We start from the raw sequence: 72,089 nt of genomic DNA on the forward strand, positions 1-72,089 counted from the left end.
CTCTCTCTCTCTATGGAATCCACGGACTAGACCATAAGTTCTTCCAGCATACCACTTTATAGCTCCAGTGTCTAATACCATACCTGGTTCTCAGAAGGCATGCAAGGAATGTACGTAGAAGAATATACACTTAGAAATGTATTTTTTTAACAAGCTATATTTTTCCAGGTATTCAGAAAACATTTATTGATCAATTACCTACATGTCAAACATTATGTTAGGTGCTGTGGATAGAGCAGTGAGCAAGACACACAAAATCTTGCCTTTCAAGATTTCATATTCTAGAGAGAGCAAATCATAAATCCCTGAACAACTGCATTAGTAAAATAATTTCCAAAAGAGGAGGTAGGTCAGGGATGAAGACCAAGTTCAGAGCCTCAGGTAAAATGTAGAAGAATAAAAGAGATTGGGCCTGGCCTGTGTAGCTCATTGGTTGAGCTTCAACCCAGGAACCAAGAGGCCACAGGTTTGATTCCTGGTCAGGGCACATGCCAGGGTTGAGGGCTTGACCCCTGGGGACGGGTGTCCAAGAGGCAGCCAATCAATGATGTTTCTCTCTCATCAATGTTTCTATCTATCTTCCTGCCTTCCTCTCTCTCTATAAAATCAATACAACCATGAAAAAAAGAGGTTGGGAAGTGAACATAAGAGACTGAGAAACGGCTGCCACCGGACAGGTGGCAATCTAAATGGTTGTGGTGAGGTGAAAGACTAGAGAGAAGGATTTAAGGAAAGAATGGTCAACTGTGTCACATGCCACTGAGCGTTCAAGGGAGAAAAAGAGATCAAGTGAGAAATGGTCACTGACTTTAGCAAAATATAGGTCACTGGTTCTATTTCTTGTCTTTTGTCATGTTGTGTCAGCTCTTATGATTAAAATTCCAGATAGGTACAATCAGACTGACCTGGATGAGGTGATTTGACCATCACTCTTGCTTCAGCAGATTGAATTATATTATTGACAGCCCCATACAAACTCCATGGAAGAAAGGGTTGACACGACTTCCCAAAAGAAGGTGGAGGTATTGTTAATAGAAAATGGTTAGATATGATGTTAAGGAGGTAAAAGAGCAGCTACCCAACACAACAATATAGAAATACTCAAATTAATGATGAAAAGATGGGTTACAGCGTTTTTAAAATAGTTGAATGTTTTTTAAAAAAGAAGTTTAGTCCATACACTATATCACACATAAAAATATATTTAAGTATATAAATAGTAAAACAATATTAACAATAATGACAAAACAAAGCTGAAAATTTGACAGAATACATTAGAGAATGCTTGTATGATATTGAAGTGTGAAAGGCCTTACTAATTAAGTGACAAAACAAGCTACACAGGAAGAAAGTGATACATTTAAATTGGTAAAATTTTTTAATTCAATAAAATAATAAGGATGAAGGATTTGCAGGGTGAAGTGATGAGGAGAGTTTGATGTTGAACTCAATTGGAGGTGGTGAATAATGATTTTTTACTTGTTAACCCATAAACATCTGTATTTTTTTTTTTTACAATAAGCATCCTATATAATAAAAGCCTAATATGCTAAGTGTCCAACTGTTCACAGTTCGACCAGTCCCTATGATGTGCACTGACCACCAGGGGGCAGACACTCCGACCAGTAGGTTAGCTTGCTGCTGGAGTCTGGCCGATCAGGACTGGGAGAGATGAGCCAGACATGCCCTAGAGCCCTCCTGCAGTCCCTCCCTGGCCCCAATTAGGGGTCCCTTGGCCTGGCCTGTGTCCTCTCACAATCTGGGACCCCTCGGGGGATGTCAGAGAGCTGGTTTCAGCCCAATCCCCGCAGGCCAGGCTGAGGGACCCCACATGTGCACGAATCCATGCACTGGGCCTCTAGTTTATTATATGATATATAAAAAAAAAATAACCAAAGGCAACAATTGATGGTGACAGATCTATATCTATATCATCTATATCTATTTATAACTATGTCATCTATGCCAACAATTGTTGCCATTGGTATTCTCTTCCCTTCAAGGTTACTTGTAAAGTGAGAGGCCAGCTACCCATTTTCCCCACTTCATTTGCTGCTCAGTACCAGGAACATAGTGAGTGCTCAACAAATGCTTGTGTTGTTATTTTTTTTTAAGTTAAAAGTGGTTTTAATAATTCTCTTCTACTGGTAAACACTGTATACAAATAGATATGAGTAAGAAACCTTTTAAATATCCCAACAATATTGATCCAAGACTTCTTTGATAAGATCATAGTTGGAAACATAGATTTTTGTCTTTCAATTTTATTTCAGAAGTTTGATACTTTCAAAACTGCCAGCAACTTCTGTACCTTTATCTAACACTTAAGAAGAATTATTTTGCCTCAAGGGGGACATTTTTCCATCTCTAGTTAGTCTTTCTTTACAGTGACTATTTCTAATGTCACCCTACATCTACTCCTACATTTCTTTTGACATTAGATCCCCACATTTATGGGCAGCGAGAGGGCCTACTACATTGTTATTGATCTAAGGTTTGGACTCCTTAATCAAACTGGTGAATCAGAAGCTCTCCCTAGTATTTTCATATTTAGCAGAGATAATCAGAAATGATGGCAACATCTTAGAAGGAAGGTCCACAGATGCCTGTTGTTCAAATCCTCCCCTCTTCAAATCTTGGCTATCTAGCTCCTCCTTCAATTAGTGAGCCCCCATCAGTGTCTTCCCATTAAATCACTCTTTCTTTCTCTACCTTATTAATTGATTATTTTACCACTCATCTTAATCTCTGTACTCTTTTAGTTGTGATTTCAGTATCAATCTGGCTATTCTTTCCCAACTAAGACCTTTTAAAGTCTCTAATGTACTTATTCTTCATTCCAGGTAAATCACCTACTTGCATGGTCATTACAATAGCTGAACCCCATCATCTCATGTTGAAGTATATGGATCTCTGACAACCACCTTTTTCAAATTTTAGTTCAACCTACTGATACCTTGAACCCAATAACCTCACAGGAACTTTCTGACCCATTGACTCTATGCCTTTTGCATTGTCATTCATCCTTCTCCTATGACCTTACATTCCTTCTTTTATGGGTCAAATCTGATCCAATATTACAATTATTCCCTTGTTATAGTCTCAATTTCTTGACCTTCTCTCTTTCTGTCAAAACTTGTGGCAAAACCCTCAAACCTGATGAAAACTAACTGCTCCTATTCAGTTCTTGAACCCAAGCTGCAGAATATGGCTGGGAAAACACAATCACACTGATTATTCTCAACTTAAATTTATTACTGTAGGTTATAGAATTATTAAGCCTTATGATATTGTTTAAGAGGTTCCTAGTGTTACCTACAACCCCACTATTGATTTCTCTAATCTAATCACTTCTGTTCACAAGGCTATTTCACTCATTCTCTCTCTTCAAACTCCCTATAACTTCTCCCCACTTTTTATTACTAGCTGATAAGCATTTTTCATTATTAGATGATGAATTCTTATTTCATGAAGAATTATTTCAAGCATATACATAGTTCACCATGGGAAAAAAATCAAATATACCTATCTTTATCCATATATTTTGCTTTCCTTCTCAATTCTCAGTGCTTCTAAGGCCAATTTCTCTTCCACCTTGAACTTCATCCATTTGTGATTAGGATTTTGTGCCTGAAATTACCTATACCTAATGCCTCATTGCTCTTTTCTTACTTGCTACAACATACATATAAAAATGATATAACATGCATCTTATAAAAACTGTCCCATAATTCTTCACCTCTTTGCAGTTTTGTTTCGTTGATGTTTTTTAAAGTAAACCTACTTAAAAAAATTGTCTAAATTTATTGTCACTTCACTTTCTATTCTGTCATGGTTGATTGAATTTACTCCAATGAAACTTTTGTCCTAGCTTAAATAGTTTTTCTCAAGGTCACTAATGATAAATTCAATGTTTCTCAGTCCCCATCCTGATCTCTCAGCAATAGTTGACATAATTAATTGATCCTGTCTTCTTGAGACATTTTCTTCACCTTAGTTCTAGCATTTTCAACTTTCATTTATCTTTATCCTTCTTGGATTCTTCCATGGATCATTCTTATCTTTCAATCTCTAAATGTTGGAATATGTCAGTGTTTAATTCTTAGGTGTATTTTCTCCTCTATCTTCAATCAGTAAGTGATTTCATCCAGTTCTATGGATTCAAATACAAGAACTCTCAGATTAATTTATAAAACCCTGACTTGTGTGTCCAACTACTTATTCTATATTTTTACTTGGATATCTAATTGAGATTTCTACTTAATATGTACAAAACCAAGGTTCTTGATTCCCATTCCAACTTGCCCACCTGGTGTTCTCCATCTCAGTAAATGGCAAATCCATTTTTCCAACTATCTCAGACCACACATTCTCCATTTGATGCACATTTATGAAGCACTTACTATTTGTCAAAGACTGTCCTATGTGCTTGAACACAGCAGTGAACAAAACAATTGAAGATTTCTTCTGCTGTACTTACATTTTAGTAGTAATCATAGGCTTAAATATATGCCTTTCTCTTTTCTCTTATATCCAAATCCATCAGCAAATCTTGGCTTTTCCCTTCAAACGTTATACATATTTCAATCACTTCTCTTAATCCCACTCTTACCTCTGTAGTCCAAGCTACCATTTCCCATGTGAACCAATCAGGATATAAGTGGTTCCCTTGTTTTGACCCTTGCATACCTATAATGTCATTCCCCTATAGCAATAAGACAGATTCTTTGAAATAGAAGTTAACAAATAATACTCTGCTATTCAAATCCCTCCAATAGCTTTTTGTCTCAGAGCAAATTCTAAATTCTTAACTTGACCTACAAGCTCAATGTGATCTGCTCTCTGCTATCTTTATGAATTTGTCTCCTCCTTTTATCACCCTGGTACATTTATTTTCTCCACACTGATCTCTTTGCTCATCCTTGAACATGCCAAAACATTCCTGCCCCAAGGTCTCTGCACTTGCTTTTATAACTTTTAAAAAATGCTCTTCCCTGGTAGATTCATATTTTTTGCTTTCTCATTTCACTCTGTTCTCTGTTCAAATGTTCCCTTATAAAAATAATTTAATTGAACCCCAATGTAAAATAATGCTCACCCCAGTCACTCTCTTTCTTACCCTATTTTACTTTTCTCCATGCATTTTTCATTACCTGGCGTATGGTACAACTATCAGTTTATTGCACCTCTTTTCCTCTCTCCCTCTTAGAATATGAGTATAAGAGCAGGTGTCAAAGCATCCCATGAACTTGGAGTAGTACCTGCACATATATGGTAGTTCATAAATAATTGTTAAAATATTTATTGAACAACTAGTCAAAGTTGGCTTTTTCCAAAAAACCTAAAGGAAAATTCTATTCAATTTCCTCAGTCTTCATTTAAATATTTCCCTTGATCCAAAAAAAGACTCTACTCATTCTCAGTCTACTCTTTCTGTGAGCATGTAAATGAACTCTTAATTATAAAAAAAACTTGTTCATATTTGGTTTGTTTTCCATAAGGTATTCCACTTCCTTAGCTAAGTCTTGCCTAATATTGACTCTCACTGCAGTGCACTGAACTAACTCCTAAGTAACAAAAATGTCATTAAATCCACAGGTAGTGTTGGATGAATACTGCTGCTCTCCTCCATCTCTGCTCACTCAGGATATATATATATATATATATATATATATATATATCCGTTTCTTATGAAATTTCTAAAATTTTCAAATTGCTTTTCTGAATTCTCCCCCAAATTGGTGATTCCTCCCTTTCTACTCATCATGGCTCTCAGGTCTTCTTCCTATTCCTACGAAAAATGAATACTTAGTTAAACAAGCATGGGGCAAAAGTACATTTACAGTTATTTGTAAGGAAAATGATACAGTAAATAATAAAACAAGAATAAACTATTTTGTGTACTGACAACTGTAAACCTACTTTTGCCAATCCCTGTATGTCTAAAGAAAATTCAAATAGAATTTTTTTTTTTTTTAAAAAGACAATTACTAGAATAATTTTTAAAACCTGGAATATTTATTCCTCTCTCATTTGTTTGGACTCTAATACTTTCTCTTCTTGCTACCTTTCCTTTAAAGTTAGACTCTTTTGTACACACAACCTGAAGTTTAAATATATAACAAAGAAAATAGAACTGCATGCCAGCTCAATATACGGTGCTTTACACAACCCTGGCAATAGATAATACTGTATTGGCATGCTAATCCAATTCTTTTCTTGCCCTACGTATGTATTTATAGAAGTTTACTCATATATTCATTCCTTTTATTTAATAAATATTCAGTCATATGTTTCTCGGCTTTAGTATGGAAGCCTGAAAACCGGATGAGATTTGGCTTTTTTATTCTATCCTTGAGGCTGCTATACAGCAGGTTCCTTGCAATATACTGATAGCACTTTGAATCTTTCCAGAAAGGATGGGTAATATGGACTAGAAAACAAAAGCATTAGGACTACATGGAATCTCATAGATTATGTAACCCTTATGTAAGCCAATATTTTTCTTTACATGTGATAAAAGTAAGCTCTAGAAATCATATAGATATTTAAGGATGGAGTTAGCCCCTGCTTCCTCATTTTATATCAATTTTATACTGGACATTATCATTGACCACAGATCTGGAATTTATTCAGGAAATTGCCTGAAGAAATTTTGATGCTTTAAAATGAGATTTTAAAATATCGCATTTGAATTTGGGGGGAGAGGTTAAGATTATTTTGGTGCTTAGTAAAATAGAGTATGGTTCATTTAACAACTCTACTAGAACTGAAACTCACACTTTTAGTTTCTTTCTAGGATCATCATGCCATGTTAATATCACCATGAATTTAATAGTGAGATATATTTTAATCAAAGTAATCTTCTGTTAGCCTGGCTGTCTTGTAAGGAGTATTTTAGATTCTTGATTTCATCGCCTCTTTAACAAGGTTTGCCTTGAGCTAGTGAAAAACTGGTTTAATTCTTTTTTCTAAAGGTCATGGAAACATGTATGCTTAGTGAATTAGATGCAAATTCAATTCCCTGATCCCAATGCTTCCTAGTTAAGTTCCTTTCCTATTCTTCACATGTAAGCTCACATCTGACAGCACAATATTGACTTTTGAGCTATGGCGAAAGTCACAATAAAACGAAAAACATTTGACATCTGCTTCATAGAGCAGACTTATACGGAATTGGGTGGACAGAAGTATTCTTTATGAAAACGCTTTTCAGTACTATTATTTCTCTTTCCTTATGAGGCATTTGCATGAATTTTCCTTATTGTAGGCAGATTTAATTTACCACTTAATATCGAGTTAAATAAGGCAAGTTTAGATGCAACACAGGAGTTAAAAATTGTGATGCTGCAAAATACTTATTGAAATGCACAAATTCATCACGTTACATAAAATAAAAAGATTTACAAATCACTTTTACACATTATGATTCCATTTTGTTTGTGGATATACAATGAATAGAGGCCAAATTTTAATAACGGTTATCTTTGGGTGGTGAGAGGCTAAGGATTTCATTATTTTCTTCATGTGTTTCTCAATTTTTCTAAAATTACTACAGTGAATATGAGTTGTTCTTTGATCCTAAAAAAAGAGATTATTAAAAATAAAGCTTGCTAACCTTAATATTATAGGAAATCTGAAATGTCTGAGTATTACATTGTAAAATCAATCTTGTTTCACTTAAAAGCAGAAAATAATATATATGAGTTATGCTCAAGAATTAGCAATTAATGTATTTTTCAAAATCATGAAGCCAAAGCATTATTATAAGCTAAATTTTAACTGCATAGTATTCGTTCACTCTATTTTTGAGCAAAATTTGCACCATAAAAATGATGATTTTGATTATTTTTGACAGAAGAAAATAAATAATCTTGTTTAAAAAACTTAAGTTCTTAGAAGAGCTGATTATTTTTAATATTCAAATACAACACTAGAATAACATAAAGAAAAAATTGTAAAGACATTTGAAATATTATTGCCATTAAATATGAATATTTTTAATTTGCTCTGTTTTATACAACTTTATCTATATTACTTTTTCTACCTTTCGATTATTTCCTTAGGCTAAGTTCCAGAAATACTAGCGTAAAGAATATAAACATATTTATAGCTTCTGAAACATATAGTATTTTTTTTCCTGCGTTGTTCAATTAAACTTCAGATAGCTGAGAATTAATTCATACATCTTGCAAACATACATTCACATGAGATTATAATGTCACTTTAAAATTTTTCTAATTTAATAATATAAAAGAGTAACATTTTTTTTCAATTTATATTCTTGTAATAACCAGTGAGTTTGAGCATTTTCCCATATGTTTGTTTATTAATTATCAACTGTCTCATCATTTTTACCTTGATGTTTTCTTATGAATTTTTATGAGCTACTGCAGAAGAATTAACCCTGTCTTACAAATATTCTCTTGGTGTACTTTTACATTTTTTCCTATAATATACAAATGTAAACTTCTTACAATTTAATCTGCTAATATTATTGCTATTTTTCCTATTCTTTTACATTTTAAAGCATTACCATATTTTCGCACAACCACCAAACATGCTTTTTCTTTTTTAGTGTAAACAGATATGTTGTGGTCTTGTCTTCTGTGGTCTTGTTCTATACCAATCTTGGAACTATATTCGTGATTCCATTTTATTTCTCAAAATATAGATTCGAGTCCACAATATGCTCATGAATGATATAAACTGCTAACAATTTCATAGGGGGAAAACGAGGTATTGCAACATTCTTAAGTTTTGCATGGCAAAAGTTAGTAAGTATTTCTAATAGGTATTACCACCCCAACCCAAAATTCCCTTTGTATATGAAAAAAAAACCCACACACCCCCAAACCCCTCTTCTTTCTTCTTCTCTCCATCATAGTCTCTGAAATATTTTCTATTTTCTCAAACAATTTAGTGTTTGCTCCCATTCTGCCTGCCTAATCTCAGTTAGAATGACAAGAACTCTACATGTAAGTGAACTTGATTTCTTAAAACTCCATGTTATTGCTCAATCTTGCTTCTAGCCTTTTACATCCTACCCCATGCAGCTAATCAACAAAAAATGCTTATTTCTTAGGAGCAAATTCAACTTCTAAGAAAACCACAATTTTTTACTGACCCTTTTATTGATATTGCATTACATTACTATATTTTTTATTATTTAATCCTTTCTTCCAACTGTAATTTATTTTTGCATAAATTATGGAGCGAAATTAATTATCTTTTAAAATGCTAGCTAAATAAAACATTTATTAAATACATATTCAAATTAGCTAATTCAAATTTATTGACTAGCTGGGCAAGTTGCTTAAGATCTCTGCTTTTAGAAAACTCACAGGGGAAAAAAAGAGGCATAGAACTCACTAAAATCAAATATGGCCAGTACTGTAATAGCGATACGTATAACATGTTATAGGAAACTTGAGGTTAACAGAAATCAAAGGATGGGGGTAGCTTCATAAGGTGACAAATTGAAGGGCAAGTAGAAGTGGGAGAAGAGAAAGTGGGGTAGACTTTAAGCGTGACGGAAAAGAGGAAATGTGAAAAGAGTATGTGAAACAACACGTGGATTTTCAGTTTAACTCCTTGTTTTTTCAAGAAGGCAAATATCACTGCACGCATCAAGAAAAAAGCCAACCTAAAAGTATTTTCACTAATAGGACTTGGCTCTCCTGAGATGTAGGCAAGGATAATACTCTACTGTATTATTGTTGGGTTAATAAAATAATATTAACATTTGATATGATTACTATTCTGATGCTGATGCTGGTGGCATGGAGATAGTTTCGTGTTTCCCTCAAAGCAAAACCAATAAAGCAGAATCCTTGATAAGACATTTCTACAGAAAACAACTAGCTTTAGGCAAATCAATGTAACTTAAAACTTTTTGATAGTTACTATAAGGAATAGACTTTTTATGGTTTTACTGTAGGCTCCTAATGTCTTATTTTCAATTTAAAAACATAAATAACTAAAATTCCTAGGAATTATATTTCAAAGAATATATTATAAGTGTTTGTCTAAATAACATAATGTAGATAAACTGAAGACTTAGAAATTATGGCATATTCTATGCTCAGAATAGAAAAAAAAGGCTGAAACACACACACACACACACACACACACACACACACACACACACACACCACGTCCTGAAATATTCACAGAGGCCCATAGGATATTTTTTAGAACACTCATTTTTCTCTAGCAGGCATACACACAGAGCCCACATTTTATGCGAACATTGGCATAACAAGTAATAAATTATTTTTCGTTTTCAGAAGTATATGCATAGATCTGCACTCATGATTATTTGGTGAATTTAAGAAAGTAACTATATAGAATTTGAAAGTCATGCAGTTTGTAGAATTGTTCAGGCCTATTCATAAAGACTTATTTCCCTGGACTATCTTTAAAAACACATGTGTATGAGTGTGTCTTTTCTCATACTTCATTTTTCTTATATACCGTGACATAGTAAGAGGCAATAAAAGAACCAAAGCAAAACGGTCTATGTACAAGAAGAAAAAAAATTAAAAAGAAATAATATTCTTATTCATTTTTTCCTACAGCAAGCAATTATTTTTTAGTAGATATTTCTTTTTCTTCTCTCTCCTTTTCATTTACACTCAAAGTGGTTGAAGAAAGATACAGCCCCAGTGTAATAAAAAAATATAGCTCGTTTACAAAAAAGTGAAAACCATTTGCCTGGTGAGTTTGAAAATGCGAAAAATGGCCATCATGTCGTCCACTAATTCATTAGGTTGAGTTGTTTGCTCTCTGTAGGGAAAAAATAGCTTGAGCAGAGAATTATCGGAAAGATCTAAAGTTCAGTTTTGAAACTTGTCTGGAAGTGGAGTACATTTTATGCAACCAAATACAAAGCAATTCATACATTTATAAATCCATGGAAAGCTCAACCGGTCCAGAAGGCACCGGTTACTCGTGGTGTCTAGACATGGAGAAACTATGACCTCAGTTAGAGCAACCCAATATTTACTTTTCCTTTCCAAAGAGCAGTGTGCCTCATGATCTCAGTAGCAGGGCAGCTGAGAGAGGGGCAAAAACAAATTCCAAACTCGGCGGCAATCTTCAAACACAGTGTGGGCACAGACACTACAGAATTTAGGAAAATTTTCATGAGGAGACCTACTTAGACTACGTCTAAAAATATTTCTGTTGGAAAGCCATCTTTTTCTCTCTTCATCACTCGAAAAAGGTGCATATCAAAATCAATTCGCTCCTTCAGCAATTAAGGACCTAATGAACATTCCATACCACTGAGCCTGAGAAACATGTGGAAGTATGTCTGACGTTATGCTGTGGACGCTAACCTGATGATCTCTCACTGAGCCTCTGAACTGCTAGTATCACAGTGTAATGCTCTCAGTAGATCAGGGCATTTTACATTTGATCTAAATTTGACAGTTGGGGGTGCCATGCAACCGAATCATAGTAAATGACCTCCTCCTCTCGTTGTAGTTTTTCATGGTGAAATCAGGATATGTGGGATCATACAGGTTCTGTATAGATTTGCATCTCCTGAGAAAGAAGTACACGTTTTCTAAAACTCCATTCTGCAGTGGCCTCGCCTGTTAGTAACATCTGAAGTGTGCCTCCTGTTTGCACAAAGCACCACAGCGTGGACATCCTTCCTAGTGCCGACAGGCATCACAGGCTCCGTCATGCCAGCTTCCTCTGGCTCGGGCCCGGGGCGTTTCATGCCAGGGCCTGAACTGCTTAATAACAAAGGGGCTTCCTCCAAATTCCGTGTATCTCACCAGACGTGTAAGTCTTTAAGCCATAAACATATATCCCATCAGGGTACTTAAGAGACATTAGAAAAATATCATCAAAAAGGGGAATTAAAAGAATAAAATGACTCCTTCCCAACCATCAATCAACTCACCAAGTGAAAAAACAACATCAGAGGTCTTTATGAGTCACCAGCAAGGCGATTGCTTTGTTTTGTTTCATACAAACATCACGCATATAAAGGGGGATGCAGAGAGGTGACTATTTCCGTCATACAAGAGGAGCAGCAAGTGAGATGGGATTGTGAGGCCCAACAGTCAAGCCAGAAGGTGATAGGGAGGAAATAGTTCTGATGTTGGGCCATGTTGATGGAAAGGAAGAGGAAGAAAGCTGAGGAGTCCTGAGGGGTGGCTGTTTTCTCTGAATATCAGCTTATTATATTTGAAGGTACTTAAGCTAAGCTTTTTAATGATGGCTGCAAAATAATATTGGGGATGTTCACAGTCTTTGTGTTTTGGTCCATGACCTCTGAGGCCATTCTTGAATGAAAGGAGAGATGGCTCAACAGTTTCCTTTGTATGAGCAGAGCTGTGTGACTGGGGTTGGATTTTGGAAAGCTAATGTGAACAGAAGCTGAAAGTACCACTGGGGGATTGTGGGATGGGGGATGTACTCCGGATTTAGAGTCAATGACCACAGGAAGTGTTATTGTCCCCCTCTCTTTCTTCACAACTAATGACGCCCCTAGGGAAACTGCTATGTTCCCACAGCCAACCGTATGTCAAATAGGAGTAAAAAAATCAGATGCAAGGCCCTTGCTGGGTAGCTCAGTTGGTTAGAGTATTTAAAGGCCAAGTTGCAGGTTCGATCTCTTGTCAGGGCTCATACAAGAATCAACTAAAGAATGCATAAATAAGTGGAACATCAGCTCGATGTTCCTCTCTGTCTCTTCCTCTCTTAAAAAAAAAAAAAGAAAAGAAAAAAAGACATGCGCCCAAAGTCACATAACTTATGAAGAGTAAACAAGGATACAACATGTGACATTTTCTCTATCAGGTGAGAGCACCTATCATGACTGGCAGTCAAATCCCCCACCTGTAGTCTCTTCCCATGGTGGGGACAAGATAAAAACCCCTGGCATTGCTCTCCCTCAAACTGATGCTGGTTAGAAGATTTATTATAATTTACTCGGAGAAGAATCTGCAGGTGTTTCCACTGACTGCATATTCCCTAGAGCCATGGTCGGCAAACTGAGGCTCACGAGCCACCTGCGGCTCTTTGGCCCCTTGAGTGTGGCTCTTCCACAAAATACCACGGCCTGGGTGAGTCTATTTTGAAGAAGTGGCGTTAGAAGTTTAAGTTTAAAAAATGTGGCTCTCAAAAGAAATTTCAATCGTTGTACTGTTGATATTTGGCTCTGTTGACTAATGAGTTTGCCAACCACTGACCTAGAGAACAAGATTGGTATCTTGTTCCACCCCTCACCTCAAACATTATTTCTACTTTTACTAAGAGATATTTGAGTAATCTTCTAAAATACTTTTTTTTTCTTTCTTAGAGCAAATATATTTGTTTTTCATAGATTTAGGGTGAATAAAGTCTTGGTTTATAAAGAGGTTTAAATCTATTTTTTTGGTCATAGATAAAAATATTCATGTTGTGTCTTAATAAAATCTATGAGCCATAGGAGTTAAGAATGCAGTTTTGAGATCAGATTATTCCTGGTTGAAATGTCAGGGCTCCTTTTTAGGCAACTGACTTGAACCTACCAGAACCTCAGAATTCTCTTTTGTAATATAAACATTGATGTATATAAAAGCATAAAACACAGGGGGATGCATATTATATTTTAAAACCTTTTTTATGTTCATTCACTCTTGTAGGATTTCTGTGTGGTTAGAATGAGGCTGGTATTTTTAAACTATATGCTGAGAAAGAGAGGACTCAGGTGTGAGGATTGGGGAATTGATAGTAAGTTGGAGAGTGTGGGACTCATTCAACGAAGGCAGTTTCTATTTAGATTGGTCCAGTTATTATATGTAGAAATATAGGCCCAGTGTTGCTAGATTTATGTAATAGATATTTATTGAGTAGGTACTATATTCACATTTTAGAGACAATGAACAAAACTAACAAAATCCATGCCCCCCACCCATTGGCTTTCATAAGTGAGTTCCATACTAAAGTTCATAAGTGCTATAGAGAAAAACAAAGCAGAGAAAGGTGATAGGGAGCTTGCAGAGTACAACTTTTGAACGGATAGTCAGGAGAAGAGTATAAACAAGGTAAACTCTAAAGACTTGTGGAGCGAAGACTTAAAGGAAGTGAGGACAAGATCATTATACTTATCTGCACATGGAGTGCCCTGGGTTCTAATAAAAATAAATCTCAATTTATCAGGTAAAATCTTTTAATTACAAATTATTTTAAACATTAGATAGGCTAAACAAAACATCAATAGACCACATTTATATGTCAGGTAGTCTGTTTGTGACTTCTGTAAAATCCAGCTTGTCATCCATTTAATATTATTTTTTCAATGCAAAAATGTCAATTCTGCATTTTATGGCCACTTTAGTCCCAATAACCTTCTTTCCATTCCTCTTTGCCATTGAACATTAGATACAGCAGATTCTCATAGCTTTTTGCTAGAATCCTTATGGTACATGTTTATGATTGCATTTCTAAATGATGATCCTGTCACAGTTGTAGCTGACATTTAGGTTCTCAGTACTAGGACTTGGGCAATATTTTGTGGGAGAAACAAGGGTTTTTGTGGTATACTACCTCCTGAATTTTACTTTTCTGGAATTATTGTAGGTGTAATATGCCTTGGTTATTTACATAATAAACTTTACTGATTATTTTCGTTATCACTATTATCTAGTTGGAGCTATTTAGCAAAATGGGACAAGTAATAGGCCTCTAGATTGCTGGGATGTAGTTTTCCTTCATTTTATGCTACTAAGTATACTGATGGATCTAATTATCTTGATGCCATCAGTTCCATATATTATGGGTTTTGTTTATTATTCTAAAACCTTTATGTTACATCAGCAGATTGTATCCACACTCTACTGGCATATTATTGTCTCTGAATCAGCTGGGTAGTTATGCCATGAAAATTTACACCACTTAAAAAAAAGAAAAGGAGTCCATATGGTTTTTTCTAGCTCCACTAGCTTTAATTGGATCAAAAATGGAAATGTTTATCATACTCATCTCACAGAATGATTGATGGCACTCATGTTAATACAGGTTATATTCCGTTACAGCAATTCTCTTGCCAAAATAAATTTCTATGTAAGAAAAATTACTTTCAGGCCTCAGCATACAAGTGTACTTTCAAGTAACATTTAATTTATTCACCCATCAGGGAAGGAATCAAGGAAGATTTGACATTTGAGCAGGGCCTTAAAGGATTAGAAAACTGATAAAAATTGTACTTTGGACTAGAAAGGAGAAAAAAAATATTATAGGCTGAAGGGTCAAACTGAATAAAATATTAAACACCAAGAAATTTGATAACATTAAAAGATTTAGCAAGATCTTTTTTGTTTGTTAGATTCCAGTCCAAGTAAAATCTTCTTTAGATGCTATGCACAAGATACTGCCTGTTTCCAGGCAGATTAAACCCCCCTCCTTCCTTCAGAGCTTCTATCTCACCATCTTCCTTATAGTGTGCTTATTTTGTCTTGTAATTGATTACATGCTTGTCTTCATACTAGCTGATGCATTACTTGAGGGTGAAAACCTTATATCCTAACTATAAATTGAAGAGTAATAGCAACAGTACAATTCCAAATATTCATTGAATTTCTACTCTGTACCAGCCATTGTGCTTAGCAGTTTACATTCACATTCATCAGATAATCCTTGCTGTGTAATGCTATGTTATAAAGAGTACTACTATCACTTTCAACATTTTACAAATGAGGCAAATGAGTACAAATGGGTTTAGGACACTTGCCCTGGGTTCCATTAGTGAGTGACAGAACTGGGATGCAATGTAAGCATGCCTGACTCAAAAGCATATAATCTACTCCCCATGGTGCCTTGCTTTCTATTCCCTAGCTCTATGCACATGCTAAGTGCTCAAGAACTGGGTGTTGAATAAAGAGAGGGATGCATGGTGAAGAGTGTTTCAAGTATATGATAGAGGAAAGTATGAAAAAAAAAAACTTGTATGACTTCCCTGTGGTTAAAAATATCTGTCTGTGCATCAGTGAAGAACCTCCATAGTGTTGGCAAAACAAACAACCTCTTGGAGTTTTCAAAACGGGATTTGCCCTGCATGAGTTTAAAGTAGAAATCCTCAGGGCATTCCTGCAAAGGCACATCCGCCCAGACTTGAAAGGCAAGTCCCTCCAATCCTTCTAATGATGGCAGAATCTAAACCTGCTACAGAGGCACTGCATCCAGCTTTCTAAACAATCTTACCAGCATCATCCCGAGTCTCATTTGATCTTAAACAGTAAGAAGAGCCCTTACAACCAGTTTCTGAAACAGAGCCCAGCTCCCACAGTGCCTGCTGCAACAGGTCCCCATGACTTGTGACACGTGCTCAGGATGGATGAGGGCAGGGTTCGCAAGCACTGCTCTAGGGGGTGCAGAAACAGGGAGAGCAGAGGCAAGGTGGGCAGAAGAAACATGTGAACAGACAAGTTGGGGCCAGATACAGGTGAGGAGGACATAGCTAGGAAACCACAGCAGCACCTGCGGCTGCAGCACTGGCTACAGACTAATCTGCTGTAGATTTAGTAAACGAATTGGGCAATGTAGCAGGATACAAAATTAACCCCCCGAAATCTGTGGCATATTTATACAACAATTATGAACTCTCAGAAAGAGGAACTAAACAAACACACAAACAATCCCATTTATCATGGCAACAAAAAAATTAAGATACTTAGGAATAAACTTAACTCAGGAGGTAAAAGATCTGTATTTGGGAAATTTAGGACATTGAAAAAAGAGACAGAAGAAGACATAAACAAATGGAAGACTATACCATGTTCATAGATTGGTAGAATTAGCATCATTAAAATGTTCTTACTACCCAAAGCAATCAATAGATACCAATGGCAGATTTCACAGATCCAGAACAAACACTCCAAAAATTTATATGGGACCAAAAAAGACCCTAAATAGCTGCAGCATTCTTGAGAAAGAAGAACAAAGTTGGAGGGATCAAAATTCCAGATATTAAGCTATACTACAAAGCCACTGAAATCAAATAGCTGCAGCCTGGTACTAGCACAAGAATAGGCATATAGATAAATGAAACAGAACAGAGAACCCACAAATTGACCCAAGTCATTATGCTCAATTAATATTTGGTAAAGGAGGCAAGAGCATGCAATAGAGGAAAGATAGTCTCTTCAATAAATAGTGTTGGGATAATTGGGCAGGTACATGTAAAAAAAATGAAACTAGACCACCAACTTACACCATACACAAGAATACACTCAAAATGGATAAATTATTTAAATGTAAATTGTGAAACCATAAACATCATTGAAGAAAATGTAGGCAGCAAAATATCAGACATATCATGCAGCAAAATTTTCACTGATACTATGCCTAGGGCAAGAGAAACAAAGGAAAAAATAAACAAATGGAACTATTTTCAAATAAAAAGCTTCTGCACAGCAATATAAACTGGCATCAAAATGAAAAGGGAACCTACTGTATATGAGAACATATTTGCCAATTATATATCTGATTAGGGGTTCATTTTCAAAATATATAAAGCACTCACTCAACTCAACAAAAGGAAGAAAAACAAACAATCCAGTGAAAAAATGGGCAGAGGACCTAAATAGATAACTTCTCCAAAGAGGACATACAAATGGCCAAGAGATATGAAAAATGCTCAATGTCACTAATCATGAGAGAGATGCACATTAAAATGACAATGAGGTACTACCACACATCTGCCAGAATGGCTACCATCAATAAATCAACAAAAAAGTGCTGACAAGGATGTGGAGAAAAGGGAACCCTCATACACTGCTGGTGGGAATGCAGACTGGTATAGCCATGATGGAAAATAGTGTGGAGTTTCTCCCCAAAATTTTGAAATGAAACTGCCTTTTGACCCAGTGTTCCCACTTCTCAGAATATATCCTAAGAAGCTTGAAACACCAATCAGAAAGAATATATTCACCCCATGTTCATAGAAGTGCTATTTATAATAGCTAAGATCTGGAAACAGCCCAAAGTGCCCATCAGTAGATGAATGAATAAAAAAGGTGTGGTACATTTCCACAATGGAATACTCTTCTGCTGTAAAAGAGAAGGATCTCTTACCCCTTGAGATAGCATGGAGGGGCCTGAAGAGTATTATCCTAAGTAAAATAAGTTAGTCAGAGAAAGAAAATTATCAAATGATCTCACTTATAGGTGGAATCTAATAAAAAATAAATAAACTGACAAACAAAATAGATCCAGAGACATGGAAGAATGCAACAGACTGAGGTTCATCAGAGGGAAAGAGGGTGGGGGAGGCAGGGAAAAGATCAACTAAAGAACATGTATGCATATGTGCATAACCCATGGAGACTGACAATAGTGAGGTGAAGGCCTGGGGCAGGGTTGGGCTAGAAGGGGTCAATGGGGAAAAGAGGGGAAATATGTAATACTTTCAACAATAAATATTTTTAGAAAACAAAATCTATACTAATAAAAGGGTAATATGCTAATTAGACCAGGAGACCTTCCTGGAGACCTTCCGGACAAAGCCATGGTGGCGGGGCCGAGGCAGAGGCAGTTAGGGGTGATCAGGCCAGGAGGGGAGGGAAGTTGGGGGCAAGCAGGCCGGCAGGCAGGTGAGCAGTTAGGAGACAGTGGTCCTGGATTGCGAGAAGGAATGGGCCTAAACCGGCAGTCGGACATCCCCAGAGGGGTCCCAGATTGGAGAGGGTGCAGGCAGGGCTGAGGGACAACTCTCCCTGCCCATGCACGAATTTTGTGCACTGGGCCACTAGTAATAAATAAAATCATAAAGAATATGTTACTGCTTAGGACAAAAACTATCACTTTTTTCTTTTAAAAAAACAACAACGAAGTATAGTGTCAAAAATGAAGGAGTTAAGGTTGCTGTCTACTCTGTACTCATTTAGGTGGCATTGTATATTGAATACTGTATTAACAAAGTAAATGGAGGGCAGATGACTAAGAAATTGTTGAGGGGATTTAAAACTGTAAAATAAGAAACATCTGAAGGAAATGGGAATATCTAGCCTGGGGAATAGAAGACTTAGGAAAAGAAGAGACATGATGGTTAATCTCCAACATCTGAAGAACTATGATATAGAATATTAATAGACTTTTCTATATGGCCCTGGAAAGTATCAATCATAAAGGCAAAATGCAGCTCAATAAGGAAAAGCTTTCTAAAAACTAGTCTACAAATTAGAAAGGGTTGTCCAGGATCCAAGACATTTAAATATTCAAATAGGGATAGGCCAATAAATATTATTCATCAGTTCAAGAATTCTGCCACTTACTATATTTTTTTTTTAAAAAAAGGAATTTTGGCTCTCCTTGGTGTTGCTCAGTGGTTAGCCATCAGACCTAGCACTCAAGGGTTGTGGGTTCGATTCCCAGTCAAGTGCATGTACCTGGGTTACAAGTTCATCCTGGCCCTGGTCAGAGGGTGCGGGAGGCAACCAATTAATATGTCTCTCTCAGAGTGGTGTCTCTCTCACCATGCTGTTTCTCTCTCTCGCCTTTTTCCCCATCCTCCCTCCCTCCCACTTTATCTAAAAGCAGGTAGAAAAATATCCTCGGGGGAGGATTTAAGAAAAAGGAATTTTGTAACATTTAGCCTCCTATCTCTCAGAGTTAAAGATCAAAATCTACATGAAAAAATATGGAAGTACTATCTAATGGAAAATAACTACCATCATACTATATTTGTCTTATCTCTCTTATACTGGCTAAGGGCATATTACCAACCTAATTCATTTTTTATTCCTCCTTCAGAGTATTAAATATTTGTTGAAAAAATGTGTAAAAGGAAGTTAAAGAAGGGGGTTAAGATGACAACAATATTAAGAAGCTAGGATAACAAAGAAAACAGCCACCAAAGCAAACATCCAGGATGTTGATCATTAATGTCACTGACTAGTCTAAATGGAGGAATAAACAAAACTAATGACATGTTTTGGAGGAGGTGATACTCTAGGGCAGACACTGCTAACCTACAGCCAGCTGCCTGTTTTATAAATAAAGTTACGTTGGAACACACACACACACACTCAATAAATAAATAAATTAAAAAACAAGTGCTGGTAAGGATGTGGAGTAAAAGGAACCCTAGTATACTGCTAGTGGGAATGCAGACTGGTGCAGCCACTATGGAAAACAGTGTGGAGTTTCCTCAAAAAATCAAATGGAACTGCCTTTTCACCCAGTGTTCCCACTTGGGAATCCTAAGAAACCTGAAACACCAATCAGAAAGAATATATATACCCCTATGTTCATAAAAGCGCTATTTACAATAATTAAGGTCTGGAAACAGACCAAGTGCTCGACAGTAGATGAACGGACTAAAAAGCTGTGGTACATTTACACAATGGAATACTCTGCAGCTATAAAAAAGAAGGATCTCTTACCCTTTGAGACAGCATGGAGGGACCTGGAGAGTATTATTCTAAGTAAAATAAGTTAGTCAGAGAAAGACAAAAATCACATTATCGCACTTTAGGTAGAATCTAATGAACAAAATAAACTACAAACAAAATAGATCCAGAGACATGGAAGCATTCAACAGACTGAGGATTATCAGAAGGAAGGGGGAGCGGGAGAGGGAAGAGATCAACCAAAGAACATATATGCATGTATGTATAACCCATGGAGACAGACCATAGTGAGGTGAGAGCCTGGGGAGGGGAGGGAAGGAGAGAGGGAGGAAGTGGGGTCAATGGGGAAAAAAGAGGGACATCTGTAATACTTTTAGCAATAAAGATAAATTTAAAAAAAGGAGAATACATATTTAGTATCTCTAATTATTAGGTAAATGTGAATCAAAACCACAATGAGATACTGCTTCACATCCATTAGGATAGCTATCATATAATTAAAAAGCAAACAAAGAAAAATAGCAAGTGTGGATGAAGATGTGGAGATACTGGAACTATGCAATGCTGGTGGGAATGTAAAATGGTCCAGCTGCTATGGAAGAGAGAATGGTGATTTCTTAATAACTAAAAATAGAATTACCATATGATCCAGCAATTTCAATTCTGGGTATATACCCAACAGAATTGGAAACAGGGACTCAAACAGGTATTTGTATAACCAGGCTCATAACAGAGTGATTCATAATAGTTTAAAGATAGGAGCATCCCAAGGGTCTATTGGCAGATGAATGGATAAACAGAATGTGATAGATACATACAACAGAATAGTATTCAGCCTTAAAAATGAAGGAAATTTTTATTTACCTATACTACAATATGGCTGAATATTGAAGACATTATGCTAAGGGAAATAAATTAGTCACAGACTGTACTGTATGATTCCACTTCCATGAGGCACTAGAATAACCAAATTCACAGATACAAAAAGTTGAATGGTGGTTGCTAGAAGTTGTGGGGGAAGATGGGGTATTATTGTGTAGAGTATGTATGCAGTTGGAGTTTTAGAAGATGAAAAAATTTCTGGCAATGGATGAAGACAGTTGCACAACAATGTGAATGTACTTATGTCACTGAACTATATATTTAAAAATGCATGATAAATTGTGTATATATTACCACAATTCTAAAAATGCATTCAGTATTAAATACCGTATTTTCCGGCGTATAAGACGACTGGGTGTATAAGATTCTCCTGGGTTAAAAAGTCGTCTTATATGCCGGAAAATACGGTAGTCCAATATATCTAATCCATTATATCTAATCCCATCAATATAGTCCAATATACCGTATTTTACAGCATATAAAATGACTTTTTAACCCAGGAAAATCTTATACGCCCAGTCGTCTTATACGCCAGAAAGTACAGTACTTTATGTATGTGTTACATAAGTACACATCCTGTCTAATAAAGAGGGAATATGTAATTGACCATCACGCCCTCACAAGATGGCGGCACCCACAGCCAATAAAGAGGGAATATGCTAATTGACTGCCACACCCTCACAAGATGGCAGTGCCCACAGCCACAAGATGGCGGTGCCCAGTCCCCTCAGCCCTGCCTCATCCAGCCAGGGTCCCCCAGTCCCTTCAGTCCTGCCTCATCCAGCCAGAGTCCCCCAATCCCCTCAGTTCTGCAGGGGAGGGCAGTTGGAGGTGATCGGGCTGGCAGGGGAGGGCTGTTGGGGAAGATCATGCTGGCAGGGGAGAAGTTAGGAGTCAATCAGGCTGGCAGGGGGCTATCAGGCTAACAGGCAGAGTGGTTAGGGGCAATCAGGCAGGCAGGCAGGCAAGTGGTTAGGAGCCACCAGTCCCGGATTGTGAGAGGGATGTCCGACTGCTGGTTTAGGCCCAATCCTGCAGGATGTCCTGCAGTCGAAAATTCCTCAGGGGGTCCTGGATTGCAAGAGGGTGCAGGTCGGGATGAGGGACTGCCCACCCCCCATGCAAGAATTTCATGCACCAGGCCTCTAATATTATATAAGGTTGTTTGTATAAATGATACACACTTAGAAAAATTTTACAAGCTGAATTTCTAACCTAACTATTGTGTAGGATATGCAAGTCTACTGAATATACTCTTTCAAGTTTTGAAAAGATTGGTTATGGCAGAAAGGTGAAAAAATGTACCTTAAATATATTCTATGGACTAAAATATAGGGCACACTATAATAGGTAACTGCCCAAATTCCCAAAAGTTTTTCTTCTCAATTTATTAGGTCACTGAGCATCCAAATCTCAAATGACAACTCCATTTCCATTTTGATTGAGTGGCCATAGAGAGCTGGGTGGGTGCCTTTTGTTTGTAAGAATCATCTGTTAAGAGTTGAGTCAAAGACTTTTATTTTCTTGAAGAAAACTCCAAGGTAAGTAGAGTTTATATTGCTTTATGAATTTTGCTGACAAAACACATCAAAATAGATTGCACATATAAATTTTTGGTAAGCATTATAACCAGCAGTTTAAAAAGAAAATGCATGAAAGCTATAATAAATTAGAAAATTCAGCTTTATTATTTTCAAACATTATGTCAATCATCTAATCATCTGTCAGCTTAGCCATCCCTTTGTAATATGTTGTTGAAAAGTCCACCATTGTCTACAGTCTCATTCCTAAAGCACCCACACGTTTTTCTGTTTTCAACATAAGGAATTCATTTTCTACTCATAGTACCTTTGGCTGCAATCACATTCAATTCTGTGGGTCTTAGTGACAAAGTAGCCCTGAGAGCTATTACTGGATATAGAAATAGGAAAACAGTGGGATCTGTGGGCCTGTTAACTTCCTTATTTCAGAATCTTAACAGGAGAGCGCAGAAGGGTCTCTGGGGGCGGGGGGGAAAGACATGTTTTGAAATGGTTGAAACTTCTTCTCAAGCACAATACCTATTTCGCAGGCACATGAAAGGGTATAATCCCTCTTTCCAGAAAAAAAAAAAAGTAAAACAATCACAGAGAGGCTTATATCTGGCCCCTTTTATCACTTAGAGGCAATTAAATTCATTTCCCCTGACAACCTACAACCAGAAGAAAGCCTCCTGTGTTTAAGGTACTATGTAAAGAAACAAGGGATGGACATCTTGGGTGACTTTAGTGACAACGAAAAGTCCTGGCGTTTAACATGGGACACTTCATGGGCACACCAGGAACTCTATTGCCAAAGGAGGAAGGGCTTATCTTGCCAGTCTTCTCATATCCTACCTAGAAATTCCTGATGGTGGGTATGGCCTAGCTCTGTCTACCCTGAGGCTTAATTATGCGAATGCTGTCTCTCTTCTTCTATGAAAGACAACCCTGGCAGGATATTGGAATGATGTTTGATTCAGTACTTAGAACTGAGATTTCAGTTGATAACATCATCCGAAAAACTGAAAACCATGCTCCCTGACCTACCCGGAAACTTTATTTATTTATTTATTTTGCCCACAGCGGTGTACATCAAGCAGTAACCTTTCACTTTGAAAGCATCAGCGTTTCAACATGTTTAAAGAGAGAGGGCAGGAAGCTAATTACATCTATAGCACAACTATCGGTCTTACAATTTTACTTGTAGTTGTTTCATAAAATTCTAATATTCCTAAATCTTTGCAAAATCCTCTCCATGAGATCTCTTTTATGGGAATAATTGTCGAGTCGCCTCTCTTCAGGCCATTGTCCAAATACCACACCACTTTCTACCCCCCTCCCCCCCATACAATTCATCATAAATTATCTAATGTCAACAGGAGGCATTGAGACTGTAACTTTTAGAAGACAGGGAGACTGTCAGGTTCAAGCTTCATCCCCTCAGGCCTTGCATGTGGCTCCGCATGGTGGGCACTCACTTATTGCTTATTTAACTTGAATCTTATTGCAACACACTTTATCAGGGGAGCCATCTTCTTAGTGGATTTCACAGAGAATGCTGCCTGATTCAAAACAGTATTAGAGTGAGAGTTCCAGAAAGTTGTTTTCTTTTTGTTTTTAGGAAAAGTAATTTAAATCTTAAGAAATTTAATTCCTGTCCCTACATGTATCAATAGCTATACATAATGATTTTTACTCTCAGGCAAAGACAATGTTTATGGGCTTGTACAAAGTCTGGAAATGCCACAGCTAGGAACATGGCCGATATTTCATGATGCCCAATCTTGTGATTTATAATACTTTTTAATATTTTAAAAGTTTTATTTTCTCATCTTGAGGAAGAATTAATTTAGTGACATCCTGTGATTCATGATACTGGACAAGGCTCTGTACTCAGCAATGTGGAGACAAAGTTCCCGTAATTGTAGCGATGAGTCAGATTCCAACAAGTCCCCACCGCTAATGTGTAGACAGAATGATTAGCTCAGCAGTTACTGTAGACTTGGTGTTATGGGAGAAGTGCAAAAAAGGAGTGCCCTGGTTCCTATGTTCAGCACAGCTTATGGATCTTGCTGGTGAGATCAAAAGAACAGACGGGAAACAATAAGATACTAAGAGTTAAACCATGAGGTGCTATCTATTTTACTGAGAAATGGGCAAGACTCATTAAAGAAGTGAGATTAAAGTAGGCCTTGAAAAAATATATATAAATTGAAAATACCAAAGGAAGATCACTATAGGATATGGAGAATAAATGTGTCAGAGTGAGAAAGAACATGGCATGAGTGAAGAACAAGGATATTGATTGCACTAAAACAGAGGTGAAGAGGTTAGGAACGGATGGCAAATGAACTTGCATGTGGGCTAAACACATTACTAGTATACTTCTTTTCCTCCTGCGTGCCCTGAATGGTGCTTGGCAAATAGTCTACCCCGAAGTACTGAAACAAAGGAGAAAAGGTTTTTCAACCTCAAGCAGAGGAGTTCAGAGATGATATGATTCATTGATGAGGATCCCTCGATCACGAAAATGCTGTGGAATAAAGAATCAGACTTTGGGAGATTGAGTGATGGAGCAGACAGTGCATCGACTTTGGAGCCAGGTGAGCCTGTCTGTTTTACATGGGAAAATGGTTAAACTTTTCTGAATTTAATTTTCTCTGTAAAAAGGGAGATGTAGCAGCCATTTCGTAGGGTCAAGGTGAGGATTAAGTGATATAATATGTGCCAAGTACCCTGAGTGGAGTCTTATAAATTCTAGCTATTTTTACGAGCTGGACATGACTAGCTGGTTGAAAAGGGGAAGAGACAAAAAATAGGGAAGTGAAGGCAGGCTGGAACAGGATGAGGGTGGTACAGATACACAAGAGAGAGTCAAAGGAAAAACACCAACAGGAATCAGGAAATAGATTTGGTGCATGAAGCAAATACATCCATATTTTGTATTCAGGTGCAAATGAGGATGACTTGTAAAATGAATTACAAAGTATGATATATCTGCCTTTTGGAAGGTACCTTTCTACTTTTAAATATAATCACATCTTCTCAATTACTTTCTTCAATGTCCTTTCAAAAAGTCCTGACTCAGTCTGCAAAGTTTTTATGAGGTTTTCTCAAAAATAAAGAAAATATATTTTCTGGGACAGAAAATAAACTTAACTAAAGAAGTGATATTCTTATTAAAGGGACACTTTATTCCAACCTCGTGGACTAATTTACAAATTTTAAATGATACAAAGTTTTCTAGTGAACTAAAAGGACATTGGTTTATTTTGGCAAATGATTATATTGAGGCTTCCATTCTAAGAACCAGCACAGTCCACTTTTCAGATTTAGAAAATAAATATATATGGAAAAAATGTTAGAGTATTAATTTATGTTAGTAACTAATGCTGCTTAGACTGGCAGTGAGGAGGAAATAAATGTTAGTGTGTTCTATTAAAGGCATAGCAGGCAAAATGCCAAAAGTGGAAACATCTTTGCCTGGAGCCGTTTTAAGTATGATATGTCCCACCTTCACTTCCCAAAACAGGAAAAGAAGTAGATAAAGATGAGTCATTATGTTCACTCTGATAACGAAATGCTAAATTTAATTAGAGAAGAAGCTTAAGTTAAAAGTTTATTTTTCCTGAAAAATCATTTTGACTTTGGGATTTACTCAGGTATCATGAGAGATGAGATATCTGTCCTGAGTCACACAAGACTCAAGGAAACGGAACTGGTCTTTGTTGCCAAGAAAAAGTCAAAGATAAATGATCGATGAGGCTGAACAACAGTCTACGCTGAAGAACTGTAGCATGAATGTGATTCCTCCACAGCCATCCATGAATAATTTCAGAACAGAATTTTTTTTCTGTCTGATATAAATGCTCCCAACATCATGACCATGTATGAGTCTCCACCTCTTTTATGAATGTGCTCTGAACAATGGATCTGAAGATAGTATGTTCCCCTTAGGAAGAATTAGTGCCATCTTGCAAAGTCCAATCCCCAATACCTATAGTATCCTGTCTCCAATTACATAAGGAAGAAAAAAGATCTGACTATGCCACTTCCCCTCATTTCAATCTTCAATAGTCCCTTGAAGCTCTGAGGATAAAATCCCATTAGAGTATAGAAGGAATAGATTTGATCTCTATTGCATAGGATCAACTTTCACTCCCCTCCCCCCTCAAGTATCTCATACCTTCGTGCTAATAAATAGCTTGAAGCTTTCTGTCCTTTCCTTCCAGTCAGGGTTGAAACACCTTTTCCCTCTACATTCATCCTAGAACATTCAGTGTTGATGTCATGCTATTCAGGAAGTTTTCTCTGACCATCCCCTTCAAACTCCACTAGACTTAGCGTTTTCATATGACTTGTGTCTTCTAATCATAACGTTTTGTTCAATTGCTATCCCTTCCCTTAGACTAGAGCATGACCTTCGTAGGAAGAAACAGTGTTCCCGTATCCTTGGCACACACCACAGTTTGTGACAGTTAGTACTAGTAGATACTGGCAAATAAATGAGGTGGGTGAAACTCAATCTGATTAAAATTATGAATGGTTTAATCCAAGTGTGAGGCACACCTGAGATGAATTATAATCCCTAGGTGGAACACTAAGTTTTCCAAAGATCACTGTGGCTGTTCAGTTTCTCAGTCTAGCTCCTTCAGAATAGATACTCGTTTTTTTTTATTTTGTTTGTTTTATTTAATCTTTCACTCTCTACCTCACATTCTTCTCCTACACAAGAACCACCAAGATACTTGAACTCTAGATACAACAGGAATTTCAAATTCTTGGCAGATACTTCAAGGTTCTTCTCTAAAATATCCAACTACAAAAAACTCTCCTCTGTGAATCTAATAGAAAACCATGTGTGTGTTTTTTTGTGTGTGTGGGGTTTTTTTTTGTTTTGTTTTTTTGCTTCTTCTTGCTAGAGGCTATTCAATAAATGTAGTGTGACTTTTCTAGAAAATTCTGAGGGGTCGGTGGGAATGATATGTAAATACCACTGGAATGATATCTCTCAGATTTATACTAAGAACGTAAATTTCTATTCATATAGTCCTCTCCTTTCAACAGGCAAATTAAAAAAAAAAAGGTTTAAAATGGAAATGTTGGTGTGCCCCTGCATCTCCAGTTTGTTTCCAGACTCCTGAGATACAACTTGAAACAAGGAATTCTTTACTGCTTTTTGGCTGCGTAGCACGTAGATGAAGAAGGCAGCTTCTTTGTTTGATGACGGTTTGATAAAACAACTATATTGTTCCTACTAGTGACTTTAGGAAAACAATTTCAACTTAACATCTGACACAGAGCTGTGTGTCTTCAGAGTAAATATATTTCATTAATAAACTCATTATTGGGTTCCTAAATAAATTTGCTTTAACAACAGTGCATTGCATATATAAAATATGCACAGACATATATGGTAATTATGGATGTGTTGGTGGTAGCTAAGACTGTATGTGTGTCTGTGTGTATACAATGAGTTTCCTTGACTATAACCCAGGCCTGCTTCCAAGATTATTCAAAATACATCACACCATGTTGCCAGGAAGAATTCAACATTCTATAGTCACATTTTTTTTTCTAGTTGTACAATCTTACTCTATGATAGTGATTGGAGTCTATAGCTATCATTTGCCTTCTAAAATTATTTTTTTCAAAAGTCCTGGAGTTCTGTGTTCCTTCATGCATTTTTTTCTCTTAATAAAAAAAAAATGTTTAGGTGTGCTATTAAAAGTTATCCCTCAAGAGTGTTCAAAGAGACCAACATTAATCAAAGTGAAAGGAAAAAGAAATATGGGGTAAAATTGTTCTTCCTTCATCCTGTATGTTGTAACCAAACAGGATTAAATGTCTTTTATCAAAATTTTCATGCCCAACTGGTATGGCTCAGTAGTTGAGTGTCCACCTAGGAACCAGAAGGTCACTGTTTGATTTCTGATCACCAGTGTGAGGCGTGCAAGTGACAGCCTATCAATGATTGTCTCTCATCATTGATGTTTCTGTCTCTCTCCCTCTCCCTTCCTCTCTGAAATCAATTAAAAAACTTTCTTAATTATTTTCTTGGAGTCACAGAATGTATGACATATGAGGGTCAGATCTCCCCATGATTATTGTCCCTACAATTTCTAATCTAAGATATGGATTCATGTAGACAGAGAATGACTCCCCAAAAAGAACCATCCATGAATATAGACATGCTGACAGAGGAAAAACACAATGAAAGAGCCAAAGATCAGGCTCAAATAGCCAGCCTCTGCCATGTGAGTCTAATGGAAAAGGCTTGTTCCTGTCGAGCTATGGAATAACTCATAAGGAAGCCGGGGAATCAGAGTCTCAGACAGCCCTATGGCTTCCAAGAAGATAACTGAATTACTGGCAGTTCCTCTGGAAAATCATCCCACATTGGAAGGGTGGGAAGAGACCCTAAATTCTTTACCAAAACTCTGCCAACTTGAAAAATATGAAATCCTGTCTGGGAGACTTCATTGATTATAAAAACATATTTGAATAACATTAAATATCAGGTTCACACTTGTCATAATTTGAACTCAGGTGATCCTGAGTATTTTTATGGCAACAGATTACAAACAAATACAGAAGAAATAATTTGATGTTCCAGAGCGAGGGTTGTGATCTTCTGAAACGTAATACATAATTTTGGCTGATCATTTCACACAGCTGCTTTCTTCTTCAATGCTTAGAAATAAACAGCTACAATGATGACGATGTCCTTCATTACAAAGTAGCTTAAAGTTTTAAAATATTTAATAATATTTTTTCAAATTATAAGTGAATTGAAAATATTTAATAGTCTACCAAAATTTTTTTTTTTTTTTTTTTTTTTTTTTTGCCAACCTGCCTTTGTCCTTGGGATATAGAAAATGAAATTAGCCTTAGCTGGTTTGGCTCGGTGGATAGAGCATTGGCAGACTCAAGGGTTCTGGGTTTGATTCCCGTTCAAGGGCACATGCCCGGGTTGTGGGCTCAATTCCCAGTGGGGGATGTGCAAGAGGCAGCCGATCAATGATTCTCTCTCATCATTGATGTTCCTATCTTTCTCCCTCTCCCTTCCTCTCTGAAATCAATAAAAATATATTTAAAAAAGAAAATGAAATCAGTGATGATTTTCCTAATCCAGAATAATTTTTTTTTTTTTTGCCTTGCATGCATTCTAGCCAGATGACTGGGCAATTATTTTGAAGGTTGACAATCTGCTGCAAGTCTTTGAAAGAAGGCAAGTCTCTTAAAAAAGAAAAAGAAAGTAAAAGAAGAAAAAACCTGGTGAAGACAAATTTGAGATTCCATTTTAGAATGATGGAAAGTACCTGGGCTTTAGTACCAATGATAAAAAAGAAACCCTGGCTCTGCTATTTGTTAGTGTAATCTTAGGCAAATTGTTGTTTTTGGCTGAGCCTCAATTTCTCCATTTTTAAAATGGAGGGAAAAACATCTCCCAGAGATGGCCTAAAAATGAATGAGCTATTGTACATTAAAAACCTAGCTTTGTGCCTGACACACTTTGTGGGCTGTCCACCAACATTATTTCTCTCTCCCTCTTCCCTCCACACTATGCTTGCTTTCAGACTACACTAACTTACCCCCCCCACACACACACTTTGTTTTTCTGAAACAACTAAAGGAATGAAAGGCTACTCTGACTTGTAAAAGTTACGAAATCTGTGGTGCAACAGACACATCCTGTTTCTGTGTGGCAGGAGTTATTCAGCATTGCTAGTAGATCCATTGCTGCTTCCCAGTATAGGAGCATTCCTGAATGTTACTCAACAGAAGTACTTTTTTTTTGGTAAATCCCAGACTCCTCACCACAGAGTATAATATGTTATCACTGAATTATGTTGGCCTAGTGAAGTCATCTCTTATTTAATTCCTGATAGCTTTTATATTTATTAAGATTTAAACTTTTATTGGAAGAAAGAAAATATGCTTTGAGTTAATTTGGATGAGAAGGAAATAGAAGGGACTTTTCTCTCCCCCACTAAGTTGTTGTTCTTTTTTTTTAAGATGTAAATACATTTATTGTGTACTCTTTTTGTATCTACATAGCTGTGTGTGTTTTTTTTTGTCTGTTCAATTTTTTGCATGTTTTTTTATTTATTTTTTCTTTATTGATTAAGGTATTACATATGTGTCCTTATCTCCCCATTACTCCCCCACTGATGCCCTCACTCTCCTAGTGTCTGAGTCCATTGGTTCTACAACAAAATAAAAAGCTTCTGCACAGCAAAAGAAACCATCAACAAAACAACAAGAAAGCCCACGGCATGGGAGAACATATGTGCCAATGTTATCACCAATGAGGGTTTAATCTCCAACATTTACAGAGAACTCATACAACTTAACAAAAGGAAGATAACCCAATCAAAAACTGGGCAATGGACCTAAATAGATACTTTTCGAACGAAGACAGAAGGAAGGCCAAGAGACATATGAAAACATGCTCAAAGTCACTAATCACCTGAGAGATGCAAATCAAAACGACAATGTGGTACCATCTCACACCTGTCAGAATGGCTATCATCAACAAATCAACAAACGATAAGTGTTGGCGAGGATGCGGAGAAAAAGGGACCCTCGTGCACTGCTGGTGGGAATGCAGACTGGTGCAGCCACTGTGGAGAACAGTATGGAGTTTCCTCAAAAAGCTAAAATAGAACTCCCATTTGACCCTGTGATCCCACTTCTAGGAATATATCCCAAGAAACTAGAAACACCAATCAGAGAGGATATATGCACCCCTATGTTCATAGTAGCACAATTTACCATAGCTAAGATTTGGAAACAGCCTAAGTGCCCATCGGCAGATGAGTGGATTAAAAAACAAACAAACAAACAAAAAAAAAAACAACTGTGGTACATCTACATAATGGAATACTATGCTGTGGTAAAAAAGAAGGAATTCTTACCATTTGCCACAGCATGGATGGAACTGGAGAGCATTATGCTAAGCGAAACAAGCCAGTCAGAGAAAGATAAATATCACATGATCTCAGTCATTTGTGGAATATAATGAACAACATAAACTGATGAACAAAAACAGGTCCAGAGACAGAGAAGCATCGATCAGATTGTCAAACCTCAGAGGGAAGGTAGGGGAGGATGGGGGTAAGGGGAGAGATCAACCAAAGGATTTGTATGCATGCATATAATCCTGACAGCTTTTAATTAGAATAGTCTAAAAGAGCCTGGAAATAGTCGATGCCAACATTAGGCCCAAAAGGCAAGTAGCAAAACCTTTAATAAGGTTTTTTCTGACATATGTGCTTTTATGTTACTAGATTTGACAATCTTTAAGCATAGAAAGAGAGGGATGAGAAAAGGAAGAGGAAGAAAGAACTCAGGAGACGAGATGAGGGGTGGGGAGGGACAAATAACAGAAAATTACAGCTTTGATAGTGTTATCAAATTTTTGACCAAATCACTGGCCCAAATTTGTCACCAGATTTCTCAGATCTCTGAGTACAAGTTGGGAGAAGTTCAATTTCCCACACATAAAAGAAATTTTTTTTTTATGACAACATGGCCTCTATTTTTGTGACTAGAGCCTTTTTTTGTCAATTTTATTTTGTACTGGTTTCAAGTATATAGCTTAGTGATAAAACTGTCATATACTTTCATAGTGTTCCCCTCAATATTTCCAATACCCCAATTGGCACCATACATAGTTATCACAATATTATTGAATATATCCCTTATGTTTTACTTACATCCGTATAATTATTCTGTAGTTACCAATTTGTACTTCTTAATCCCTTCATCTCTTTCATCTAGTCCTACAGCTTCCCTCCCCTCTGTCAACCACCAGTTCCTTCTGTCTGTCTACAAGTCTCTTTCAATTTTGGTTATTTTATTCTCTAGATTTCACATATAACCCAAATGATATGGTATTTGTCTTTCTCTGACTGACTTATTTCACTGAGCACAAGACTCCCTAGGTCTGTCTATCCATGCTGTCACGAATGGATATATCTTTTAGCCATCCGTATGTCCTCTTTAGAGAAGTGTCTATTCAGGTCCTCTGCCCATTTTTTAATTAAATTGTTTGTTTTTGGGGTGTTGAGTAGTATGAATGCTTTATACCGGGGCTTTTAAGAACAAAAATATTACTTCTCAGACAAAGCTAAACATGAATGTAACAGCATTTTAATCCCAAGTACCCCCCTCATCGCCCCCACTTCTAGCAAGTAGAGCTTAGAAACACCACACCTATCAAATATTTCTTCAGAAATGCCAGACAGATTGCTGGGATTTTTAAAAGTTCTACTTTTTTTTTTCTTTTTGACATTTAGACAGATTGAGTTTGAGAGAGGAAGTGACTCTGAGCCCAGACTGCCCCGCACCACTGTCAGAGAAAATAACTGAAGTAAAATGAAGTGATAATATACTGTAGAATATTTAACAGAGCAAAAGGCAGAGGGAAATGGCAATCTGGGAATATACAACGGATCCCCAAAATAGATGCAGTCTCCGGTGCCAGGACAGATGCCAAGTGCAGTAGATCATAAAATGGTAAAATTCCCTCTGCCCTGTGGGCTCTGGGCTGACATGGGGGAAGTGGTCCCCCAATAGTCAGAACAGCTGGATCTTTATTCCCAGTTTGTCTATCGTTTGTCCTGGACCCTGCCAACTTTCCTGTCCCCTCCTCTCTGTACATTCATCAGTGAGGGAGCCGGTAAGAAACCGGCTTAATGACGGCTACACATTGCGGTAGGATTAATGACAGATAAAGTAAAACTCTGGGCTCTTATGTCACGTTGTGAATGAAATCAGAGGGCTCAGTGGTGGATATTAGCAAAGCTCTTCCCATTTCGTAGAAGACTCAAGGTGACTAGGGACATGTGGATTTCTCTCCCAAGGAAAGATATGATACATTGAGTGGTGAAGGAAAAATACAACCCCTTCTGTGTGCTTAATGAGAGAACTGCCACTTTCTGGGGAATGGGCTATACAGTGTGTTAGCCTGATGCAAAGGTTGAAAAACTGGCAAAACAAGCCATCAATTGCTAAAAGCCACAGAGAGAGGAATGAGGCCTCAAGGGAGAGGAATATTTTTAAAGGAGACTGCTACCTCAGATTCATGATGGGATTGGGGAGATTTACATTTGAGGAAGGCCTGCTTGTCTTTTTGTTGTGTGCGTAAAAGAGGGTTGTCATTTTCCTCCCCTCAACTCCTGGCAAATTTTCAATGAATCCTTGTAGTAAGGTTTTTCTAGTGGGCACATAACCCTATGCCGGCTGGCACTGAAGGCTGAGATAAACATGGACTGAAAGAATGAGAAAAAGGGTTTCTCTTGCTTTCTTTTTTAAAATCCAGTTTTTTTTCTTTTCCTGCCTTTCTTTCTTCTGTCATTTCCTTCTATGTCTTTTTCTTTCTAACTCAAAGACACTCTAACATCTTATGCAAGGGAAAAACAAAAAACTGGTTCATGAGAAAGGGGTTAGGATGGAGAAGTAATTAGGGAAAAATGACAAAAAATAGTCAAAAGAAATCTATGCAGGAAGTTTTCCTGCGAGCCATACATTATGAGATAGTATGCACTTTATAATACATATATGCTCTATGGACAGTTGCTTACTAAAAATATGAATACTCCTGATCCCTAAACACAGAAGCATGAGGTGACTTTAAAGGCTGGCTGAAGTTGTTCCAGGTGTGTGACCTATACAATTTCAGTAAAAAGAGAGTTGCCGCTTGTGAAAAATTCAAGTTGCTCTGATTTGAGGCAGAAACGAGATCAGGAAGAAGAGTTTGCCCAGAATTTCTATTCAAACCTTGTGGTTTTCAGGGTATAAATTTCTGTAGTTTTGGTAAAAAGGAACTCCCGTTCAATGAAGAAAAGGTTATAGAAATTTTAGAACATTTTTTATCAAATAGGTCTTCTAATATGTTAATTGATAAGTTGAAACTAGTTTTCCTTCAGATTTGCAGGGATTTAAAAAGTGTTAATGGGGCCCAACTGGTGTGGCGCAGTGGTTGAGCACTGACCTATGGATCAGGAGGTCATGGTTTGACTCTTGGTCAGGGCACATGCCCAGGGTGTGGATTAACAAATTAACATGAGATAGAGTAACAGGAGAAAATGACCAAATTTATTATATATACACTAGAGGCCAGGTGCATAAAATTTGTGCACTCGGGGGGGGGGGGCAGTTCCCTCAGCCCGGCCTGCACATCTCGCAGTACAGAAGCCCTCAGGGTTGTCTGACTGATGGCTTAGGGCTGCTCCTCACAGGGAAGCACCTAAGCTGGCAGTCGGACATCCTTAGCGCTGCTGCTGAGGCAGGAGAGGCTCCCAACACTGCCCTGTGTTCGTCAGCTGTGAGTCTGGCTTCTGGCTGAGCAGCGCTTCCCCTGTGGGAGTGCACTGACCACCAGGGGGCAGCTCCTGTGTTGAGTGTCTGCCCCCTGGTAGTCAGTGTGCGTTACAGTGACCAGTTGTTCCATTGTTCAGTCAATTTTCATATTAGCCTTTTATTATGTAGGACTAGAGGTCCAGTGCATGAAATTCATCCATGGGGGGGTTGTCCTTTAGCCTGGCCTGCACCCTCTCCAATCTGAGACCCCTCGAAGGATGTCCTACTGCCAGTTTACGGGAATCAGGCCTAAACCGGCAGTCGGACATCCCTCTCGCAATCCGGGACTGCTGGCTCCTAACTGCTCACATGCCTGCCTGCCTGCCTGACTGCCCCTAACCATTCTGTCTGCCAGCCTGCTTGCCCCCAAATTCCCCCCCGCCAGCCTGATCACCCCCAACTGCCCCCCCCATGCTAGTGTGCTCGTTCCCAACTGCCCCCCCCTGCTGGCCTGCTCACTCTCACCTTCCCTCCCCACTGGCCTGCTGACCCCCAACTGTCCCCCTACTGGCCTGCTCACACTAAACTGCACCCCCCCCCTCGCTGTCCTGATCACCTAAAACTGACCCCCACTGATGGGGTGAGGGGCTGAGGGCTGTTTTCAGGATGGCCACACCCCTTTCAGGGTAGGGGTCCCCACTGGGGTGCCTGGCCAGTTGGGTGAGGGGCTGATGGCTGTTTGCATGCTGGCCAAGCCCCCCAGCGGCGACCCTCACCCCATGGGAGTGTGGCCAGCCTGGGTGAGGAGCTAAGGGCCGTTTTCAGACTGGCCACGCCCTGGCGATCCAGGCTCCTAGCCCCTCCTTTTTTCTTTTCTTTCTTTTTTTTCAGCACCTCCTTGAGCGGAGGCCAGGGCCGGCTAGAAGCAGGTATCTGGGATTTATTTATCTTCTATAATTGAAACTGTGTAGCCTTGAGTGGAAGCCAGGGCCGGCCAGGGCGTGTGGGAAACTTGGCTTCCTCCATCACTGGGGGAAACCCAAGCCTCCTGCTCTCTCCAACTCCATGGCCGCGACCATCTTTGTTGGGCTAATTTGCATACTTGCTCCTGATTGGCTGTGGGTATAGTGGAGTGATGGTCAATTTGCATGTTTCTCTTTTATTAGTGTAGATAGCCTCACATAAGAACAGGAAATCCAAAGACACATTAGGCAGTGAGGCTTAGATGTCATTCTGGACTACCTAAAGGGAGGCAGGAGTGAAGGATTTCAAAGGGAACATAGGCAATTCACCGGTAGATGCGAAAGAGTAAACATGGGGTGAACAAATTATTGCAGGGCCACCCAGAAACCCTGGAACTCAGAGGGGACCTAACAAAAGACTTGCTCAGATCTTCCCTGTCTGCCACACTTAATTCAAATATGCTAAGGAGATATGCTAAGGTTCCCTTCTAGAAGCAAGCTTTTCTATCTGAATTCCTTTAGACAGGTAAAGGGGGGGGGGGGTAAAACAAAAACACACATACACACACACACACACACACACACAAACAAACAAACAAAAAAAACGCTTCTTAAGTATGTTGGGTTTTAATTGTATTTAGGTCAAAATCATTTCCTGGGGTGGCCCATTTGGGGAGATTTGTTCTAGATCACTACAATTGCTTGTACAATTTAATGATGATAATGATAATGATAATAGTAATAATGCTATTAAGTTATTAGCATCCATAAAGTACCAGATATCTTAGGTACTTTCCATGTGATTCCTAAATTAACTGTCTTAAGTAGGAAGATGAAGAAACTGAAATTCAAACCTGCCAAAGATGACAGAAGTGGCATAGCTGAACTTGAACTCAGTTTTCTTTTTCTATGCTCATTCCACATCCTTACACCCATCTATTTAATCTGGCAATATTTAAGATTCCATATGGAAAATAAATGACATTGTCTCTACAAGCATTCTCTATTCTTTGAAAGTACAAATTTCCCAAGGATAAGTTACAATCCAAACTAGCACTGAGATAGAACTGTGGTGGACAACGGACATTTGTGACAGTTTAAACAAAAATATCGAAGTTAACTTCCTTTGTTGTTGTTGTTTTTGGCTAACAAAAAAAAAAAAAAAGGATTCTGGTTCGTGCCAGAGTATGCCCAGTGGTAAAAGAGACATTATTTATTCTGTGAAATCTACATTCATTGCTCATTCTTTATCTTATATAATGTTATACTCTTAATTTTGATGAAGTTGTAAGATCCCATCATGCTATTCCCATGTGCTGTGTTCCTGAATGTTAATTATATGAAAGTAGAACAATTTTCCTATACAAAGAAAAAGGATGGGGGGAAAAGAGTCTGCCTGACAGTCTCGATTATGGTTTCCCTATGATACACGGGGCACTATTTGAACCTGTAGCAATTTGCAGGCACGGGGAGTATGAAAAGCATATTAGATGGATGAGAGGAAGGCTGACAATTCCTTCTATTAAACTGGCAATTGACCATCTGTTTCAAAGGGGAGTGTTTAACCTGCAGGTAATCATGCTGAAACAGCTTGATGATGTGAGTCAGACTTTTTATTTTTTTATGGGTGGGGGCGGATGGGGTAGGATAGGACTGGTTAAAATACAGACATACAATTTAGAATCCTGGGCACATTCAGTACATTTTTGAGCACCTTCTCCTAAGACTAATCAGTACATTTTTAGCATCTTCTCCCAACACCAATCAGAAAAAAAATTACTGCATTCAATATTCTGTTAAACAAAATTAAATTTAAGCTCTGTCCCCTAATATTTCTTTTTTTTAAATATACTTTTAATTGCTTTTAGAGAGATCGGAAGGAAGAGGGGGGAGAGAGAGAGAAATCGATTACTGCCCATACACATCCCGACCAGTGATCAAACCCACAACCTGGGTATGTGCCCTGACCCGGAATTGAACCAGTGACCTTTTGGTGCATTGGACAATACTCAACCAACTGAGCCACACCAGCCAGGGTTATCCCCAATATTTCTTTAGTAGGATAACTTCTAGCCTCAGATGAGATTTGTACTTTGTTACTGGTACTTTTCCATTCCTCTTAGAACCTCCATCTGAGAAGGTGTTATGGCCAAAGAATTTCTTTTGAAATTTTTATTTATATATTACTACTAGCCCATTTGCAGGAAAATCCTGCAAGCGGCTGTTGCGGCCGTGTGCGCTGCCACTGCCTCCGCCTTTGCGGCCGCTGCCGCGCCTGCACCCACTCACCACTGCCGCCCGCCGCGCTCCGCCCCGTTCCACCTCGCCCTGCCCCGCCTGGACTTTCCCTCTGGCAGCCACCTTGCTTTCCACTTTTCCTCCCTCTTCCTTCTAAGTTGTCTTCAGTCTTCACTCCTCCCTCTCTCACCGTATGCAAATTAACCGCCATCTTTGTTGGGTAATTTGCATACTCGCCCTGATTGACTGGTGGGTGTGGCTTTGGTTGGTGGGCGTGGCTTGGCGTAGTGAAGGTGCGGTCAATTTGCATATTACTGTTTTATTAGGTAGGATTTCAGGCTTTTTGGAAGCTACTCAGAGCTTTTATTGAATATAGTAAAATTCTATGCACTTTTTAAGAGAAGTATGCTTTTGTCAATTAGATTTTTATCTTTTTATGTAGCCCCACATAAGGGAACATAATACTATTAGAAAACAAACTTCCAGGTGGCTACAGCGAGGGTAAGTGATATTTTAAGATAGTAAGCAATCATGAAGTAGTTTGTCTTTGAATGTTTCTTTGTGCTTAGTAATGGGAATTTCTTTACTCCAACCTGAACATTGTTTTGTTTATATTTTACTATCCAGTAAATAATTGGAGAAAGAGTGCAGTCCCGGCTAGAACAAAATTTATCACCTAGCAATGCACAGGCCTATGCAGTAACTTACAGCATCAGGAATGTCTAGTGCCGGAATTGTAATAGTTGCTCCTTGGCTTAAGTATTTCAAAACTTAAAAGAGTAGGGAACTCTAGAATTATTATTAGAATCTGATTATTTATTATTAGAATTGAATTATTCTATTATTTCCTACAATACCTCCCCACTCCCCGCCAAGGAATGCTACCAACACAAATACTGTGATGTTGTTTTATAAAGTATTAATTGCCATTTAGTCATTTATTTAGCAAATATTTTGGGGGCAACCTACTCTGTGCTAGACACCGTTCTGGGTTCTTGGGAATTCAACAATGAATGAGGAAAACAAAATAAAACAACAACAACTAACTAACTAACTAACTAAGTAAATAAATAAATAAATAAATAATAAATAAATAAATAAATAAAATTCCCTGCCTTTGTGAGACAGACAGGAACTAAACATGTAATTATTACACACTAGAGGTCCAGTGCACGAGATTCAGGAACAGGGGGGAGGTACGGGGGGGGGGGGTTAGGGGGGTCCCTCAGCCCTGCCTGCACCCTCTCACAGTCCAGGACCCCTCGCTCCTTACTGCCTGCCTGCAGTGAAGGCAGGAGAGGCTCCCACCACCGCCGCTGCATTCACCAGCCGTGAGCCCGGCTTCTGGCTGAGCAGTGCTCCCCCTGTGGGAATGCACTGACCACCAGAGCTCCTGCATTGAGCGTCTGCCCTCTGGGGGTCAGTGTGCGTCATAGCGACTGGTCGTTCTGCCGTTGGGTCGATTTGCATATTATGCTTTTATTATATAGGGTAGGGTACAGCAGAGAGTGATAAATACCAAAAAGGCAAAATAAATCATGATGGGGGTAAAAAGTGCTGAAAAGGGGGTTGCTGAACTTTTAGGTGCAATGATATTAAAGACCCCAAAGGAGGAAAATAATACGGTTATCTCAGGGATGATGACTCTACACCTGTGTTCTCCAAAAGCAGTCAGCTCAGGTGCAGGACATTTCCATCACTCCAGAAAGTTCTAGTAGATAGGCTGCTAGAACAAACAGCCAATACAGAGCCTTGGAAGCAGAGAACTATGGGAGAAGCAACAAGGAGGCCAGTGTGGCTGTTGCTGAGTAAAAATGCGGAGGGAAGTAGGATACTGAGTCAGAGAGCTAAGGAGGAGCCAGAGCATGCAGAGCTTCTCACACTTCCGGCTTCAAGACATCACTGTGAGCAGGATGGGCAGCTTCCGGAATGTGTTGAGTGCAGGGTGACATGAGTCTGATTTGTGTTATGTCAGTGTCACTCTGGCTGCTGTTTTGAAAATTAAGTAAAAGAGGCAAGAATACAAGTTAGGAGACCATTGCAGTCATTGAGGAAGAGGTGGTGATGCTTGAAATAGAGGGTAGCTGTGAGAGAGAAAAAATGCTTTTACGTATAATTTTCACATACATCAAGTAGTAAATGAAAAAGAAAAAAAATAAACCTAATACTGCCTTTAGGATTATTCCTTTATAGATGATGGACCATGTGGGAAAAAAATATTAAAAATGAATAGATATTACCGATAGGCAGAGAAAATGAAAATTAAGAATGGCTGAAATTTCCTTTTCAATCAAATTTCTCTAAAGGTTTATTATTAGTGATTCATTATTTTGTTTCACACAACACTGTACATACACCCCCAGGGACCATAAACTATTTAGTCACAGTTATTTCAATATTAATTAATTAGTCAGGTCCTGGCAGAAAGTATTTGATATCAGAAGTTTGAAAAGAAAGGGATGGAAATAAAGAGAGCAAATTTTATTATTTTTCTAGGGACCAGTTCAGAGCATAGTAAGACTGCACAGAAGTTATAATTTCTGGAAACCCAAGGTGTTTTGTGGCATCTCCTGAAACATAAATGAGTTGAATGAACTGTCCCACCAGCTCCTATATCTCTCCTTGAACTTGACTGGGCGAAGAGCATGGTGATCACTCAGGGAGTCAATGGCATTGCTTCCTGAGGTTCTGAGAAAAATGCTTGCTAGCATTTGGCCTGATAACTTTATAATGAGAATAAGGGTGGCAGAGAAACTTGAGAGAGGCAAGGAAGTGTAGGTTGTGAGGGCAGGAGAATCCATCCTGCTATTTTTGGTTTCATAAACCCCCTAATATTAACTTTTCAATCAGCCATCATTAATTTCTGTCCTGTCTGCCTATCTGTAATACCCATTCCCTTTCAATAGTTTGTTCCCATTACAAAGTCTTTAGGAGTTGGATAATGGAAAATTATTTCAGGGCTTTACTGTATTTCTGAGTGATGGAAACCACTTATTTCATATATATGTAAGTAATATGAGAACAGATTTTGGGTGGGACTTTGTATAGGAAGCCATGCGAACAGTGAAAAATTGAGTATTTCCCTTGAGTTGAAATGGTAGTCATAGTGCAGCCATAGCAAAAGGGGATTTGATGTAGCAAATAGGAGCTCTCACCAAGCAGGCATGTGTGCACACGTGGCTATAAAATACCCTATCTTGTGTCTTAGACTAAATTATTTGTCATGAAGATGACTTATCCCATTAATTATGATCTTTAAGTGATAAAATTATATGTCTGCATTTTTAAAAAATAGAATGTTGCTGGAATGTTTTAAGCATTTTGTATATAACCTAAGAATAATATTTGTCCTAAGTATTTCTCTATAAAGATAGTTATTCCATTAAAAATTTTTAAGCAATAGTGAGAATGATAGGAAACATTCTATTCCAGGGGATGCAAGTTCAAAACAACACTAGCTAAAATGTGGGGGGCACGTACTCTGATCAATACTTTACATGCATTTACTCATTTAACAATTGCCTCAACTCTATAAAGACAGCATGGAAATACCCATTTCCTACTGAGGAAACTGAGGCACATAGTCAGTCACACAACCAGGAAGAAGCAAAGTCAATATTGCAAACCCGTTCATAGAACTAGGTTGCTTTGCAGAAAAAGGTTGATAAAAGCAATCAAAAACTACAATCACAAATCGACTCCACTATCAGCCTGGGCCTCTAATGGCTCAACCAGTTGTGGCCTGGAAACCACTGAGCAACAATTTGACCATTTGAGTTCAGTCACTCTTCAGGGCTCTTGCTGACCCCACTCCCCTCCAACTCTCCACGAAGACTCCCATCCTCTCTAGTCCCCCCTCAGGCTGCTCTTGTCATAAATATCCTTCACCTGGAACCCATTACTGTAGGCCTCCCTCCTTTGCTTCTCTTCCTCTGAAACCCTTAATTTATTTTTAACAGTTTCTACTGAATCCTCCCGAATGCCAGCAGAGGACTTTGTTCTTTGCCCTTAACTACTTTCACCTTGAAAATATGGTCCCCATGGCTTGTGTAGTTGAGGCTCCTCTTTCTGCCAGACCCGGGTCAGAGGTGTGGTTTCACACTGCCCTGGGTCCTCATCACCACAGTGAGAGCTTATTCACCTCCCTCTGATGCTTAATCACCCAGCTCTGTCCCACCTCCAGTCTTCATGATTGCTGTCACCTAACACACATCTAGTCACTTCCCTTGACATTTATGATTCCGAGACCAGCATACATAAACATTAAAAAAATAAATTTATTGATGTAAAAAGAGGATAAGAGATACATTTGACGTATTTAAGGAGATTCAGAGCTATGACAAAAAATGGTGAAGTCTGAGACACCAAGACTCATAATAATAATTTAAAAATTCAAGCTTGTTAGTGAGCTTTAGAGAGCCTATGTCACTTGGTTAGAGCCTGTTCACCTCTTAAACCTCACCCTTCACCACTCCATTCCTCACCCTTTACACCTCAGTTAAATCTTTCTTACCCTGCCTCAAACTGTGCTCATGCTCTCTCTCCTTTGCCATCCTAGACCATAATATTTGCTAACTCCTAGCCTTAAGACTCAGTGCAGCCTCACAATACCCCACAGCCTTCGGACCAATTGATAAAGGCTTAATATTGAAAATTTATAAGGAACTTATAAAACTCACCACACAAAAACAAACAATCCAATTAAGAAATGGGCAAAGAACCTGAATAAACACTTCTCCAAACAGGACATACAGATGGCCAATAGACATATGAAAGGATAATCATCATCTCTAATCACCAGAGAAATGCAAATTAAAACCACAATGAGATACCACCTCACACCCGTCAGAATGGCTACCATCAATAAATGCACAAATGACAAGCATTGGCAAGGATGTGGAGAAAAGGGTATCCTCATGCACTGTTGGTGGGAAGGTAGACTGGAGCAGCCACTGTGGAAAGCAGTATGGAGTCACATCAAAAAATTAAAAATGAAACTGCCTTATGACTCAGATTCCACTTCTGGGAATATATCCAAAGAAACCCAAAACACAAATTCAAAAGAATATATGCACCCCTATGTTCATTGCAGCATTATTTACAATAGCCAGATTGGAAGCAGCCCAAGTGCCCATCAGTAGATGAGTGCATAAGAAAGCTATGGTACATATAACAATGAGCTACTACTCAGCCATAAAAAAGAAGGAAATCTTTTGTGACAGCATGGATGGACCTGGAGAGTGTTATGCTAAGTGAAATAAGCCAGCCTGAGAAAGACAAGTACCAAATGATTTCACTTATATGTCAAATCTAATGAACAAAACAAACTAACAAAGTGGATACAGACCCATGGATACAGGGAACAGACTGATAGCTATTGGGAGGGGGGAGGGGACTGGGTGATAAGGATGAAGGGATTAAGCAAAGAAAGAAAGAAAGAAAGAAAGAAAGAAAGAAAGAAAGAAAGAAAGAAAGAAAGAAAGAAAGAGAAAGAAAGAGAAAGAAAGAAAGAAAGAAAGAAAGAAAGAAAGAAAGAAAGAAAGAAAGAAAGAAAGAAAGAAAGAAAAGGAAGACTCATGTATATAGACAATAATATTGTGATTACCAGAGGGAAAGGGTCAATGTGGGAGGTAGAATAAGGTAAAGGGGGGATAAATGGTGATGGAAGGAGACCTGACTTGGGGTGGTGAACACACAATATAATATACAGATGATGCACTGTAGAATTGTATACGTGAAACCTGTATAATTTTATTAACCAATGTCAACCCAATAAATTCAATTAAAAAGAAAAGCTTCAGTGATTATAATTTCCAAGACCCTTGACCCCATCAGGTTAGTGGTTTTGGTGGGAAGAGGAATTTAACCCACAGCCATCTCTGTCATGCACTTCTCTCATGGTTTACAATCATCTATGTCATGCCGGTTCTCCCCTTTGTCTCCCCCACCAACCCCCGACTGTGGGTTTCTTAAAGGGATGAACTATGGTGAAATTCTCTTTCCCTCCAGTAGCCAGTAGAATGCCACAGCCAGAGAAAGTGATGGGTAAATGTTTGTGGAATGAATAGAACCTACCAAAGTCTTTAGGGGAAAAGACTCACTTAAAAAGACCTTCCCTTTCATTATTCCCTTTAAATGTCTTCATCGTCAGCACAAGGTCCTGAATGTGAGTGCAAAGTTGTAATTTTGCATTTCGGAGGCAGAACTGGTGTTGTGATTGATTTTTCCAGAGGCATGACTGACTGCCTTATACGTTTAGGGATTGTCTGGGTGAGCACACACTTGAGAGTTTTGTTTGCCCACTTATGACATTTAAAAGTGCCCCATTAAAAATAACACACACAAAAAAACTCAAATGCTCTTAAAAATCCCTAGCTCTTTCATTTAAAATAACATTCATGGCAGGTGTCCCCTGAGTAAAATAAATGTAAAATCAGTATGTAACTGAGGGATCACTTAAACATTTTAATTGAACTGCTAACCTAATCAACTCCATCATCTGATATATGCCCTCTCCATTCTCATTTCCTGGAGCAAAGAGTGAGGAGAGTGCCTTGTTCCAAGATGTGCATTATGTGGGTGCCGCTTAATCAGCACACAGAGGTTTGGTCTTCCAATATACTTTCTTCATCCTCTTGACTCCACTTTGCCTTTATTCTCCCCATAATTTCCACAATCTTTGTTGGGCTCCTACCGAGAGCTCCAAAAATAAAGGGGGTATGTTTGGCCTTAAATAAGAAAAGTCCTGGGATGGCAGAGGCATTTGCCATATGGACTCTTGGGGAGGCAGACACTGGAATGCTTTCTTAGAAGAGTAGGGAATGCTTCCAGAGACGCGGCATGCAAATTAAAACCTCGGCAAGGGCAGGGCGGATTTACTGTATGCATTTGGAGAGGATTACCAGATATTCTGCAGTATGAATTGTAAACTTTTTTTTTTTAAATAGCAAGAACAAGGAAGACATTATGCACCTCGTTATACACAAGAAAGAGTGGGGGAGGAAAATGGATATGCTTTTAACGTATGTCCATATTATGTCCGGCGTGCCTCCTTTCACTTATTTCAGTGTCAGACTTGGTTAGAAAAAACAAGGGACGAGAACGAGGCTTTCAATGAAAGAACAAAGTTTTGATGGGGAAGAGGAGAATGATATTTTGGGGAGGCGATATTTTGGGTGCTGCCGGATGCTGTAATTGGCACCATCGAGGTAAAGAGAGTAGTCCTGCCCTCTGCTCACATGGCTGCTTTGGAAGTGGAGCGTGTACTGTGTTTTCCATATGCTGTGAAAAGGGGTTATGGCATCACTGTGGTGCCAGAAGGCAGCGTTGGCATTGCTACTGGCAGAAGTTCTGCAGAAGGAGACCAAGAGACCAGCAAAGAAACTACAGAAGTTCGAGCAGATTCTGCAGCTTTATGTAACTTACATTTCCAGAGCTACAAGTCTCAGGGAAATGAACGAGTTGTGGTTTTACAAGAAAATCTCCATATAAATCACCACTTGGCAGTTCTGAGAATAAAAATGTAGAGTGAGTTGATCAACAAAGACTTCTTCCTTGCTGTCTTCCATCCTACTTCCTACCTCTCCCCCAAATGTTAATATTTTATACCTAAAGCTATCATTGAAAGAATGTTTTCAAAGAACTATTTGAAATTATATCAGGTCATTTGCTTATTGCACAAACCTAAAGAGGCTATACAGAAGATAACGCCCTGATATTTATTGGCTAGCAATAATTTAGAGAGTACACAAATTTTCATACTGAAAGTTCATATAAACAATTAGCTTTTAAAAATGCAATATATGTTGGAGAACCTGTGGGTAGATCACATTTTAAAATTTGAAAGAATCATTTGAGAGTTGAAATTAATTATTGGAAACAATGCTCTAATTACTTGACATTCTGGACCCAATTTTTAAAATTAAATAATTAGTACACTGTAAAAAAATGCCCAAGGAAAATGTAAATGTGTAATAAAAGTGTTTAGTGATATTCAAAATTTGCAGAAGCAGATCTCTTTAATATTCTGAGGGATGCCACAAAATTATTAATTTGGCTGTTATTTGAAAATAATCAGAGCTTTTATAACCATAGTTCTAACTTAATTTTCTGAGCAGACAAATGGGTAATTAATTAGAAATAAAACTTTAAGAATAAAGGTGACCAGGAAATATTTTTCAAAAAATATTTAGTAACTCAAAGATAATTAGTAGTATATTTTTCCCTAAAGTGAACATACAGAAAAAATAAACATCTATGCTCATGTATTGTCCGTCTCCAACCAGGTTGGCATAGAATTTATAATAAAAGCACCACATGAGACTTAGAATCAAACATTAAGGACCAAGGACCAACCCTTAATGCCGAAGTACTGGTTACTAGTAGTTTTTAAATACTAGGGACTTCTTCCTATAGAAACTTACCAGAATATTCTGCTTTAAACAACCTATTACTTTAAGCAACAATTCATCTTTCCAACACCTGTCAATTCATCTATTTCCTAAATTTCTATTATGCTTTAATTCTCAGCTTTTGGCCAATACATACTTACTACAGCTGTTGGTCATTAAGGTTACAGCTGGCCTGTAATGAAGTAGTCTATGCAAAAAGAAAAATTATTTCTGTTTCTTCTCATGTTCCAGTGGACATTAGCTAAAGCAAGTCCAGAAGCAGATAGCCAGCCCTGTCCATGCAGCTGGTTAGCAACGTTACACAACTGGCCTGCAAATCACTCTTTCTGCAGCTAATTTGAGTTTACATTGAATAGGGAATATCATATGTTGTCAACTAGATTCCCTGGGATTTGCACATCTAGCAAGACGTCTGTACATGTGTATAAAAAAAATCACAATTAGTCACGTGTATTTGGAATAAGAACCTTTGAAAATTTAGCTATGTAGGTGGTGATGCATTCTGGTTGCCAGAGTCTCCCTAGATTAATATCAAGGTGATTCTACGCACAACTGTTTGACAATAGACAGTGGAACAGGTTGTTACATCAGTGAAGTAATCCAAAGTATGGCAATTGAAACAAAGACGCCTGTTTCTCTTAAATGAACCAGAGTATCACTGGAAGTCCTGCACCAAAGTGGAAAAAAATTACATTTCTATCAAAAATTGTTTCCTAAAATGATGTCATTGTTTCTCCACATATACGTCTATGAAAGCCAAAGAACTTACACAGTGGAATTTAAATAATTACTAACACCTGTAATCATGACTTGTCGTCATTGCACAAGGTAAGCAGGCTTTTGTCATTTAGTCCCATCAGCAGCCCAGTGTCCCAATTATTGTTGAAAGCAGTAGGGAGAACAAATTAAAATGAATCCACTTCTTGGCATTTGCCAGATAAGCCACAAGTTAAATAGTCTCTTTAAATAAAAAAGCATTTCAAGTCTAAGGAGAAGAAAAAAAATCAGTGCTGGTTGATGAATATTTCCACTTCAAGTTATATTTATGTCAGAAAATCTTCTATTTGCCACTGTGTAAATAATCAGCAAACTTTCCCTTGTAGTTGATTCATCACTGAAGCCACAATGGCATGATTTAACTGTTAACATGGTCTTGGGATGTGAACTGTTGAAAAGTAAACGAAGCAAAATATAAAACAGAGGTAATGATAAACTTTAAAATAGCTAATCCATCTCTGAAAGAATGGGGAGAATCTAGAAAGATCTAAGGACAGGAAAAAAAATTTAATCCAAAAATATTTTGAAGAACAGATTCTTTGGGAGGAAATAAATGGTGTCTGCAGAGTAGAGCTAAGAGCCTGTGACAGCAAAATATAACTTGGGCTGTGACAACAATATCCTTAGCAGAGCTGGCTGCTTATGTTGTAAAGGAAAGCTCAGATGGCTGGATGCAGCAAGCATTCATCAAGATAGGAATAAACTCTATGTTTTGCCTACTAACAACTGTAAACCTACTTTTGCCCCACCTTGTATATAAGCATATCCTTTTATTTTAAAGCAAGTTTTTAAAACTTTATTAATACTTATTACAGACACCAAGACATGTTTTTCTAGGGGAGGCATGTTAACTCTTAATGTGCTGAACAAATTCCAGTTTGGGGACTGTATTTTAAAAGCAATAGAGCCCTAACTGGATTGGTTCAGTGGATAGAGCATCGGCCTGTGGACTGAAAGGTCCCAGGTTCGATTCCGGTCAAGGGCATGTACCCTGGTTGCGGGCACATCCCCAGTAGGGTAGGAGGCGTGCAGGAGGCAGCTGATTGATGTTTCTCTCTCTTCGATGTTTCTGGCTCTCTATCCCTCTCCCTTCCTCTCTGTAAAAAATCAATAAAATATATATTTTTAAAAAGCAATAGAAAAATCCCATCCTAGCTGGTTTGGCTTAGTGGATAGAGCATTGGCCTGCAGATTGAAGGGTTCCAGGTTCCATTCCCCATCAGGGCACATGCCCGTGTTGCAGGCTTGATCCCCAGTAGAGGGGCAGGAAGGAGGCAGCTGATCAATGATTCTCTCCCATCATTGATGTTTCTCTCTCTCTCTCCCTCTCCCTTCCTCTCTGAAATCAATAAAAATATATTTAAAAAAATTTTAAAGAATAAAAGCAATAGAAAAATCTGGAACTCCATTTCATGGAAGGAAGCATATGGCTTGAAACTAAAGATAGTTTAACCATATGAAGCATATTAAATTAATTATTATAATTTAAGTGATTTGAAAAATGTCTTCAGGTTTTATGACATATGCTTCTAATGATTCACATTACCTGTAGGTACTTCAAAAGCATGGGGATTCAGATTTTCTCCAGTAATTCGGGGGTCAAATGATATGCTAGCTGTATTAGAGAAAAAGAGACCCATGAAAGCGGGCCATGGACCAAAATAATACCCTTCAAGGCAGATGGGAACCAAGCCTCAAAATGTTCGGCAATTGGATTGTTTTTGAATACCACACTTAAATGCTTTGAGGAAATATTAGGGCTGTATCTGAAGAGTTTGATACAATATTTGTACTTGAAGTTTAAAAAAATGCATGTTTCTGTTTAAAAGACTCATCTCCACTTTGTGGACTATTCTTTGTGAGGAAGTTTTTCAGGTAGTCCTGCATCAGAGAGTCCTAATCTGAACCAGGCATTCTATTTATCTGTGTGTTTATCTATTTACTTACTTAGTTACCTATTCCCTCACGTATTTATTGCACCGATATTTACTGAGCACCTACAATAAAGTAGGCACTGCTTTAGGTACTAAGAAGATGCAGTCAAAAAGAGAAATAAACTTATTGTCCTCTGTGCTTCCTATTCTTATGGGTAGACAGACCAAAATATTAAAAGAAAAAAAAAAAAAAAAGAAGAAGAATTAAGTAACTCCAAATATGGAAAAACAAATCAGGAGAGGAAACCAATAGAGAGTGACTGGTAGGGAGATGTGACCTTCTTTCGTTGGGGTTGTTCATGAAAGCCACACAAAGCAGGTGACATTTGTTGAGACTTCAAGAGTGAAGAGGCAGTGATGGTGTTCTTTACCTTGAACAGAGCAACCAGTTAATGGGCCTTGTGCCGGAAATGAGCTGCTTAAGAAAGCCTGGTGACTGGAGCTGAGTATGTGGGAAGAGAGAAGAAATGAACTTGGGTGTTGGGCAGAGTGAGATGACCTAGAGATGCTTAACCCACCGCAGGGAGTCTGTATTTCATTCAACCTAAAATAATGGTAACAGCCGTAATAGTGCCAATAGCAGACAGGAGTGTGCTAGGCACAAAACCTCATCTCTTCCTTATCACTACGTTTCAGAAATGGGGAAATGAAACTCAGAGAAACTTCTCCTCAGTCACCTGCTGTGTAAGAAACTAAGTTACTTTAAATACTATACCTCTGATATACCTCTTAAATTTCAAATAAGTAATAAATACCCATATGATAAGTCTTAGTCCTTCAAGTTATTTCAAATATGCATTATATGCTTGCTCTGGGCAAAGCCCGGATGCTATCTTACGCTTTTTTATTTGCCTGGACCTATGTCTTACCAGGGACATGTCATGTAGGAGATTGCATGGTCAAGGAAGAGAAGCACCTGTCTCAGGAATTAGTGATCTTTCTGGGCAGGCTCATTGGAATTGTGGTTAAAGGCACACTGTGGGAGTTAGAAAAGGCTGGTTTTTGTGACCTCAGACAAATTTTTTATCACTCTAGGCACCATATTGACTTATTGCTACAATGTAGACAACAATAATGTTGCTTATCTTATGCAGGTGTTTATTCCTTCACTCAACAAATATTTATTGTTTTGTATGTGCCACATACTGCTTTTGCCTATAAAGTGAAACATTCATTTGACCCCTGCCCTTATGTAGTTTATATTGTATTAGAATAGGCAGGTCTTCGACATGATTAATATAAGGTGTCCCCCCAAATTTCTCAAAATTGAGCTATCAGCTGTTAAAGTGTGTATACATAGTTGGGGGTACATCCTGTAGATGTTAAAATGTATAGCAACATACAGGGTGCGTTAGGTAGTGTTAGATGCCGAGGAGAAACAAAATTAAAGCATAAAAAGTGACAAGAAGACTCAGGGAGGGGAAAATGACTGCATTTTAGGCGGGGAGCCCAGATGAGGCATCACCGACAAGGTGACATCTGAGGGAAGATCTATAAGAAAAAGAGAAGAGGAGAGGCAAGGATTGTGAGTGGAGAATGGCCTGGAGTATTGGAGAAGGCCATTAAAATGAGTGACAGTGCAAGATCTGCTAAGTCAGAGAAATAGCTGTGGTTTCTGAGTGAAATGGACAGCTAATGGAGTGAGAAAGAGGGACTGACCTTGTTTTTACAAGACCATTCCGAATGCTGTGTGAGAATGGACTTGGGTGGAGGAAATGTACTATGAGCAGGGTAAGTCCCTTAGGGAGCTAGTGCAATATTCTAGGTGAGAGTATGGTTGCTTGAACCAAGATAGTAGCAGAGGAGGTGGTAAGAAACAGTCATATTCTGGATATATTTTGAAAGTAGAAGAGATAAGATTTGCTGAGAGATCAGATATGAGATGGGAAAGAGAGGGTTCAAGAAAAACTGCAAAGTCTGGTTGGTGTGAGAAATCCATGTGATCCTGTATATAGAGCATCAAAATCAAGGCTTAGTAAGAGATACGTTTAACATAAGGTGACCAGATTTTAACATTGGTAAAGCGGGACACCATTGACGAGGGGGGGGGGGGGGTTCCTTCATTAAAAAATTGGTCTATATGGAGCAACAAAAATTTTTATAGAATGCAAAAATAGTATTGTAATATTTTTTTAAATTTCAACATAAGTACAATTTACAAATACAATAAATAAAAAATTATGTATAGTATTATTTTATTCTTTGGCATATTTCTCATTTGAGTGAATTTTTTTTAGTAGATTGCTGTCGTTGTTTAAAAGGTCATGAATTTGCCGTAACGTAAGTCGTAAGTGTCACTTTCAAGGCCAGCACTAGACTTTTTGCCGCCACTATAAAATATAAATAATACGAGTACTGTCTGCTAAATTCAAGAAAATTTATGTATTTATGAAATAAATAAATAAATTACTTACCTGAATTATCTGAATAGCTGATTTGTAATGACATCACTTGTTTAACTAGCTTACTAGCACGCAGTACGATGTGTATAGTCTGAGAGACAGTTACAAAATGTTTTCGTCGTTGCCAATCCCCAAAAATGCCATTGTTCATTTAGTCCAAACAATGGTGGTCGAAGTCTAACAACTGATCAACAATGCAAACTTTGATAAGCAGTTCTCGATAATCAGTTCTCAGCAATTATTTGTTATTATTAAAGTTTAACATTATAAAATTAACAAAAATAATATAAAACTCATATCCTGGCTAAATAACCACATGGCCGCCGAAAACCGTATATTCCCTTTCCGTTCTCCCACCGTTCCCTAGCTTGTCGTGCATTCTTTCCAAAAATCGGGACTTTTTTAAAACGCCAGGGGACGTGGGACAAATTGTTAAAAATTGGGACTGTCCCGCCAAAAGCGGGACGTGTGGTCACCTTAATTTAACATGTACTCCTTCATTTCTTCACCCAATAAAAATGTCCACATTTCTGTGTAATAGGATTGTGGTCAGGAGCACGAATGTAAACTACAAATAGGTTTATACATTTAAATCCTTATAGTAAATGTTCAATAAAGACTTGAGGGAAGCCCTAGTCAGTTTGGCTCAGTGGACAGAGCATTGGCCTGCGGACTGAAGGGTCCCAGGTTCGATTCCGGCCAAGGGCACATGCCTGGGTTGTGGGCTCGATCCCCAGTAGGGGGTGTGCAAGAGGCAGCCAATCAATGATTCTCTCTTATCATTAATGTTTCTATCTCTCTCTCCTCCCTTCCTCTCTGAAATCAAGAATTATATATATATATTTGTTTAAAAAAAAGACTTGAGGGAAGATGTTTACCCTTGGCCTCCATAAACAATAGGCAGTTACTAACTATATAGTTAGTATTTACAGAACCTTTATAGAAGTTCCCAAAATGTTAAGAGTGAGAAGCATTAGGAAGGGAAGGGTATAAAAATAATTCATGTAAGAGAAAGGTGAAGGCTTTGGGGAAGTTACTGCGCTAAGTAAATGCAAACCTGCCTAGAAAAAAAAAACAAGGGAATGTGGAAGCTAATGAGCAAGGCTCTCCGGGTTTATTTTGGGGTTAGGATAAACTTACATGGAACGGGAGATTTCTAATAATAAAGTCATTAGTATAGAGAAGCAAGATTAAATATAAAAGGAACTTTTAGGGAAGAGTACATTCTAAGCTATTCTTCTGCTTAGAAAATATTTCTGATAAATATGGACTAAATAAATCAGGAAGTAGACATTTTATTTCACCTTTTTTTAAATGGTTTTACAATCATCATGAAGACATTTCTGCCTTTTTGCACCTTCACATGGAGACCTGAAATTAGTGTCATATATACCAGATCGACAAGAAGGGCCACTTTGTATACCAATTGAACTATTTTGTTATATTCCTATTGTGATGAATCCTTTTCTATTGCTCTGTAACACACATTTGTGTGAAGTGTCTTTGGACACTAAAAGGAGTATATATGACTTCCATCTGACCATGCGTTTTAGCAATTCACAGAAACCTATTAGAAAAGCCACTAATTTTTGAAAATGCTGGAGAACTGAGGGGGCAGAAATCATGCAAGAATGCTATATTTTGCTGTGATTAAAACAGTGGCTACCAGAGTAAGTGAGCAATTATTCTAATAGCTTTCTTTTGAATATTTAATTAAATTATCAGCTTTACAATGAAGCTATTGACAGGCAGGTGCGGTTATAAATGTGTACTTCCACCTGCTAACAAATGGCACGCAGTTATGAAAACCGCCTGGCATTTTTAGAATCAGGTGCTTCTGTGGCTTTCTGAAAGTATTCTCCCCTGGAACTTGAATTTTAATTACTGATTTTTCTTTTCTGCTTTATTTCTATGTAGTGATCAAGGTGCTTGATTGAACCTTATTTAAATAGAATAGGCATTGTTTCAAGCTAGTTTTGCATAAAATGTGAATATGAATACACCAACTATGTGATTTATTTGAATCCTAAATGCATTAGCAACTATTACCTTCTGTCTTTCATTTAGCTGCCTTACAATAATATTAAGGAGAATATTATGTGTGCCTAAGTTACTAAATATTATTTTTCAACTCTGATTTTTATTTACTTAAGACCAGCAATGTAACATTGCCTTTAATGTGTACTGTTTCGACTTAAACTTTTTTTTTCTTTTTAATCAGGGAAAATCAAATTGGCAAAATACAATTATAATTTTTTTCCAACTATGTTACCTTTAGGCAATGCTGTCTTCTAGATTTGTAGCATCTTCTGTTCTGGTGCTACGAAATTATAAAATGTAGTGTTTAAGTGCACATTTCTAAAATCAACAGATTAGAGATTTGTAGAAATACTACATAGCTTATGTATTAAAAACATTTCTGGCACCTAAATTAATTTGTTATATGTCTAAAGTTTCAAAGAGCAATAATTCTGTGTTGAATTAAAGACCTTAGGGAAGTTTGACATTTTGAGGATGTATTTTTAAATTATTCGAATAATATTTTAAATGTAAGATGATATGTCAATTCCTCTTTAAGGATCACCAAAATTGTTTTATTAATGTCTCCCTTAAATATTTTTTAAATTACAAAAAGTTACTATTGGCCTGAGATTAATGATGGAAAGTTTTAGATGGAAAGGCAAGTTATTCAGAAGGTTGCAAGCATTTAGAATTATAAATGAGGATCTTTAGGTAAACTGTGTAACATCCTCAGAATCACATAGAAAAGCCAGTACTTATGTTTTTAAATCCTAACCTTAAGTTTCAAGTTGTATTAAAATGAAGTACTTTTATTTTTTCCAGAACTAACTTAATTTTACTACTTTTTAAAATTAATTTGTCATCTGTTTAAGAAACCATTTTTTATGATTTGGAAACTATTGTAACTTACATCAGAAATCCCAGACTATTTTCCTATAAAATTTCAGAGCTTCAGAGCAATTTTTTTTTTTTTTTTTAGTGAAAAGCTTAAACTAACTCTTCAACTCTTTCAATTATGTGGATTTTCCCCATTATAAAAAAAAAATCACATTTTATATCACAGGCTTATAAATTCCATTACTGCAATATAGCAAAGTTAGTTTTTAAAAGTAAACATTTCTAGTATGCGAGAGTCAGATTTCAGCATAGTGATCATGAGATCTTGAAAAAAGTGCTTAACGTTATTAGTCTAGAAATCCTAAAACCATCACTTAAGAAAAATCTTAAGCACATTACAAACTACGCATACTACATTTTAGGGAGAATGGCAATGAGGGTATTACTTATTACCCATATATTAAATTAAACAAAAAAAATAGATATATACTCAGCACTTTTTTCACTGATAGAATTTTTGGCAATGGTATCTTTGGCCCTTGCAAAAATCTAATTTAAGCTGGGGTTTTTTTTTCTTTACTTTTTTTTTTTATTAATAAGAAAAATAAAGTACAAGTACAAGCTGGAAGAGAAGCTTTTAATTATATCAGTGGTTCTAGGAGAATTAAAACTGGGTCAGGACATGATCTAACATCATGAGTTCAGTTCTGCTTTTTCCTGATAGAAACTGCAACCAATAACCTAGTTCTTTCACAGGAGAAAACTGGAAAAGAGGTTCACCTGCCGAAAGACAGAAACCTTTGTCTGAGATCAAAATCACAAACCGTGAGTTTTACTCTGGTTTCGTGTCTAACTTACTTCCGGGCATTGGTCAAGTGACTTAAACCTCAAATGGTTTTCCTATAAAATGGAGATTATTATAATCCCTTCCCTGTGATGTTGCACAGAAAACAAAGCCTTGGTCTCAATGCTTTTTCAAGTTCTTCAGCAAGCAGTAAGGCATTATTAGAACATGTGTAGTGATTATCATCTGGAAGAAAATAGCATTGGAGAGAGAAAACATGAAATAGTCCTGTGACCAAATGGGGTGACTCTATTAGAGATTGTAAAGAATATTTTAGCAGACACAACATATTACCCCTGTTCTGTCTACCTTGGGCTAATAAAAATAAAGCAAAGCTTAAGGAAGACATTACACAAAACAAAAAATTAAGAGATGGAACCGATCTACCTAGAATAGACGGACACGGAGAAACTAGGACAAATGTTTTCGTGTCCTGGTAAAAACAATGCAATAGTTGAATTACTTGGATAGAATTGAATCAGAAGACTTTTATGGAGGCAAGGAAGGATTGGGGGTCAGTGAGCACTTCTTGTGCAACTTTTAATTATGCAAACCCTTAGCCACACAGCTTCTAAAAATAGGAATATACGCAAACTGAGAAACTCCTCCCAAAACACACTTGCAGCATAACTCACCAAATCATTGCTCTGAAAAGGTAACAAGGACTTTCAGCAAATGCAGTTCTCTGATGGACCGAGTTGCAGTAAAATTACACTGCATCCAAACAACAGCAGCAACTACAACTAGAGTAACAATAGAATGAGCAGTTTTAGCTTGACTTCTAATTTTCAAAAGACCATGTAATAAATTCTACTCTGCTTCTCCACTCTCCTTTATAAAGCATTTCAAAGCAGGCAAAGAATTAAAAAAATGTTTTTATGGTTTCCTATGAAAGGGATATAATTTTCTTACAGTTTTTGAAGATTTCAATACCTGTCTTAATGCAAACCATTCTGAAGTGTTTTAAAAACAAACAGAAATAATTCAGGCTAACGAAGCACTCGATCCTTACAATTTAACAGGCGAGATGTTAAGGATTAATAAATATATACATCTTCTTAATGTCTTAACTATACCTATTTTTTCATCCATTTGGTATAAAGAGTGCCAAATACAGCCTGGGGATAATTTTCATTCTCAAATGCAAAATTTTTGTTCAAGGAGAAGTGTGTTTTCTTAATCTCTGATAATAAAGGTACCTGTGGCCTTGTTGATCTTGCAAGTGAAGCTTGTGAAATTGTCACACACACACACTCACTTCACTGTCTTTTCTCACATGTAAAAATTCCATTAGAATAATCATTGGGCATCATCAAGTTTAATGACAAGCTGACATTTTATTTTTTAAAAATTAACCTTTCCATGGCCATCTTACACTATTAAACTTAAAAGATCCCAACTAATGGGAGTGGGGGGGAAGAGGGATTGCCCAGAGCACATGCATTAGTCAATAAGAAACACAGGGCTTTGATGTGTTTTGGCTATCACAAGCCAAGTTACTATTAATTATAGGTTGCTTTACCTTTAGACACATAATTTACCTTTATTAAATGTCAAATGTATTTATATTATGATTATACCAGAGCCAGGCTAGCTGGTGATTTTTTTCTATGTTATATGATGGCAATAACTGTTATTATAAAACCTAAAGTATATTTGAGTGAGGATGATACCTAAAATATTAACATCTCAGATATACCTTTAAGAGCCATCCATAGGAGGTAAAGATGAAACAGTTTAAGATCATTCCATTCAACATGGTATAATTTCTTTTGTTCAGCTGAATTAGTTTGAGGTCAGTAGAGTTTTTGATTTCTGTTTTATATAAAACCAAATACCCCAATCTAACTAAGATTGATTATAGTCATCAATGTAAATTTGAACTTGGCATAGTTCGATTTTTACTAACCAAAATAGGCAAGTTAATACAGACTTTATTTTTGAAGCTCTATAATACATAAAATTTGGGAAGAAATACCAGTTTGCAAAGAAGTGTAATTTTTTTTTTCTTTCGAGATTTAAGGTAAGTACATGCAAAATCTGTATCTGAAAACAATCTTAAACTTCTTTCTGAGCTTCCCAAAAGCATCAGTCGGTACAGAGCATAGAATTGGCAATGAAAATGCCTCCAAGAAAATAAAATTCTAACATTAAAAATAAAATCTGTGAAATAAATAATCCTTTGATTTTAGTTCACTTTAATCAGAGCATAGAGGCGGAAAATTTATTTAACTCCCAATTAAGCAGTTGTCTTTTAAATTGGATAATGCAAAAAATGAATATTTTGGATCTGGTACATTTGAAAACCTAATTAAATTAATATTAAAATAGAAAGTACAACATTTTGTTTATTTTCATCTTTATTAAGTTCGTGACCACTCAATTCATCGTGTGTGATATGTGAACGGAAAAATGAAGCCGTCCATCTGTGGCAATTATGCCTGCCATAAGCACAGTAACATTTCCACTGGAAAAGCACAACCCTCTCCCACTTGCCACCCCCCTTATTTTTATAGCATAAACGTTCTTGCAGATAACACAATCGCTTTAAAGGACCCAAAGTCTTCCATTAAAAAGTTAATTTGATAGATGCCAATGCTCATTTATCATGGATGTAACTGAAGTGCTGCAATGGTAATTAACTAATATAATTAAGGGTTGTACTTCAATTTCAAAAAAGCCAACCATGTTGAAATGTGTGAGTGACTCAAAGACTGGCGATAGCTTCCAGAAGCCACCAGGTTAGACATTTCCCTGAAGCTGTCGCATCTGTAAAATCAGTATTACGTGGGGAAGTAACAGATAAAATACAAATCACAGGACACATTTTTGCCTACATGGCATTACAGGCGAGACTGTGACTGCCCTGATCTCTGACACAGCTGCCCAGACTAAGGATCCAGGACAGCAGGCCTTGACCTGCCCTAGCAACAAACCATAATTTACATAGAAGACACAGCCCTTCTTTTGTTCAAACCATGTTGAGGCATGGTCCCTGCTGGGGACCTAATCTACAATAACTTTATGACCTCCTGCTTCCACAGCTTAATTATTTAGGATCAAATAGACAACATACATTCACATGACCCTAGCAGTCAAACCCATTCCCCTCTTCAAATACTCAATTGACCTTCCAAAGTAAATGTTTCCCCCCTGACCCTCTGCCACTCATTTTCCCTTAAACTGCTTGCTAACGCTTTGAAAAGTCTCCTGATATTTTGCAAGCAGCTTTAAAGTAAACAAACCCTGACTGTGTAATTTTAGCTTTACAGACTGGTGCGCTGGTAGAAACTAAAGCACACAAGGGGTCCAATAGGGTTAGCGTTATGTTCATCACACTACCCTGTTTTTTTTGCTCAAAGGTAAGTTAGAGATCTTTGCAGGAGGCTTACAAACCTGCAGCTTCTGTGTTAGCAGACAGCTTGCTTTGTTTTATGCCAAGAGCACCTGCTTTGAAAGACTGAGACAGAATGGAGGATCTGAGCACCCTCAGACAAATAAGAATTAATTTGAAGCATCACAGTCTAGGTCACAGCAATTTCCATGGCACAAGTGCACTGGCTACATAGCTTAACACCCGGATAATTTTGGGAAAGGGACCAGCGACAAGGTGCTGAAGTGAATAGCAAACACATCTTGTCTGTATTTGTTTACTTATTTATTTATAATTGACTTTATTGGGTGACATTTGTTAATTAAATTATATAGGTTTTAGGTGTACAATTCTATAATAATTCATCTGAATATACAATATATTGTGTGCTCACCACCCCAAGTCAAGTCTCCTTCCATCACCACTTATCCCCCCTGTACCCTCTTCTACCTCTTGTCTTAACAAGGTACTGTGGGTTCCACTTACAATCTGTTGAGGTTAACATCACTCAACTGAATTGCTTGCCTTAAAAAATAAATAATGTAAATGAACTAGAAGTTGAACAGTAGCTTTGTTTGTTTATTTTGTTTATTTTGTTGTTGTTGTTAGGAAGGAAGGGAGAGGGAGAGATAGAAACATCAATGATGAGAGAGAATCATTAATGGGCTGCCTCCTGCACGCCCTCTACTGGGGATCGAGCCCACAACCCAGTCATGTGCCCTTGACTGGAATCGAACCTGGGACCCTTCAGTCCGAAGGCCAGCACTCTATCCACTGAGCCAAACCAGCTAGGGTATGTCTTATTTATTTTTTAAGTTTAGGTGGTAGGGCAGAGCAAAGGAAGAATGAATACTGAAAGCCAGCTATATAACTTTAGTATATAGGGGGAAAAAGAGAACATAATTAGGTTTACAACATTAGTGGCCCACTCTAAAAGAACGCCTTTTTTGAAACAAACACAAACACAGTCCATATGAGTCCATTCCATTTTCAATGAATTGAAATGGTGGGGACGGGGAGTGATGCATCCCCTCCAGTTGTAAGTAGACATTTTCCTGCGTGTGAGTAGGTAATCCCTGCTGACATTAATGGGAGTGACCCACAGGCAGTGATGAGAGACTAGCCCCTTTTGTTTGTTCTCACATTATTCTGGAGTCCATTTTACAACCCAACTTAAAACTGGTGGAAAACGCACCCTTGGGTTGATAATGGAAAAATGAGATTAACCAAGTGAGCAAACAGCCTTCCTTCTTTCTGTGATGGGGAATGCCATGCAAAAGGATCTTGATTTTACCTTTTCCTTTCATTCTTTCTTTTTCCTCCATTACCCGCTCTATTTAAGAACTTCTTCATGCTTGAAAAATTCCCTTTCCTGGTTCATGTAAAAGAGTAATAAAATCGTTATAGTTTTCCTTCGCCAAAAGGTTCTTTAGAGACTAATCTTAATTTAGATCCAGACAGTGGTAAGTCAGACACATCAGTGTTGGGAAAACGAATTAGAGGCGAGGTCATTTTTCTTACTAATTTTTCTAAAAGGTGTTGCAGATTGAAAATGCTTTAGGAATGATTCCGCAATACTATGGCCATTTAAAGCAAGATATTGATTTGATCCATTAATTCAGGGGTGGGGAATGTGCGGCCCAAGGGCCATACAAGGCTCTCGTAATACAAAGTCCTACTTCTCCCCCTGTGACACATGGGATTCTCAGTGACTTACTTTAGGAATCCACATTGAGGATTACTTTGTTACTCACTGGTCTGTACCAAGGCTGAGATTCGCTTTACTGAAGTGGAACAAAAATCAAATTTCGAAATAACGGTACACTAAAGAGTCTCCCCACACAATAGGTAGAAATGGCCCCCCAAATACCAACTTATGCTTTAAAAAATATTCTTCAGAAAATATTTGCACATAGCAGCACTGTCCTCCTCACAGAAATAAGCAGTCTAAAATGAGTCTGCCAAGTTGTCCAAATTTTACATCTTTCCCCTTAGCTGAAATAATATGTTTGTTTATATGTTTTGATCCTAAGGAGAAAACAGATAAGATCTCAAACTGGAGACTCTACCCTTGGGTCATAGATGAAAAAGAAGGCAAAGCCTTCCTTCTGTCACTAAAAGCCTGTTATTAAGTAAACACAAAAAATAATTAAATTTAATGAAATGAAATTCCTTTTCTTTCTTACTTTTGCATACATAAAAATCCACAATAGCTAAAACGCCAACATGCTAGTCAAAGTTGGGAAACTGAAAGAAAGTACTTCTTAAGGCCTGGACATGTTACAAAGAAAGATGAGTTATTTAAAGCAAGATATTGATTTGATCCATTAATTCAGGGGCCGGAAAGGTGTGGCCCAAGGGCCATACAAGGCTCTCGTAATCATTTGGTCTGGCCCTGGGAAGGCATTAGGGGAGAGTTAATTAAATGTTTGACCATTGTGGCTCAGGTGGTTGGAGTGTGTTCCCTGCACCAAAAGGTTTAGTTATGCTGGTTCAATTCCTGGTCAGGGCACATGTCCTTTAGGGGGCATGCAGGAGGCAACTGATGGATCGATGTTTCTCTCTCTAAAGAGCAATACAAGTATATGTTTAAGAAGAATATTACAGTTTGTTAGACCTTGACATAAGTAAATATACAATCAATTAACAAATATTTACTGTACATCTGAAACATCTAGCTCCTGCTCTACAAAATGACAGCCAGGTCTCATTCAAAGGAAGTACTCTATAAATAATTGCTAAGTTGAATTAGTCTTTTCCACAAAATAATTTTTTACTTTAGCTAAGTATGGTAAAAAAAAAAAAAAAATACCTTTCCATAATATATTGCAATATTCAAAGTAAACCAAACATAGTTGTAATTTCATCATGCTGTTTTAGGGTTATATTATGAAGGTTACAGAAGCTGGTTACTTCCATAACTAAATGTCCCAACATTGCTAGCACTATTACTGAGGTTGCCTGTCATCATTTATCTCTTTTCAACCTATGGCCCCAGTCAGTTTCCCATTCATAACCTGGTGTCTTATGCATCCCAGGAAGAAAAAAAATCACATATCCAATCTCATTTAATAGGAACAGATTTAACTGGCTGTGGACATAGTCCAAAGATATTCTGTGCATTGTTTAGGTTTTCTAGGTTGTTTGACACTGTTGAAAAATTACCTAATAAATAGTTTTACAGTCTCAGATGTTTCAAGGTACTATTGAAACTCTATAAAATTTTCCAACAAATACTAGTCAAATTTCTTATTAAACATCTTAAATATGTGAAATAGTCTGTCCCTTGAGTTTAATAACCTTAGTAGTTCCTCATGTGGCACAATCTAATTTTGTTATTATCTTCCTTAGCTAAACCGGACTCATGGAGACTCTGGTCTCCCCAGAATTCCCAGAGGGGCTTGGAAATGCTAAGAATGAATATCCTATGTGCCAATCTGACTGATGATAGGCAGGATTAGGACTGACCACTGCCTCTCTTGGCCTCATGATGTCAGGAATGACCAGCAATAGACCATGATTTTTTTTGTGGTGCGATGTCCAAAAGAAGTATATGGTCTAGGAATCAAGTGGTGAATATAAAAGATAATTAGCCCCAGTCAACATTACTCTCCGTGAGCCACTTGTTCAGTTGGTGTAGATGAGTCCAGTTCCCATGGTGGGTACTTCCACAAGGGGGCATGGTAGGGTACTATTGATATGAAAGTTGACATTGCCAGCTGGTGTCTGTTTGCACCTCATACCAATGAACCAGTAGGCAAAGATGGGAGATTCTGTATTGACTGGGATAATCAATTCTGGTTATCATGAAAGAATAGGTTTGCTACTACACAAGGAGGGCAGAAAAAAATGTGTCTGGAACCCAGAATATTCACTAGGGGAATTCTTCTTCTCATGCCCAATGACAACTGTAAATGGAACATGGAAGGTCCTTGAAAAATAAAAGTGTCTGCCATTCCACCTGGAAAGCACATAGACCAACTATAATATCGGGTAAAGGTGAGGACATTTAGAAAGTATAATAAAAGAGGCTGTACAGTGTGTTTGATGCTTCTATGTCTCTGGTTCTATTTTTGTTCATCAGTTTATGTTGTTCATAAAATTCCACAAATGAATGAGATCATGTGGTATTTATCTTTCTCTGACTGGCTTATTTCACTTAGCATAATGCTCTCTAGTTCCATCCATGCTGTTGCAAATGGTAAGAATTCCTTCTTTTTTACAGCAGCATAGAATTCCTTTGTGTAGATGTACCACAGTTTTCTAATCCACTCGTCTGCTGATGGGCACTTAGGCTGTTTCCAAATCTTAGCTATTGTAGAGTATACTCTTCCTATTTTTTTTTTTTAAGTTTGCTGCAAAGCAGTATGCCTGGTTATGCTGGCAGTAACGTCTTGTTTACTGTGTCCCTTGATTGTATCATTTTCTCTTGTGCTTAATTTAATCTACTACCATTTTGTACAGTGACATGCTACACAGGCTTGTAGCCAAAGAGCAATAGGCTGTACCATAAAGCCTAGGTGAGTAGTGGGCTACGCCATCTGGGTGCCCTCTATGATGTTTGCACAATGACAAAATTACTTGATGAATTTCTCAGAACGTATACCCCTCGTTAAGTGATGCAAGACTGTGGTTGGTTTTCATGTTGAGACATGGGGAGGTAAAAAAATATTTTTTCTAGTTCATATTAACAAAAAATCGTTTCCATTCTGAAACTAATTATACAATTCTTATAAGATTCTAACCAGATTGGTCACAAATCTAGCAGAACAGACATTTCTGGTTAACTCGTTTGTTTGAAATCCATATATATTTTATGTTTTCATTTAAGACTTAGCTTTTGTTCAAATTATAGAAAAATAAGTAAGTTGATATAGTACTAAAGAAACGTTAGTGTTTCAGAACCAGAGGTTTCTCTGAAGTGACAAAACATTTAGGAAAAAGATTGGAATCATAGAAAAGTTTCAAAATATCTTATAAGGGATTTATAGGGAAACCTTTTATGCTTGAAATGAAGAGTATAAGGATATTTACAAAGCCTGGGCCCTCAGCACTCAAAAAGCAAGATTTTGGGTTTTTTTTAGTTTTTTGTTTTTTAGTAGAAGTTTAAAAATCAAGGCAGAAGTGAAAAGTATATCTGTACATATGCATTTTTGTTTATCGAAATTAGATGCTTTGGAGTTAATTTGTTTATGCCTGTTTTATTGCAAGACTGTATTACTGATTGATATGTTCAGATTATTCTCAATCTGCCTCCTGTGAAAAATTATGAGCTCCTAAAAAGTAAGAAATATCTTTATTTTCTTTATTTTAATCGAAGGACTTAGCCCAGTGACTGGCCTAAATCAGGTCCTTACTATAGAATTGTTAAATTGATACTTTTAGGGTAGGTTACACATCAAAATCTCTGACAATACAACATTTCACATATGGAACACGTGTTTTCTGTTTATTAGATGGAACAAGTATGAGCTTTGGTGTTAGACATGGATTTGAATCCACCAGTTAATGAGCATATAAATTTTCCAGGCCTTATGGTTTTTACCTGAAATTGGAATAATGTCAAGTTATCTCAAGGGCTGTGCAGAGGAAATGTGATCCTATTGATAAAACACTCAGTGATAGTAGTGTAGCTAGGAGAAACTCACTTAAATATTAATTATCTTCACCTTACAGAAGTGGAATTTTAGTAGATGGTTTTATCCTTGTCCAAAAAAAAAAAAGTTTACAAGCAGTGATCTTGGAGTTCAGCAAGAAAGAATCCAGAAGAGTTCCACTTCCCACAACTCTGCTGTTTGCCTGCTGAAGCTTAACTAGAAAGAAAAAGGGGAAGGGAGAGGACAGCGACAAACAGCACTATTAGTAAAGAAGAACAGGATTTCTTGAGTTGGTTTTCCCATACGCAATTGTAGAATTAAAGAACGGTCCTAAAATGCTGCTCTTTTTTTTCCTTCCTCAGCCTGATTATGAGTGGTAAACACCTTGATGTAAAGAACATGGGCTTTGAAGTTTGAGAGATTTAGCATTTGCTATGTTGATTAAATTGGTGTGTTGAATAGATGAGTAACACCTTTAGGCAGGCTCATATGGGCTAAGGTAGAGTATTTGCTAATTTATACTGGGTAGGATTGGAGGTATAGCGATAGAGATGGGTGAGAATCTTCATGTGAGTTCACATTAGTTATAACTGAAGTATTTGAGAAGGGGAGGTAATACTTCATTACCTGGAGTCTACATCATTCAAGGGAAGATGGAGCAATATGAAGAATCAGGTATGGAGATACAGCATTAAACAAGAAATGAGTGTAGAAGACAGTAAAAACCCAGTTGGTCAAGACCCTTGGGGAGAAAAAGGATTCTTCAAAAGATATCTGTAAGCATGGACTGAATTATAATGAGACTTTATTAATAAAATAAAATAATAAAGACAGAAATTTAAAATTGAGGCACATACAGAATTGATCAAGGAAAGATTATCAAGAGACTATTACCCAACTACTCATTTGTAAGTGAGCATATTCTTACCCAACACTGTTTCCAGTTATAACTGAATGGGAGCTCTAATTAAATAGTTATTTGTGGTGTCCGAAGTCCAAGACACCAAGTAGTTCTTTTGTATGGGTTCATAAGTTTTCCCAGAATAAGTTGTAAAATACTCAAGCTTTCCGTGAACAGAGGCAAGTGGGCCTACCCAGTTTCTGGCAAATTTATGAAGCAATACAGACTGCCTACTTAATTCTTTGGTTTAAACAATATGCTGTTGACACAAATTAGTAAAGAAACAAACAGGTCAAATGTCCAAAGAAAGATTAAAAAATAAAGTAAAATAAAATATATTTGGAACACACTGAATGAGTCAAGGCTAAAGCCTAGTATAGCTTAGGACAAATAAAAACCCATCAATCTAGAAATCTTGGGGGGTGTACAAGAAGTCTCATCTGATCTCAGACTGTATTTAGCTTTTAGATGGGGAAAAAAAAAAGCAATAAATCTCTCCATATCAAAGGCCTACTTAGTAGAAATAAATTGAAAGTGTTTGGTCAATTAGAATGAACTAAATGTTCTTTAGGCAAACTAACCATCAATATATCCTTTAGCTTCCTGACATATTTAAAGGCAACCTGTGAAAGTCTGGCTAGTCAAAATAAAAATAAAAATGATGATTCTAAAATGTGTTATCTTTCAACTCTATTCACTACCACAAGAAAAAGAACTGTTTCTGCTCTATTGCATTTTGTTGAAACAAAAAAAAAAAAAATAAGTTGGAGAAATGAATAAGCTGGACACATTACATAGGGATAGCATGGTATTGTGGAGAGGGAATAAAGAACAAGGAGTCAAGAACCAGGTTCTGTCCCAGCTCTGCCATGCACTGCGTGACTTTAGGCAAGTCCTTACACTCTAAACTTCACAGGTTACTTGTAAATAAAAGAGTAACCATATACATTTTTAAGTTTCTCTGAATCTAAAAATATTTTTGGCTCTAAATTGAGGAAGGAAGATTTGCATATAGATTGCTTCAAAAAGGGTCTATCCTATATAATAAAAGCATAGTATGCAAATTGTCCCCAGGGCCAGGAGTTCCCCCAGGGGGCGGGGCCGGCTGGGGGAAGAGAGAGAGTACCAGGCCAGCACTGGACCTCTAGTAATACATAAGAGGGAAGCTCCTGAAATGAGTTGTCAAGGTATCTCCTAAAAGGACCTTCATCGACAAAAGCCACCAAAAAACCAGGTAGTCCAATAGACTTCTGTTGGAACACTTAGTAAATAATATTGGCTAATGTCTAGTCAGTACTTACTCTTCAATCTTATTTAGTCCTCAACACAATCCATCGATATAGACATAGTTATATACCCATTGTGTACATAAGCAAACTGAGATATGGTTACAGAGTTGGAAAGTTCTAAAAGACAGACCAGGATTTAACCTCAGACTGTTCAGACTCCAAAGTTCATGTGCTTAATCATCATAAAATTATCGCCCTAGATTACTAATCGTAGAGGACAACATAGTAAAGCTGAACTTTACATAAATCTTCAATTCATGCTTCTAGCTACAGAACATACATAAATAGTTAATACACAATAATGCAAAAATACCACAAAATTGCATTAATATATAATCATGGAAACTAGCATGTAACAACTCCTTCAGTATCTCTGCTGTAGTATTGACCATTATTCCTTTTCCTTTGATTTGTATAAAAATATTTTTCTTAATTACTGAGAGTATTTGAGAAAAAAATGATTAATTGAAAAATGATTCTGTTGAAAGTGCTAGAGTAACTCATTGGATTTTAACACTCAGCATCCAAATACTATGACAGAAACTGGACTAAGAATTAGATGACTCCCATTCTAACGCTTGCTTTTATCAAATGCCTTTGGAACCTTGAATAATTCATCTCATTACTCTGGACTTCAGTTTCTCAATTATAAAACAGACCTTTCCTCACTAATATTATAAGATCAGGAGGTAAAATAAAAGAAAGGAATACTTTGGAGCTGGAGGAGTCTGGATAGAAATTTCATCAGTCATGGTACCTTTCACAGGAGTCTCTGAGTCTCAGGTGCTTTGACTGAAAAATGAGGATGATAATAATAACAACTTCCCTGATTTATTTTATACTTAGGGCTAAAGTGTAGGTTAAATTAGGGAACTTTCTTTACACACAGTACTAATGTACTGTACACAATAATGGGGTAAAACACCAAAAGAGTTTCTGAAGATTGTGGTAACATTCTCTCCTGGATAGCACATATTTCTTGGGCTTCTGTGTTTTCTTGTTTATTCATTCACTTGTTTCCACAAATAGAGATTGAGTTGTGCTGTGATATTCACCTTCTTTCTCTTGACCTTCATTTCTCTTCCCCTTTTTTTGTGTTCCCTCCAATATGTACTGTTGCAAAATACTGATGCAAAGATTCCTTCCTGTTACACATGAGGACTAATACCTCCTGGACCTCATTAAAAATAGCATGAGGTTATAAAAACTGATTAGTCACAGACAGAAAAATTAAGAAAACTACAAATGGTCTTAATTGGTAAATTAAAAAAATGTTTTACAAATTCAAATTTTGTTAAAACCTCTAACTTTATGTAAATCATACATAACTTTAGAATAAAAAATTTTTCTTGCAGATATTTTAAATGTAATGAACAAATATATACATTGTTATTATATGTACCTCATTCTCTTTTACTCAGGTGCCATCTATAAAAAGCCCAGAAATGAATGGTAATTTAAGCCATAAAATTATATTTAACATGTTGCCAATGACTAGATATTGTATGTACTATTTCCCTCTCCTCTTCTTTGAATTACTCTATCCCTTACTCTAAATAAACATCTACTTGTGTTCTCTTTATTCTGTCAGGTGAGAAAGACTTTGAAAATGGAAGGCACTTAAATGATTGAGATAATAGAAAATACAGTAGACATCTCAGACCTGTCACTTAACCATCCATAGTGCTAGCATGTAATTTACTGTCCAAATAAAGACACTTTTGAAACTGAAAGGGAGCACTATTAATAACTATACCAGAAAAAAATAGGAACAAACCAGGTCTCTCTCAGACACATCAAGGTGTATGGTTGACATGCAACCCAAGTTATGTTGGTTTGGCCTCCTAAATATTTCCTAACTACAGTGTATCCAAAATATGAGCTGCAGGCCAGCCCTCCTACAGTCTATACTGCTCTACCAGCAGGCCACATTCTGTCCCCTGGATTACTGCACTATCCTAATGGTAGTCTCTTTGCTTACACACTTGTCCTTTTCTCATCCCCATATTCCTAACCAATTTTCACACAGTGACAGACAAAAACAATCTAATTCTAAGACAGTGGCTCACAACTGGGAGAAATTTTGCTCATCTTGAGACATTTAGCATTATCTAAAGATAAAATTGATTTTTCACTGGTTGGGTGCTGCTACTACTGCATCTAGTAAACAGAGGTCAGGAATGCTATATAGGAAAGATCCTATAGTTCCACATGCTCTCTCCCCACAACAAAGAATTATCTAGTCCCAAATGCAAATAGTGCCACAGTTAAAAAGCTCTATTTTAATATATAAATCATATCATGTTATACCTCTGGTTAAAGCTCTCCAAAATACATAAAATAAAACCCAGTCACTATACCACATCGAAGTTCTTCACCTCTTTTAAATTTTACACTCTATCCACTGACTCCTAACTCCCTCAAGTCCCCCTCTTCCCCCCCACCCCCGCCGCTCCCTGACACCTCAACTTCAGGCAAGGCTTCTCCTCTCCAGTCTGGCTGGATCCCAATCAGGGCTTCTGCCTGAAATACTTTCTTTCCTATGATTTTGCTTGGCCGGCTTCATCTCATCCTTCAGGTCTCAGCTCCAATGCTATCTTCTCAGACAGTCCCTTATGATTACCTTCATAGCATGGTCTCCACCACAGTCCCCTCTCACTCTGTCACAGCCCATTCTCATTATCCCTCCAGCTATATTCTCTTCACAGCAGTTTCCTACTGAAATTTCATTTATTTATCTAGTTCCCTGGTTTTTTTTTTTTTTTTTTATCCATTTCTCCCCCATATAAGAACTGGAAAGACCAAAGCCTTGTCTGCTCTTTTTTTTTTTTTTTCTCTCAATACCCAGTACCTAGAACAGAGCAGGACCTGGGAATGAAGAGGCAAGCAACTGATTTTTGTCACTAGAAAAAAACATCTACAGTAAATCACCTGATATATATATTGGGGGCCCAGTGCACAAATTTGTGCACCTTGAAAGGAACTGTGGGTTGTGAGGCTGCAGTAGGCACAGGGGTGGGTCTCAGCCCATCCTCTGCACCCTTGCCTGGCCACTCCCACTGTGGCCCCTGGTTCCCTGTCTGCCAGCAACCTTGCTCCCACCGCCACTGCTCCCACATGCTGACAGCGCTGGCCCCTTTCGCACCTGCTGACAGCATGGAGCGAATGGGGCTGGTGGGAGCAGTGAGTGCGAGCAGTGGCTGCTGCCCTGATTGCCCCTCAGGAACAGGGGTGGGGGTCGGGTGGAGAAGCCCTCAGGGGTGATCAGGACCAGCAGCTGCAGCTCACACCCGCTGATGGTGCTGAGTGATCAGGACAGGTGCTGGGTACTGGCAGCGGGTGCAAGCGGCAGCTCTGGCACCAGCTGCAGGTGTGAGTGGGGCTGGCGCTGGCAGTGGGTGTGAGCACCGGGTGGGACCGCAGCACGCGGGAGCAAAGAATTTTCAGTAACCACCAGAGGCTCGCCCCGATGACAGTGACCAGTGCCCCACCTTGGTCTGGCGCCCCTGCTCACCTGTTCCACCATCCCGCCATGGCCAATGGCCACCATGTTTCGCACATGCCCCCTGGTGTTGTGGAACAGTGCACATCATAGCAACTGGTTGTTTGGTTGTTCCGGTTGTTCTGCCATTCAATCTATTTGTATATTAGCCTTTTATTATATAGGATATTTAAAAAACACACAAAGATACTGGAAATTTAGGTTTCCAATTGTAAGATTTTTTTATTTGTTGTTTTTTAAATATATTTTTATCGATTTCAAAGAGGAAGGGAGAGAGAGAGATAGAAACATCAATGATGAGAGAGAATTGCATGCCCCGCACTGGGGATCGAGCCTACAACTCGGGCATGTGCTCTGACCTGGAATCAAACAGTGACCTCCTGTTCATAGGTTGATGCTCAACTTCTGAGCCACACCAGTAGGGCTCCAATTATAATTTTAATGTTTAATAACAATATTAAAATTAATTACAGCAGCTATCATTCACCAAGTTCAAATGTCATTTATCATAGGCTGGGTACTATGCTAAACCCTTTACATTAATAATCTCACTTACTACTTACAAGTCTCCCGTGGCCATCTATATTCCAGCCTCATTCAATTAGCCATTCCTTGTCATGCCAAGCGCACTGTAATCTCTAGACCTTTGCACATGCTATGCTCTCCACTTAGACCACTGTTGTCCTTTTCTATCTCCCGTTGTTATACAAAGCTCATACTAGTATACGACTGACTGCTTATGACAAATTGGATTCAAGATCTGTGTTCCCATAATACTTGACTTTATCTCCTTCAAAGACAAAAATCTCTTTGAGGGCAGTGAATTCCCACTGTCTGTCTCATATCAACAGAATTTAAGAATGTAGTAGGGATTTTTTTCGTGGTATACTGATGAGCAAATTGAGCTATATAAGAGTTTAAATCTTCCAAGCCCAAACAGTGTATGTGTAACTAGGATTCAATATCAAGCCAACTGGAATACAAAATCTGAATTTTAATCACTCTTTGGACAAGTACTTCACCTCTTGGAATCTTGTTTTGCTCATCTGTAAAATTCTCAGTGTGAGTAGAATGGGGAATCGGTAGATCAGATGAATTCTGTAGCTCATTTCAGCTCTAACATTAATGAGTTTAAGTGCCTGTACAAAATATGTTTTATAGTTAGAAAGTATTTGACAAATAGGCAAATGTATTTATTGTTAAATTTTACAGAAGGTAACATAAAGACTGTGGACATACAAAATACTTTCTACCTTTAGCAATACCCCTTCTCTATAGCCAATTTTGAAAACAACCCTTTCATTCACTTTGTAGGAATTCTCACTCTTATTCTTATAGTAAAAACAGGTAGGTATGCTCTTTCTCTACAGAAAAATTGCACTTCCTTGATAGGTTAATATTGTAGGCTTTCAACCTCCTTGTTTATCCACTCAGGAAACTGGTTTACTGCCTCACAAAACAGCACACCCATACGAGTAGCACTTAATTATGAACGAGTCAGTAGCTGGGCTATCGGCTCAGGTTGAATTAACTCACTTGAATTAAGCCTGGATTTTGTTTGTTTCATTTGAATTGCAAAGTGACAAAATTTTGCACACCATCCACTATAGATTTCACGTATTCAGAAAGAACATAAAACTATCATCCATTTATTTTTTAATGTTAGTGTAAAAACATTACTTGGAATCTAATATCACATTCTTCCATGTAAAAGAAAAAGAGATTTTAAAATTTGGCTAGATACACTTAGACACGTTTAAATGTAAGCAGTGCCCTATTTTGCCAATTGGAACATCACGGTTAAAAATTTATGAAAATGGCTATGATGTAAATTTTAACAGACTTTTTGGAGTCATCTATTTTAGTTTTCACCAAGTGTGTCCAAGACAAAAATGAGCATTTGAAATGAAAGATGAAAGGAATTCATTCCCTTTATCA

The sequence above is a fragment of the Eptesicus fuscus genome, chromosome 19 (genome assembly GCF_027574615.1).
Source record: "Eptesicus fuscus isolate TK198812 chromosome 19, DD_ASM_mEF_20220401, whole genome shotgun sequence".
Taxonomy (NCBI): Eukaryota; Metazoa; Chordata; class Mammalia; order Chiroptera; family Vespertilionidae; genus Eptesicus; species Eptesicus fuscus.